General features: G+C 46.4%; 1 protein-coding gene across 1 annotated transcript; it reads left to right on the forward strand.

The window, feature by feature from the left end:
- Positions 1 to 12297: 12297 nt before the first annotated feature.
- On the forward strand, positions 12298 to 50043 carry TMEM260 (transmembrane protein 260). The gene is made up of 16 exons (XM_065839195.2): positions 12298 to 12459; positions 17517 to 17548; positions 18249 to 18400; positions 32612 to 32789; positions 35188 to 35301; positions 38139 to 38318; positions 40704 to 40744; positions 41090 to 41173; positions 42080 to 42197; positions 42375 to 42547; positions 43942 to 44113; positions 44883 to 45031; positions 46419 to 46595; positions 47231 to 47284; positions 47698 to 47788; positions 49520 to 50043. The coding sequence occupies exons 1-16, from the start codon at positions 12342 to 12344 to the stop codon at positions 49790 to 49792; spliced, it is 2106 nt and encodes a 701-aa protein (XP_065695267.1). The 5' UTR covers positions 12298 to 12341; the 3' UTR covers positions 49793 to 50043.
- Positions 50044 to 65184: the final 15141 nt, after the last annotated feature.

Below are 65184 nucleotides of genomic sequence, written 5' to 3' on the forward strand. Positions count from 1 at the left end.
GTTTATGAAGCTTAAACCTCTGGCATGTGGCTGGGAGCACAAGGGCCAAGTCCCGGCGCCTGCCAGCGTGAGCTTCCACCTCCTTTTTCGCCTGCTCGCCCTCTTGTCTCCTTCCCTTGGCAGCCGGCACTCCCTGTACCGACTCTTATTTCTATTTTAGGAGAACCAAACGGCTGCTGTTGTAAACAGGGTGGTGGTGGAGCAGCCCAGAAGATGCGCTGTTGGAGCTGGGAGGAGGCAGGGCCGGGCAGCTGGCCGCGTGCCTTCCCCTGGGGACACCGTCACCCCGGCTCTGCGCTCCAAACCCTGCTTTCCAAATCTCCTGCCAGCCCCCCTTCAAACCCTCAGATAAGCAATTAAATGAGTTGCAGCAGGGTCAGCTGCCTGGCCTCCATCAACATCGGAGAGCTGAGGCCACTTAAAAATGATGGTTCAGCCCAATTTGTGTGTCCTGGGCAAAAATCATCTCTTTGTGCGTATTGATTTTGCTTCAGCGCCTGGTTTGGGCTTTTCAAATTGTTCTCCAGAGGTTGGGTAAAGGAAATGGGCAAAGTGGGCTGGTTTTGGAAACAACCCAGCCCGCTACAGTGGGAATGTGTGGCTGAGGAGGTCCTGCGGTTGGCACCGAGAGGTCTGGCAGAGGATGAGTGTGATGGAGAGGTGACAGACCCGCTGGTCAGGACCAGGGTGCCAAGAACATTGTCCCACCACTGCCAAGCCATCCCCAAGCCCCAGGGTTGCCCAGGCACAAAGTAGATGTGTGGGGAGACTGCAGAGACATGGGGGACCCCACCGCATAGAGATGAGCAAGAGGGAACGGGAATGAAGCCCAGGAACAGCACGTGGATGGGATGGGGGTGAATTCATGCGGGGTCAGAGCCCTTCTCCCTTTATCTTTGGGAGATTTGGGTAGCTTACTTTATTTTAGTCCCTTACAACACATTTACATAAAGCTGCTTTGGGTTGAGTGCTTCTTAGTGCTAGTCTCTGTTCTATTTAAACATAAATGTTTTAAAGTGCACAGATAGGTTTTTAACAGGAAAAAAATTGCATGTGAATTACATTTATTTCTTGTTTACCCACACAGCTCTAGCCAACACTTATTGACAGATTAACTTTCACTAAACTTTCTATGTAATATGTTTTAAAAACCCACTTGAAGTACAGATTCTATTAGTTCCTGACCTTATGTTTTAAGAGGAAGAAAGTGGCTTTACACTCCATGAAATGTGTTAATGCATGGATAGAAGCCCTCTTATCCTCCTGCTTACATTAGGTCCAATCAGGAGAATGGATTATGTTTTTAATAATCTGACATTAGTACTAAAAGTAATATTTAAGGCATTAGTCTCCGTAACTAGTGCAGCGCATTCGGAGCTTTCTCTTTGTGTGAGTGTGTGCGCATGGCTGCGTTAAAACATATGTTTATGGAACAATGCATTAGCCCAAACTGCCCAAATATATGGGGAGAAATTGGGGCAGCAGATTACTGCTGACATCACTTTTTCAATTAGAGGCAGAGGGAAGATTTGATGGCCATTTTAAAACTGATTATGGAGTGCAGGGATTAGAGGCTGTTAGAAACAGGAGGTCTTATTCTCCTCCCAGCCTTGGCCTCCTGGAACTCAATGGACTTCAGGAGTGGATGCTGCTTTACGGGGTGGAATAAGGCCAGGGCTGGTATGTATAGATTATCTATTACATATGGGGCTGGACCACTCTGCCTGTTTGAGTGCCTCAGAAACATAGCACGGGACAGGGGAAGAAATTCGGAGTCTCCTTCCCTAAAGCAAATGTTTCACTGGAAAAGCCAAGTCTTCCCGGCTGGTCTGGGTATCCTGGTGGGTAAACGCCGAACCCCGCTGGTCTGGACCTTCTGTTGGGCTGTTTGTTGTTGACTCAATCTCCACAAACGGTTCGAGGGACATTTAAATCATCTCAAGCCCTAATGTCCCCTGCATCCTCTGGAAAAGACAAAAGGGAGTTAGAAAGAAACAGGGAATATCATGCAGAGGAAGAGGTGCGTGTGGCCACCACCACACAGAGGACCTGCCACCCAGGTGAACTTCTCCAGCATTTAATTCCCTTCACTCACGACCACTCACTCCTAGGTGTAGTTTATCTAATTGCAGCTTTTAGCACTTCAGGCTCACTTCACCTTTGTCTGCTCAATTAATCAGCCTTCCAGTGTCAGAAATCTTCTCCTCATGGGGTACTTTACAGACCACAGTCAAGTTACCGCCTACCCTCCTCTCTGCTAAGCTGTAGATTGCTAAATGGAACTGTGAAGGGGTTTTTTTTTACACCCCTATTGGTGCTTACAGCAGTTTCTAGATCCCTCCTATGTTTTAACGAGTCTCCTTGGGAAGCCTAAACTGAGCCTAACACTCCAGAAACGCTCCCATCAGCACCGGACACAGATGTAACTCCACTTCCACCATCTCCAGGGCAGACACACTCCCTGTTTGCAAGAAACTGAAGCCAAAACGCTTCATCTTTTATTCCTCAGCTGCTGAGAGAGCATCCTCCCTTTGAGCATCCTCCCTTATTTTCACACGCACCTTTCGCTCCTGCATCTCGTTGACAGCAAGATTCCCAAATTGCGGCGAGGCTCTGGCTTTTCCTCTACCAATGGCAAACAACGCTTATCTCCGCAACATATGTGCAGTAACTGTTGTTTCGTGGCAGAAGGGAAATCCACAAGCTATCCAGCCACCGCACCTGCCTGCTTGGACCAAATTCCCCAACTCGTGTTTGCTCACTGGAGTTAAGCAGCTCCTGGGCTGGGAAACCAGCTGGGAAATCCAGTTATTCCAGGCACACACAAACGAGCAAGGGGCGGAGATGGGCAGCCGTTCCGATTTGACCACAATCGAGGGAATTTGACTCTTTATTTTAATTCCAGCCGGCCCAAGATGGGAGGAATTCAAGCAAGCCAAAGGAGGTGGGAGACAGGATGTCCCCCACCCTCCAATCTGGGCTTCTGACACATCTTGTCTGGAGCGCAGGACTAATGCAATGGTTCAAGGCGGCCACCCTGGAGTCTGCAGACTGTCCTTGTGTTCCTCCTGCCCTCCTATGGCCCTTTTTTAGCATCGAGGGGCTGTCTGAATGGCCTCTCTTTGTGTCCAACCTTTGGGCAGAACGGCTGTTTCGAGGGGCCTTACTGGAAGCTTCTTGAGGTGTGATTATTGAGGGCAGGGGAAGGAATAACCAGGAGGAGGGATGGGTTATGCAAGGTTTATGGTGTTTAGCAGTTGCCTTCCCCAAGGCGCTGCGGAGCTGGATCCTTCCTAGGAAAATGAAAGGTGAGACCCCATGGATGCCGCGTCCTGCTCTTGGTGTCTCCCAGAAAATAACAGGAGCAACGCCCTGAAGTCAGAACCTCATGGGTTTTATTCATATGTACAAAAATTAAATGAATTTTAAAGGGTTTTCTTGCAGTTTTCCTACTGTTCTTTCCAGCTGGCCAGCTGCAGCGGACAAAAAACCAACCTAGATAAGCCGGCAGCTGTATTCGTGAACAACCCACGGATATTACGCCGCTCTCTGCAAAAGCTTTGTTTGGGAAGGTCAAGTTGTACGGCATTATCTCATATTTATGAGCGAAAAAATCCACAAGGTTCCTCAAAATCTGAAAAAAAGGGCATAATTATCTCATATATTGCAGAAGAGTTATCTGTGCTGATTAAGCTGTTGCTTGTTAGCTCATCACGCTTATCAAGTCACCGACCAGCAATGCCTTTGGCCCCAGCAGCGATGATAGCACAGAACATTTGGACCACCTTGGGTCACGATGCACCCGTTTTGCCTTTTTTTCCTGCTAATATCATGTGTAAATATATGCACAGCTGACCCTGCTAGAGAATCCCTTGTCCCTTGCAAGAGGCTTCGGTTCCTCTGCGTTGCCTTTCGCGGTGTAAGTTCAGACAGATTTGTGGAAAGTGGGAGATTTTGTTTGTGCCTAAATCTTTTTGTAGGATTTTCTTTAAAGGCCTTAATGCCGACGAAAAACAGCGAGAGGCAAATTCTGCTTTTGGTTACACCGAACGGGGAGTAAATCAGGCGAAGGCAGTGAGGGATGCTGGATTTATCTCAATGAAGGCAGAAGCAGAGCTCGGTCCCTAGCACTTAGCTATTTTCTGCACCAGCAGTTCTGGCCTTTGAAAAATGAGATGCATTTTTCTCATTTTGGCTTGTGAGGAGCCTGAAAATACCAGCCCACAGGAAACAGAGGACGAGAAGTCAGAGGCTTGTAAATTGTAAGCGCTGGCACATCAGGCACATTAACATAAAAGCAGACTTTGTGGTGACTACTGACCACATAACTCTGTAGTCACCCTCTCCTGAGCTCTTAGATGCAAGAGAGAGAAGGAGGCTGTAGAAGTTGCTCCCCTTCAGTTAACATAACATGAAGGTTTTGAAGGTCTCAAGAACTGCCCTACGTACATGTTGTTTCTTTTTATCCGCCCTTGAAATAACAGTTTTAGGAAACATTCTATTCTGTAAAGACCTTGGTGTCTTGCTTTATGGTTTCATGTGACTGTCAACAGCTATTTGGTGTCAAAAAGATACTCATGGCAAGATCACTCTACCCCAAATCCAAGATTAGGCAATGCCAGATTGGAAGTTTTCTGTCTTAATGGGACCAGTCCAACTGTCCCACTTTCCCCTCTGGAAAGCCTCATTCATATGACAATTTACTGGGGCTCTACCTTTGGTCCCCCTTTCATACTCACAGTCTCAGCCACCTTAGAGCCTCCAGCATCTCCATCAGCTCTTCTTCATTATGATTTATTGCCAAATCACCATCCATCTAAAGCACCAAGTGAGGCATGACCTCACTTGGAAAACAAAACAAAGTAAAACCCAGCCATAGGCATTTGGGTAGAAGGTGTTTTAACAGTCATACTGCAGAGGGACATATTGAGGTTTTGTTCTGGTATTTTCTAACTCTTGAGAGCCTGACATACAGAAATCAGTGCGTCCCTTTGCTTCAGCCTCAGCAGCAGCAGCTCTGACATCACCTGTGATAGAGGTTATATTTGAACCAGGGCCCATACCCCAGGTCGCCTAATGACCATCCTATGAGGTCACCAGCTGATGTTCAGATGGCAAGCTTGGAGCAAGCTTTGGGGCACGCCAGGAGAGACCTGGGTTTGGGTTGTATTTTCAAATGTGCTCAGTTGTGCCTTTACTTGTGATGCAGACAGCTTGGGCAGAATGTGTTTCCCTCACCTGCTTTTTAGCTGTTGGGCCCTGGCTCCTTGGGGTGACATCCCACAGCTGCGTTCCTTTCTTTTTTGGGGTCCTTTCTACAACATGTTTTACAAGGCAACTTGCTTGCACATGGACTGCTCATGCAATGCTCTGGCCACATGGGCACTGAGCAACTGGTGATGTGAATGGGAAGTCAGGCCTGGGTACACGCCAGGATTTAATCTGGATTTAACATAATCCATTTAATCTGTTTCCTAGCCTGGCCTTCTACAGGAAATGGAGATGGAGCCAAAATATCTTGATTCTGTTTTTGTGCTTCCCGATGTCTAAGGTGAACAACTGCAGGACCTGTATAAACCTTGAGACAAGTGGATGGAGGATGCTCAGGAGCACGTAGAGAGGGCAGAGATCTGTCTGAGCTCTGGGGATGTTGCTGCTACCCACAGATACGTATCTGCTGAACTTGGACATACTCCCCTCACCCACCAGTATACTGGAGGAAACACGAGTAAGGTTTGGTAAACTCTTGTTTCTTAAGCTATAGAGAATCTCACTGTCACAGCCTGAATTTTATGGGAGAGTTTTGCTTAAAAATGACTGTGTTTTGCTCCTGTGTAAGAAGAATACCATCTCTAGCATCGTTTCCTCAGAGTCCAATGCTGCAGCAGCTCTAACTTGTAACTGCAGGAGCAGGCAGGGCTATAGGTGGTTATACAGGGTGGTTATAAGCACAGCCCTAGCCCTGCCTATATAATATATAAGGCTTCTCACTGCCCTCCTCCTAGGAGGCACATGTGTGGTGATGGGATGTGAACCTCTTCTTTGTGGAGCAGTTTCTTGATAAAAAGAAGGGAGTTCTTGGCTAAAGTGCATCTTGGATCACCTTCTGTCCTGCTGTTCTATACTACCTGTTGTTGTTCAGCATCTTCACAAGTTAATTTTGGCCACGTATCAATGGTTACTGGTAAGTAACCTCATTTGCATAGAATGGCTTAGAGGAGAAAAGGTTCCTACTATAACATCACCATAGTGAGACTTACATGAACCTTATGGGAGAACACAAAATTTTTGAACAAACTCTGTAGCTCCATCAGCTTCCAACGAGAATAAAAGGCAACCCATGGTAGCTTAACCACCAGTAGCAGCACCAGGGATTTGTTCAATGCAAGAACACAATGAAGACATGGCAGAGCCGTGTAGGAAGACACCAGTAAACATAGGTGAGGACAGTGATTATGAAAGGTGAAATTCTTGTCCTGCTTGAAACTCAGCTTTTGTGCAAACTCCCTGAGTTTCAGCTGATGCAATCTGATCGCAGCTTAAGAAATGGGAAAACAACAGAGAGGACTGAATGCAACCTGAAAAATTCTTACAGAATCACAGAATAGTTGGGATTGGAAGGGACCCCTGGAGATCATCCAGTCCGCAGGGTCACCAGAGCAGATCACACAGGTGGGTCCAGGCGGGTTTGAATGTCTCAGAGAAGGAGACTCCACATCCACTCTGGGCAGCCTGGGCCAGGCTCTGGCACCTCCCAGCAAAGAAGTTTCTGCTCATGTTCAGATGGAACCTCCTGTGTTTCAGTCTGTGCCCGTTGCCCCTCACCCTGGCATTGAGCACCACTGAACAGTCTGGTCCATCCTCTGACACCCACCCTGAGATACCGATCAGCATTGATTGTACCCCTCTCAGCTTCTCTTCTCCAGCTGCACAGCCCCAGCTCTCTCAGTGTCTCCTCATCACAAAGATGCTCCAGACCCCTCAGCATCTTTGTGTCCCTCCCATGGACTCTCTCCAGTAATTCCTTGTCCCTCTTAAACTGGGGAGCCCAGACTTGGACACCTAGACAAGTTACCCAATAAGTTTTACTGGAACTGTGAACATAGGTGAAGAAAAGGGAGCTTGAACCACTGGAGACCCCTGAAGCACCATTTGCTGTTGCAGGTCTTCAGCTACCTGCTTTGTTTGAGCATTTCTCCAGGCCTGGCTGTGAGTTTGGCCTCCAAGGCACAGGATGGCAATTGTTGTCCTACACCTGTAATTAAATGAAGGATGAGAAGCATTTAAATGTATTTTGTGGTGGCAAAAAGCATTGCCTTCTTGTAAATACTAATCACAGGGTAATTCAGCGGTCCAGGGATGAAGGGAACAGGGCCCTCATGTGGTTCATCAGCCACACTCGCGAGAAGATGGTCTCTAATTTCGTTTATGGGATCACTGTGCCTCTCAGACACCAGATCTGCCAGCAGGGCATGTGGATAAATAAATAACATCGCTTTAAGGAAATCAGGTGTGAAAACATAGAGCCGATTGTCTTGAGTTCTGGGAAAACCAGCTGAGACAAATGGGATCTGTGGCTGCTCAGTGTGTCAGAAAACCAGCTGGAAGGCAGCTAAGCCTGGTGGAGGCAGGAACTGGAGGTCTTCTGCAAAAGAACAAAGCCTGTCTTACTAAGTTGCAAAATCATGGGAAACAAGATCTGCACAGGGAAACTACTTCAGCCTATTTTCTTATTTGGGCAAGAAAATGAAACTGATTTTTGAAATAATGAACAAGCTGTCCTGTGAGCCAGCTGCCCCGCTTACAGCCATGTTCCTCCTTCCTCCCACTGCACAGTCTGACTTGGGTATCCCCCTCCTGCCCAGCTTTGCAAGAAATGGCTGTGAATATAATAACATCTGGGACACCTTTGCCTTTCTTTTGCATTTTGAGAGATTCACAGCCTCTGGGGGTATCAGAGCGAACGTACAGTGCAATCACCTTTCAGTACTTCAAATGGGCTGATAAGAAAGACGGGGACAGACTTTTTAGCCTGTTGCGGTAGGAAAAGGGGTGATGGTTTTAAACTGAAGGAGGGAGATTCAGGCTGGACATGAGGAAGAAATTGTTGGCCCTGAGAGTGGTGAGAGCCTGGCCCAGGTTGGCCAGAGAGGTGGTGGCTGAACCATCCCTGGAGACATCCCAGGCCAGGCTGGACGGGGCTCTGAGCAACCTGAGCTGGTGAAGATGTCCCTGCTCATGGCAGGGGTGGCACTGGGGGAGCTGGGAAGGTCCCTTCCAACCCAAGCTATTCTGTGATTTTATGATCACACAAAGCTCAGTCCCTTAGACACCCAGGGTGAATGCAAGGAGCCACCTCTCCAGGCACACAGGTCCCCACATGCTCTGGTTGACCCACCACATCCAAACTGGTCCTGGGTGACCCATTCTGGGCCTCACTGCTAACCCAGTTGGCTGCAGCTGGAGGCTTCTCACATCAGCAATATTGACCATGAGGCAGTGAGAGCCCCATGAGCAGGGCCAGAGGGATGCTCGCTGGATCAAATGTGCTTTTATTCCACTCTGTTCCGCTTGGAATTTCCCTCTGTACCATGTCCAGCTACTGCAGTGACGATGCTGTAAATGTGGGATACGAATCTGGTCCTCCCACTCAGAAAAAACCCCAAATGAAACCAACCAATACCCAAAACCAACCAAGCAAACAAACACCACCAAGGAGTCATAAAATGCAGCTTATTCCAGCCACTTAAGAACAAATAAAAGTAGCATAATCTTCCTTTCTGTGCTCTGCAGGCAGCCACACATCATCAGTGGAAATCCTGCCGAACTTCTTGGTTAAATATAGAAGCGGTGCTTATTTGTATTGCTAGTAGTCCCTATGAGGACCTGCTTTTCTTACGTGGGGACATTGTTTATGATGAAAACTGGCCTGGCTACTTTGCCATTAAAATTCTGCGCCAGCCCAGCTCTGACAATATTGAAGCTTGCCTAAATGTGTATACATGTAAGTTCATTAAATGGATGCTGACTGTTGTTACACAAGTACAGCAGTTGAGTGCTTTCTGTATTAACCTTATCACCTGAGGGGCAAAAGAAAAGGTTTAACTAAAGCTTAGGACTAATTGAACAGTATTTCAGTATTTTCTTATGTAAAACTGGTTCTGGTCTATTGTTTTTATTTATTTGCAATAACTGTGCTCATTCAAGTTTGTAATGACACTTCCATGGGTGAGCAGAATTTGCTTTAAGTATTATTCTCCCTTTTCCTATCTCCTGCCTCCTCTAAAGTGTGTCTCTCAGCAGAAAATCTGCAACAGAGCCTGGTAAGAAGACAAGTCTCTAAGTACACAGTCATTTTGGGGAGATATCTTCCCAAACTGTGTTTTTAAATTACTTTAGGAGTTCCCATTTATTTTCTCTGTCTGCCTTGGGTATTTCCTATGGAGCACGAAGCAGGAGGAGATGGGAGAGAATAAACCTCTCATAGAAAGGTGGGAGGCATCTCACCATCGAGACACCGCACGAATCACCAGCACTTTCTTTGCTCAGTTGCCACTAGAGTATGCTCTCGTGCTACAAGTTCCAGGGGTTTTTTTTATTAATAAATCAATCTGTATAGCACAAGGCCACCTATCAAACGCTTTCCACTTGTCCTTGTGTGTTGCTTTTTTCTTCTGAGCAATACTTTGTTTTTATCGCCGTTGAATCCATTCTCAAGTCTTCGTGCAAGTCTGGAGGGTCGCTGTGTGTTGCTCTGCGGCGAGGTGAATCTAACACGTGTTTGGACAACTCTCAACTTCCAGGGAATGAATGAAAACAGTTAAAACATATCTGCCTGTCTCTGACAAAACCAAAAACCACAAGGTCCGCATGTCCCTCTTGTCTTGCTCAGCCCCCTGGGTTATCCTTGGTGAAGAAGGGGGAGTCAAATACCCTGAATTAATAGATTTCTGCTTACAGAAGAAAAATGTAAATGCACTCTCCAAAGCGTTTGTGCCAACATAAAGTGTGTCTGTAATCCTGGCCTTTGAAACAGTGCTAGTTATTCAATAAGATAAAGGCTGTTGTGAGCCTGCCCTACCATATTACACCAAAGTACTTTGTCACTGGCACCCTAAAAGTTCCAGTTTCTGCATGACAAAGATATAAAACAACTTCCAGGACAATTAAAGAATAGTTTGGCCTTACCATATGATTACCAGCCATTCTTCCACATTTCGATATTCGCCTTTAAATTGCTACCTCCCCCATCAATATAATTGTAATTAGTCACGGTTAACATTAGTCTTTGTCTTTGGATGCCTTTTCCAAGTTAAATACAAAAGAAAGAAAAATACCGCAAGGAAAAAAGCCACGCTTCGGATAAAGAGCCTCGCCACCAGCCCGCTTTCACACACAGGCTGCGCACTTTGCTGCTAAAATTACATTTTAGCAGCCCCAACGGGTGCGGGAACAATGACCCCTCTCATTACCATAGTGACAATGGCTGGCGGAGGATTGCAACATATCTTTTTCTTCTCCCCGATGAACCTCAGCCAATAACGGCAAAAACCTGCCAAGGAGTTGAGTATATTGAGGCTCACCCGGTCACCACAGCGCTGGGATGGAAGGCAGCCACGAGGGCATGGCTGTCACTCAGCTGGTGTTTATACCCTCAAATACTTCAAACAAGCCCATTAACTTCTGAGCGGGTCGCAACTTTGGCTCCTTTCGCCGTCTCTGTGTGTACCAGCGTGAAGAGTGTGTGAAAAGACCGTTCCTAAATTCCCTTAATGTCTTTCTCGCTTTCGGCTCGTGCCCTTTCGGGGTTTTTGTGCTGGCGGTTTCGGAAGGTCCTCCGGCTTCTCCAGTCCCCAGAACACCATGTGTGGTTTTTCAGTCGTGTCAACCCTTAATCCTGCTCTTTTTTCTTTTTTTTTAATAAATGCAAACCTAATTTTCCAACGTCTCCACTTAGATCTAATCCACGCGGCTGTTTATTATCCTAGTTACCCTCTTCTATACCTTTTTCATTTGTATTCAAAAGCCTCTCTTTAATCTGCCTCAATTCTCCAGGTACGGCCTCGCCGCTCTTTCGTACAATCCCATAATGATTTCTACGGATGTGTTTTAGTCTTCTATCGATAGGTCTCAGGATGCTATTTGCCTTCTTTAACTACTCCCGCAGCGGGGATCGCCGCTTTTAATATTCTATACGCTGACACCTTCAATCATTTTATTCACCGGCATCTCGCGTAACCCTGTTCAGGGCATAAATCTTTATTATCCGTGTACTGTCACACTTGTGGCCAGCAGGACAAGGGAAATGATTGTCCCCATGTGCTGGGCACTGGGGAGGCCAAACCTCCCATCCTGGGGGCAGTTTGGGCCCCTCATGCCAAGAAAGGCCTTGGGGTGCTGGAGCGAGTTGAGAGAAGGGAACGGAGCTGGTGAGGGGCTGGAGCACAAGTGTGATGGGAGCGGCTGAGGGACCTGGGGGGGTTCAGCTGGAGAACAGGAGCTGAGGGGAGACCTTCTGATCTCTGAACTGCCTGAAAGGAGCTTGGAGCCAGGGGGGTCAGGCTCTGCTCCCCAGGAACAAGCGCCAGGAGCAGAGGAAACGGCCTCAAGTGGCACCAGGGGAGGTTGAGGTTGGATGTGGGGAACAATTTCTTCCCCAAAGGGCTGTGGGGCATTGGAACAGGCTGCCCAGGGCAGTGCTGGAGTCACCAGCCCTGAAGGGTTGGACAGATGAGGTTCTCAGGGACATGAGGTAGTGACAGGGGTGGGTTAACAGTTGGACTCGATGATCTTGAGGGGTCACTTCCAACTGAAATGATTCCATGATTGTATGTTCGTACATGAATGTCACACAGCGCTATTTAAAACACACTTAAAAGTTGGTGCTCCAGGAGGCCCCGGGCACAGCACAACCCACGGGCTTCGAGACACCGCCACCTCCCCGCGTTGCAACCGCCACCGCGGCCCCGTCCCGCTCCCGCCCCCCCCGCCGCTGCACGGTGGTTCCTCCTCGTGTCCACCCCCGCCCCGCGGTGGTGCCGCCCGGCCGCTCGGCCGCACTCACCGAGGGGCGCTCCTCCGCCCCGCCCACTCTGGCGGTACCAACTCCTCTCGGCGGGGGGAAGAAAGAGGGCGGGAGGTTGAGCTTAATCGCCCTAACAAGCCGGCGGCAGCTGCCTGTTCCTGATCTGAGCGCTGTTAATAACGGGCGCTCCAGAGAGGCGGCCTGGGAGGAGCGAGAAGGCGAGCGAAGCGGAGCGTCTTCCCCCCGCGGGACGGAGAAGTGGCACGGCCCGCCCGCCGCACTACCGAACCCGGAAGTGGCGGACGCAGAGGCGCACATGGGCGCGGGGGCCGGGAGCGGGTCCGGGGCGGGCGGCGCTGCCGGGGCGCTGGGCGCTGCCGTGGCCGCTCTCTACACGGTCACGCTGCCGCCCGCCCTGCCCGGCGGGGATGCGGGTAACGTACCAGCGCCGCCAGCCCGCCCGAGAGCCGGGGAGGGGCGGTGGGGCACCCCGTGGGTCGGGGACGTGGGGGCACCCCACTGGGACCCGCGCTCCGTAGTGGCTGGTGCATCGCGGCTACCCTTCGCGGGGGGTGGTGGGGGATTGAGCCGTTCGGGGCTGGTGCATCTCAGTCATCATATAGTGATTCTCATTCTGTAGTGCCTGGTTCGTCACTATAGGTTGCTCACTCTGTAGCGGCTGGTGCTTTGCTGTCATCCTATATGGTTATTGTCACCCCACAGGGGCTCTTGCATTACTGTCACCCCGTAGGTTGCTCACTCTGTAGCGGCTGGTGCTTTGCTGTCACCCCATATGGTTATTGTCACCCCACAGGGGCTCTTGCATTACTGTCACCCCATAGGTTGCGCACTCTGTAGTGGCTGGTGCATTGGTGTCACCCCATATGGTTACTGTCACCCCATAGGGGCTCTTGCATTACTGTCACCCCATATGGTTATTGTCACCCCATAGGGGCTCTTGCATTGCTGTCACCCCATAGGGTTGTTCACTCCATGATATTCCTGTCACCCCATAGGGTTGCTTATTCCATAGGGTTGTTGTCACCCTATAGCATTGCTCATGGTGCATTGCTGTCACCCCATAGGGTTCCTGTGACCTCATAGGATTGCTGTCACCCTGTAGAGCTGCTGACTCCATATAGGCTTGAGTGCTGCTGTCACCCCATATTGTTGTCGTCACCCCATAGGATTGCTTATTCCATAGGGGCTGATGTATTTACAGTCACCCTGCGTGGTTGTTGTCACCCCATAGGATTGCTCACACTATAGGGTTGCTGTTGCCCCATAGGGTTCCTCATTCCGTAGGTCCCGGTGTGTTGCTGTCCCCCTATAGGGTTGCTGTCCCCCCATAGGGTTCTTGCCCCGCAGGCACTGTGTCACTGCAGTCGCTCTATGGGGTGCTCACCCCCATAGGGACTGGCACAATGCAACCCCCCCATAGAGAGCTTTCCCCACAACACCCTGTGTTGGAGCGCACACCCCCAGAGCTGGGGCACTGCTGCCCCCATAGGGTGCCCACCCCATACACAGTCACACCTCGGGGGGGCGCTTGTCCCCCTCGGGGTCCTGCAGCAGATGTGCTGTCCTACCAGATGTGGGATGATTTGAAAGGTCTTTTCCAGCCTAAATGATTGTATGATTGGGTTTGGGGCCGTCGCTTTCTCTGTTCTGTGTGGCCACGTTGGAATCTCTGGATCTGTGTCTCTGGAATTGCAACTTGACCAAAGTGACGGACTATCCCAAACAGGACAAAATTCTCCTGTTTGGTCCTTCTGCAGTTTTGTTGGTGCTTAAAAATTACTTGGCTTTTGCAGCATGTGTACAGCTGTGATTTGGGGATAGGAGGGCTTGGATTTTGTAAGGGTTGCTTTGATTTATTGTAATTCTTTTTGGTGGAGAAGGTACCCAGCACACTTTCCTTCTTTTGTATCTCAGATGAGCACTGAGTGGGTCTGTTCAGCTCTTGGCCATGGCTGGTTTGGGATCCAAGCTGTGCCTTAAATTCCCTGTAAATGAATGGACTTGTAATAAAGCATTTATTTTATAGCTTCGGTATGCATGGAGGGGGAGATACATGTTTTAACTCCAAGTCTTTATAATGTTCCGTTAGATTTTGTTTAAAGTTACGTGAAAGACAGCACGGCTTGGTAAGAGCAGGATGGTTTTGTCCAGCCTGTATTCAGTGCAGCTCTTCACACACGAATGTAACATTGAGCAGTGATTCTAGTGAGGGTTATTCGGTTTAAAGATAACAGGACAGAGCTGTTTTCATGACACAAACCTCATCCTGATTATCTGGCTCTCAGAGCAGGGAATTTGGTACATAGGTGGACACTGATGCAAACTTGTCTGTTTTCCCAGTTCTTGTGCTTAATCTGAGGGGCCCTGTTGTCAGAACTATATTAAAAGAATTACTTTTTAAATCCCTTCTCCATAGAGCTTGCAGCTCCCACTCCACACGAGGTGGACTAGCACCCCAATGACTTTTGCTTCTGCTCCCAAGTGTGTAAACGGGCTGGATTTGCTCCTTCTGGTCATGTCAGTTTATACATGATCATCGATATATTTACCATTATTGCCGTATTGTCTTTTAAAGTGCTCCCCGATGGGAAACGCATCTTATGAACATACAGGGTGCCTGTGCTCTGTGCTGTTTGAAGCACCGGCAACCCATTTTTTTATTGTATTTGAGCCTGGGTTTTGCCTCCAGGATGCAAATAACCATTAGCACCCGTGACAAGGTGGATGCGCATTCTCCCAATGAGGTGATGAATCGGCGCTGGGATCCATTCCTTGCTTGATGTGAATTACCCCAGTAGGTCCAGGAAGCACGGGAAGGGGTTCACCCCGCTTTCCCTGGGTTATCGTGCTCATTTTATCCCATTTTGGGGGCAGGAGGTGGAATTGCTCTTTCCCTAATTTCTGGAGGCATCTGGTTCTTCCCAGCCTGGCAGTTGCATGTATAGAAATGCAAGCATATATGTAATAATACCAAGGACACTAATGGGGCACATACTGCAAACGGGGGTGCAGCAGAGGTGTCGCAGGAGTGGGCGAATTGGGGGCTGAACGCTTTAACAGGGAATTACATTAGAGGAAACCTCTCAACACGGTGTCCCCTGTTAGCCCATGACCTTGCTCCCCATCTCCCCTTTTGGTTTATTTTTGGGTTATTTCCCTGATTCCCATGGGATGCTCCAGCGCCGCCCAAAGTCCCCGGGACGGTCCCTGCTTGTCCCTGGTTAACGGGGCTCAAACTTGTGCCATCAAAAGCGCTGAAGCTCCTTGTGTGAGTAAAGGTGCTGAAGGATTTGCTGGATCTGCTTTCAGGCAAGGAGCCTATATATATATATATATATATATATATATATATTATTTTTTTTTAGCAAATCATATATATTTTTAATTGTTCCCGAAGTTTGCAGTAGTCTGAAAATGTCAAAGGCAATAGGTGCTTTCATCGGCAGCTTTCCCGTGTTACTAAGTGTTATAATAAAGAAAGGAAGGAATGAATTTTAGAGCTGATTCGACAACATCCACGGATGTTAAAGGAACTTAAAAAGGATTAGATAAAGTCAAGTTGAAAAAAATAAAGATACACCAAACCTTCCCACTGATGTTCCAGACATCAACTCCCAACCTTGCTGGGGATAAATCCATTTCTAGACCTGTTGCCCGAACACCTTTAGTGGGGAATCAAACTGGACGGTCAGAAACTTATGTAGACCAAGATGATACAGGAATAAACTCTTCAATATGATCCGGCGTCTGAAGACGCTGCAGGTCGTTGTCTCTCGTGAGAAATATATTGAAATCAAGTCTGTGGGTGCTGTAGTCTTCCTCTGTGTGTTTTGTCATTTAATAATAGTGCTCAGCAGTTATATAGCCCATATTGTCACATATATTGCCCACAGAGGCTGTAAGTGTTGCTTGGGTATGTGGGTGGTGATGGAGAATTAACCTGACCTGAAGTGGTGGGTGTTTTGTGAACTGATTTTTACGAGTTTTCTGACTTTTTCATCCTTCATCCTTACGTGTCAAAGTTGTGCCGTTGGCTTTCAAAGCGTCCCAATGGCATCCACCTCTATTATTTCTTCTGGTTGGTTTGTGTGTGTATCACTTTGTAATTATTCTTGCCCGTGATGTGAACCGATAACGTAGCAACGTGTGTGAACTTAATCTTTAGCCGTTTTAGATGCAGTTTTTGCTGTATCCCAGAGAGACTTTAATGAAGATGGAGCCATGCATGGCTTGGGAGCATCCCCGTGATGCGATGGCATCCACCCTTAACCCCTGGGGAACCCCCAAATTAGGATTTTCTTTATGAGCATCATTCTTTGCTGCATGCAGGAGATCGGTCGCTTCCCAGCCCTGGAGCTGCTGAGCACTAAAGGGCTCAGCTTGGGTGCTTTTCCCATTGCGTTCGCTTTTTCGGGGCCGTCTCACAATGGGTTGAAACTTGCATTTTACTTTTTAAATATATTATTTACTGAGTGTTGAGATTTAAAGGTGCCGTTTGTACAATCCCCCTCCTTTGCGTTGGATGGTAAGGATATGACAACATCATTAATTTAGCGTTTAAAGCCAACGCTACCCTTTGTTTTGTGTCTTTACCATGGGACGAAGCTACCACGACCATTGCAAAATGAGCTGGACTAGTAAGACCAAGCTCTGCAAAATTGCATCATGAAATCTGAGGGAAAGAAGGAAAATCAACCATAATTTGTAATTCCGTCCCAACTTGGTTGTGTCCTTGGTCCCCGAATGCGTTGTGCCTATTGAATATGTTAAATATACGCCGCTCGGGAGCGTTGCAAAATGCTTCAGTGTCAAGCGCTCTAAAAATGCCAAGTATTATTAACTATTATGCCAACGCGGATCTTTTTGTGGCGGTAATTTCTCCTGGCATAAAAGGCAAATGAAATGCAAAATGTAAATGGTGTTTCTAATGGGAGCGGCTGACAGGTACAAAAGTTACTTGCGAAGCAAAAGCTGCAAGAATTAATTGAATGTTATGGGAGAGCAGCATTCCCAGATATGTAGATGCAGATTGTATTTTCCCCCTCTTTAATACTATAAAGCTGTGGGGTTTTTAATGAGAAACAACCGTGTTGTTTTAGAGACAATGCAGCTTAAGCGCTGCAAACTGTAGTGCTGGGAAGTTATGGAGTCAATTGGGTTTAAATGAAAACCACACACGCACAAATGCCTGCGTTGTGAACATCTCGGGCCATTCTTTACCCGAGCCTACCTATATTTTTACTTATCTGTTCATAAAAGTCTCGCGAAAACACACAAAAGATATTTTGTGCAATGACATCAGAGGGAGAAAATATTCTTAGAAAATTTCATGCTGTTAAATCTCTACAGATTTACAGTTTTATCCAGTCAAATTAATGCAAAACCCCAATGCAAGCATTTGGATTTTGAAAACTTTGGAGGAGTGTCATTTCCTAATAGTAATTATTGGTTTTACATTATTTTTTCACAGGGGAGCTGATCACAGCCGCATATGAGCTTGGAGTAAGTATTAGTTTTATTGTTTAATCAATGCTCTCATTAACAGTTTTAGGAATTAAGGAAGTTTAATTAAGCATGGAGTAAAGTAGATTAATTTATTTTCAAACCACAGTTTTTACTAACTTATAAGTACAGCACGCGACAATTTACTTCAAGTTTTAAATCCAATTAAACTAAATTATAAAGCAAAGGCTTTACTGTATATACAGTAGCTGGCTTATTATCAACCCAAATTTTGTATAAGCTGGGGAGAATAAAATAAATCGGGTTAACAATTTTAATAAGTTTTATTATTTAATAAACTTTATTATGGTGCATGATCCCTTTAGGCAAGACCTTAGGACTGTCAGTGCGGTGGTAATCCGATAGCAGTGTGGTCTTTCAACTTGCGAACCAATAAAACAGTCGAGAAGCTGGAAAAAACAGCCTTTTGAATGACCCTAATATACTGTGAACCCAAACAAGGAGCCCTTTAAGGCGCGCTAATGAAACGTGGCACCTCCTTTTCTCGCCGCCTCGTTATTATGGGCGAGACGTGGAGCCAAATCCACTAAGGAAAAATATATATATATATATATTTGCAGAGTTATTGGTATAAAAAGAAGAGAGGTGCCCCTCAGAGACCCACCCCAGCTGATATACTTTTTGTCCTGATTTCACAGAATTTCGCCCCTTTACATCCCCGTTATCGCTCTGTCCGTAGGTCGCGCACCCTCCCGGGTACCCCCTGTTCACGCTGCTGGCCAAACTGGCGCTGGGGCTGCTGCCCCTGGGCTCCCCCGCTTGCCGAGTCCATCTCCTCTGTGGCTTCTTTGGAGCAGCTGCCGCCTCTTTGCTTTTTTACACGGTTTTCAGGTAAAGTCATTCGGGGGGCGTTATCTCCTAGGCCGGGCTTTTCCCCACCGGCTCGGGACATTGCCGACGGTTCCCTCTGTTCCCCTTTCTGGCTGTAATTAGTTCCTCTGATTAACCTACCAGCAGTTTATTCTGAATTTGACCTTCTTTCCTGCACAAAAGCTCGCTCCTTTGAATTTTTTTCTTTCTGTTAAATAATAATAATAGTCGTAATAAAAAGTGCGCCCGTTCCCTCGCGCGGACGTGACAGGTTGTTCGGGCTCATTATCACAAATCACCGCTCGGCTTAACTAACCAGAACTAATGAAGTTTGTCGTTCGCGAAAGATGCAGATGGTCTGTTTAAATTAACAGGATGAGCTTCACCTTATCGGGAAAGCGTGAACTCGGTTTAATCGCGGCTCCCGGCGGGGGCGGACGGGCAGTTGCCTGCCCCTGGTACCCATGGACCAGAGCGAGCATCCTCATCAGTGCCATCCCCCGGCATGGGGGGACACCGGCCCCAGCCCATCCACTTCTTCCAAACCTCTAACCTTGGGAGAAAAGGGAACAATCAGCATTTGCACGTGTGCTTTTATTTTGGGGGGGGGGTTGTTAACCCCGCTCCTCTTTGATGTGCGAGTTCTGGCTGCTCTTAACCTCAACCTGGCCCATATTTGAGAGGATTAGCGCAACACGGACAAACAATTTCTGATGTTCTTCTTTTTTTGGGGGGGGGGAAAATAGGGCACGGTTCTGGGCTGTAAAGAGTGAAAATCCGAAGTGATGTCGGGGCGCTTTGGGATAAGACGGGGCTCTTCCTTACTGAGATTATTGTGACAAAAGCCCTTTTCACCCACCCGTTGCCAGAGCTGCGCTGCCACTTGGGAAAACCTTCTGAGTTTCACTTGTTCTCTGAGAAATAAATGGGAATAAATGGGGGGGACAGACCACAGCCCCAGATCCCTGCGATCACTTCGGTCCGTGGGGTCCGTCTGTCCGGCTGCATCTCCCTCTGCCGCAGAGCCGCTTTTTCTACATCCCCTTTCAGTGCATCAGCTCCAAATCACACCCACTGGAATAGCTGAAGTAATTCCTGAATATTCCTATAGGCGTTTAAAATGATTGCTTTTACTGTTGGGTAATACCTGTAATTAAGCCGGTGTTATTTAATTTAATATCCTGTATTTTACCCTGTATTTGGGGAGCTGGAAGCGGCGCTGCCCTCACAGCGCCAGCCGCAGCCTTAAAGCAAAACTTCTTTTATTCTATTAAAAACTCACACAAAGAGTTGCTAAATATTATAAATATTGAGTTCTGATTATATATTTTAATGATGATTGTTCCTGTTATTGCAATCAGTATGAAGATCCATCCTGCTTTTTAAAGACCAACCTGACCTTAGCTTATGTGCCCGTTCTGTGTGTATGAAACGATGCGATCATCGCTTTAGAAAACGAGGGGATGCCAGAGAGGAATCGCAGGCTAAATTTGGGGATTATTTTTGCACTTCTAGAAGTTCGATATTGTTTCATTGTTTTTGTTTAATTGGACTTGGAAACTGTTACTTCTGTCAGATTTAAAGCTTGCGTGAAAGAACGGAAAACCTGGAATGGAGAGATGATAGAAACTATTAGGACTTATAGAAAATGACTTCGTGGATACAAAGCGCTGACAGGGTCAATTATTCAGCATAGCAGTGATTGATTTTTTGGAAATGAATCGTTAGGTAGCGTGGATCAATTATTGCCAAATTACAGTGTTACGTGTTTCCTTTTAAACACCTCAAAATTGATTTATTTTTTATGACATTCATTTAGCAAAAAAAAAGCTTTTTCTTTCTATTGCCGTCTACTTTAAAATAAAAAGAATTCGTAAAGTGTTTATTGGCACCGTGCGTGTAAAAGCCGTAACTATCTGAACGCGGCGTATTTTGGTTTTAACCGGACTTGTCCCTACTCACAAAGGACCTAAACCGGTCTATCAAATCCCCCCGGTATTTGTGATTTAATTCAAATGTCGCTGATATGGTGACCGGAGCAAAACAACAAAGCGCCCGCTCCTCGTGCCGCCCGAAACGCGGCCGTTAATATGAGGATATGGAGATGTTAGGCGGACAAATAATTGCTGAAGTTCGGCATCCGTGGGGAGCAAACCTCGCTCCTCGAGCAGCGGCGGGAGGAACCCATCTCTATGGAAATGGGGCTGACGCTGCCCTATTGATCGCGGGGAAGAAGACATTATACGATGTCAGTTGGGTTGTTACAATTTCATTTGTCGTCTGACCTGAACTTAACCTCTAAAAACCTTTTCTTTTCTCCCCACCAGCTTTGCTGTTTACCCTCGCGGGGGTTTTTTCTGTGCCTCCCAATACAGTAAATATCTCCCTTTTTTTTATTTCCCCCCCTCCCATTGACTCTTCTTTCTTTTTTTCTGTATAAGAAGCATTCCCCAAGTTTATTCCTTGGCAAATAAGGGCAATTTCTTTTACCGGCGGTTCCCTCCACAGCCGGGTGCTATTTGGGATATTACGGCGTGTGCGGGATTAGGATCGAATTTATTCCTCGAACAGATTTCACCTTTACCAGGTGATGACTCCACGCAGTCCATGGGCAGCAACCCCAGCATCTCGTTTCTTGATTCATTTTATTACATTACTCATTTTATTACATTTTTTTAAGCCAGGATTGTGCCCTTTAAAACAAAGTTGAACCACAGCGATGCAAAAAGCCCTTTTGTCAATAATCCAGGCTATCACCGAATGAACTGTTTACCCCTTTGAATTCATTCTCAAATATATTCCCCCCCCGCTTCCACACAGTCTTAATAAATTGCTTGTAATTGTCGTAAAATGGCATTTACAAAGAGTTTTCTCAGCCTGCTTGTAACTCAAACAAATAATTCATCTTTGCTTTGAAACAGGGGGGGAGCAGCTTTGTGTTTTTAGGATGCAGCCAGTGCGGCTATGGGATTGTTGCTTTAAACAACTGTTCTATTTGTTTTACTGTGGGAGGCAAAGCATAGCAAGTTTACAAAGTAAACCAATTATCTTCTTATAATATGATTGCCAAAGTGTCATTTTTTGCACAGATGATGCATTTTTTGCACTCTCTGTTGCAACAGGATGCTTTCCCCTGCTTTTATATGCATCTTTTTTGTATACATACCTTTCATAGCTTGGCTGTTTTGCTGTATCTAAATATAAAAAGCTAATTTATTGCAGGGGCAGTAGCAGCATAGAAAGTGTCATTGCCCAAGTGCTTCTAGTAAGTTTTTGCCAGCTTTATTCCAACTGAGTCGCACTCAGGTTTTTGAGAAAAGGGAAGATGTTGCATTAAATTAAGCTGTTCATGTCTCTTCGGTTTGCTGTTTTGGGTATCATGTTAAGTTTTGGATTTACGTATATAAATATATATATATATATTCTCTGCCCCACAAACCTTCTGAGCAATGTACGTGAAAACTGGAGCCAACTCCTGTCGCCAACGAAAAGGAGCGGTAGGCGTGTTGAATAATGAAATCATCAAAATGATTTGATCAATTAGAAAACATCAAGGTGTTTTGGAGACGGCGCTGAGGTTCCTTGCTCCGATGGTGTGTGTCCTGGAGCTCTCGTGGGAAGCTCTCTGATAAAGACCAGATGTGTTGGAGCATCAGGAGGGTTGGTCACCTTCATGGCCATCTCCAAAGGGACCTTGTGGCTGATGCCCCCCAAAAATTAACTGGTGATGGGAAAAGTTGTCTACGTATGTTTGCTGGAGCAGGAGTTGCCCCCAGATAGTTTGACTCCTTTTTTGGGGGCGTAGTTTGGGGAGGATGGAGGGATGGGAGAAGAACCCTCCCGCCTGATGTGCTGGTGCCCCCTCGACCATCACGGGAAACTAAAATATTGCAATATTTAGGGAAGGAGGAATCTCCTTACAGAACGTGTTTGGATTTTTCCAGATTGCAGATTATCGTAGATTAGCACTGTTGTAGCACAGTGCAAAGATCTCGACTGTTTCAAAAGGTTTTATGCTTAGTAACTGGTCACAAAGTTTAAGGGGGGAAGAGAAGAAAGGAAGATACTCAAGTATTGTTTTGCTTTTAGAAGAGTATCTACCGTGAACTCTGGCTAATTGATCATATATATATATAGGTTCCCCCCTCTGCTTTTCCCTATAATAAACCAGCACTGAGTTCAGGCTGTTTGAAGACATTACCCAATCTGTTCATTTGCATTTTGCTCTAAAGTACTCACATTAGGCTGCAATAACTCTGCTTCATTTGGAAAGCGGGGTGGGGAGGGGGGGAAAGCAGGGCAAAAAACCTCACTTTTTTCCTTTTTTTAAAGACTGAAGAGCCTTTTCTGACAGCTAGTCAGAGTTAGAATTAGTTCAAGGAAATGTTAATAATGCACTGCCTGGCTTAATCCCTTTGATATCACCAGGTATCCTCCTGTTCATGGGTTAATTGCTTTAAAAGCGGAGGCAATATTCTGAGCGGTGGGCCGCTTCACCTTTTCACAGCTGTTACCATTGAGTGACAACTAAATCCCATGTGTAAGATGAGGAAGAGCTCAATCTCCAATTGGGAGAAAATTTATGTAAACCGCAATCCCTTCAGAATGTGCGGAAGTCACAGACTTTCTTGATTTACTCTGCTTTTCCCAGAAAGCTCCATTGTTCCCTTCCCTAAGTCCCATCAACCCTTTGTAGCGGAATATCACAGCGGCGGCAAGATAGCTTGAAATATATAAATGCTATCATAGCTCTGATTAATAGCGGCGCTTATGAGTCAAGTCTGATAACGGAGCAGCTCTCCACTCAATTTCAGATACCGCTAATGGAATCTGTCTCCTGCAATTGTAATGTGAGAAGGGCTAATTTGCCATGGAGCTTGGAGCTGTCACCAGCCGGGGATTGGGGGGTCAGATGGGACCTGCCAGGTTTTTGCCCTGCAGCTTGTATCTCTCGCTTTGAATAGCGCAGTCCCCTGCCTGCCAGGGAGCTGATAGGCCGCCGAGGGGTTTTATGCCATTCCCTACAATAGCGAAGGGCTGCATGGGCTGACTCGGTAATTGTGAAGCCAGCTCATTTTTTAATTTTATTTCATATTTTTTCCTCCTTTTTTTTTTTCTTTTTTGCCTTTTTTTTTTCTGCATAATTTCTAATAAGGGGTTTTAACAAATGTCAGATTAGGAAAAGTTTCTGCAATTACAAAAAAAAAAAGAAAACCCTTATTTAAATAGCTAATGTTGGCTCCTACGGAGGGTTGAGGGGTTTTTTTTTTGGCTGCTGGAAGTAGGCACCGGTTATTATGGGCGCCCGGGATAAAGTCGTACCTATTTTCTAAGGATTGTGAATCAAATAATGGGTCTAACTAATATACCCTTTCCGCTTGCAAAGACACCGGGAGAGAAGTTCTCACTTTTAGTGGCTGGAAACACCATTTTTACAACTCATTATTAGACAAGTGTGAGGAGGGGGCAGTATTTATTAAAGCAGCGCAGCTCTAGATGGATTTTATCGATGTGGCGTGAGTTGAGCTGCTCACCGAGCTGCTCTGGGATAGTTTGGCATGGAGGTGTTGAATTTAGTTACCAAACTTTCTTGGGAAGGGGCTGCTGCAAGTGGGATCTGCTGGATGTCTGGGGCTGTGTGAGGTTTGGGGGCTGGAAGGTGTACGATCATGGAATGGTTTGGGTTGGAAGGGACCTTAAGGATCATCCAGTGCCACCCCTGCCCTGAGCAGGGACATCTTCACCAGCTCAGGTTGCTCAGAGCCCCGTCCAGCCTGGCCTGGGATGTCTCCAGGGATGGGAGAATGATGATGATGATGATGCTGATGATGGAAGAATGATGATAGGAATGGTTTGGGTTGGAAGGGACCTTAAGGATCATCCAGTCCAACCCCTTGCCATGGGCAGGGACATCTTCACCCAGATCAGGTTGCTCAGAGCCCTGTCCAGCCTGGCCTTGAACATTTCAAGGAAATGCTCCCTGTTCCTCAATCCCTGTACATGGACTCTTCCCATCCCTGATGTCCAGACCCACCAAGGTTCTTGCCACAATCCTGGGGCACCTCATGGCAGAGGCGGCTTGATCCTCCCAGCTGGAGGACCCAAGGTGGTTCTAAGGTGGGCTTTGTGGCTCCAGGACATGAGGGGTGACATGCAAGGTGCCTCTTGCACGTGCTGGTGACGTTCATGGGCCCGTATTTACCAAAGGGACAGGCAGAAACTCAATATTGTCCTAGAGGGGTGGTGTTCTTACTGAACACATCTAGTCCAGAAGGACATTTGCAAGAGGGTGCAAAGACCACCTGGAATATTGTGTCCAGCTGTGGCCCCTCAGTTCCAGAAGGACAGGGAACTGCTGGAGAGAGTCCAGCGCAGCCACCAAGATGCTGAAGGGAGTGGAGCATCTCCCGTGTGAGGAAAGGCTGAGGGAGCTGGGGCTCTGGAGCTGGAGGAGAGGAGACTGAGGGGGGACTCATTCATGGGGATCAATATGGAAAGGGGGAGTGTCAGGAGGATGGAGCCAGGCTCTTCTCAGTGACAACCAATGGTAGGACAAGGGGTAATGGATTCAAACTGAAACACAAGAGGTTCCACTTAAATATGAGAAGAAACCTTCCTGGTGAGGGTGGCAGAGCCTGGCCCAGGCTGCCCAGGGAGGTTGTGGAGTCTCCTTCTGTGCAGCCATTCAAACCCGCCTGGACACCTTCCTGTGGAACCTCAGCTGGGTGTTCCTGCTCCATGGGGGGATTGCACTGGATGAGCTTTCCAGGTCCCTTCCAACTCCTGACATTCTGGGATTCTGTGACCAGCTCCACTTAACCAAAGTCCTCACTAGCTCAATTCTCCTTATCCAGGCTGGAGCATCCCCTCTTCAACTTAAGGTGTTTCAATACAAGAATTTTTTAAAAAGGGTAAATAAGTGGTGGCAGCTCCTAGCTGGGTGTGAGGGTCTTGTCGAGAAGAAGTGGCACTCCATACACGTGGTGGGTGCTGAGGATGCTGCCTGCTCACCCCCGCCCCAAGACATCACAGGAACACTAAAGTTGCCTGATTCTAAAGCCCCATTTGATGCGAATAACGGCAGTCGCTTATAACCAAAGTACCCGCTTTGTTTTTTGGGGGGATTTCTATGTGGTGGTCCTGCCTGTTTGCATCCTTTCTATCCTCTCCTTGCGGCCATGAAGACTCAGCCGGGATGGGGAAGCCAAGCCGCACTCTCCTACCTCCTTCTCCAGCGCCGGGAGCAGAAGCTTTAGGCAGGGCTTAAGTGGCTTATTCAGCTCCAGGTCCTTGAGGAAGAATAAAATCTGGTTTGCTATTCCCTGTAGTACCTGCGCCGGCTCTTAGCGCTGAGAGCAAGAGAAGCCGCCTTTTGTCCATGGAGTGTTTGTGAGTAAGAGGCAGGCGAACCCAGAGGGACTGGGGGGTTTTGGGATGATTATTATTACTTAGGTCCTAAACTCGTGTTTGGATTTTTATCTGTGTTTTCTTTTTAAATAGTTCTTCTATTTCTGCACCACTGCACCTGCACGCTTAGAATATATCTGTGGAAAGCCTGGTTGTTCAGTCTTCCTTCTTTTTAAGCCTACATCCAAAAAAGTGTGTTTTTTTTAGAACTTAAGCAAATGCAACCTCTTAATTTCAATTTGAAATGTTTAATATTTCATGTACTGGTCTGTTATACTGTGAAATAAAAATACATTGAAGGGATGTATCTTTGCTACTGTGAAGTCAGAAGTGCAGAGGCAGAAGATGCTGGTGATGTGCTGCTGACTTTGGGGTCGTCATCTGCAGGTGCAGGGAGAGACTGACATTAAAATAATAATGATAATTAATAATTAATAATAATAATAATAATAACCAGTTTATTAGTGGAGAGTTTAAAAGGTGGGAGAGTTTTATCTTATTCCACTGAGCCAAAAAATATAAGAAAAGAAAAAGATGTGAGGCTGAGATCCATTACCTGTAAAGTTTTGGAGGGAACAGGAGGCAGAAATAATCAGCTTATTTCAGTAGGTGCAGATCGGTATTTCCAGTGTTTAATACATCAGCTTCAAATAGAAAGCGTTCTGATTATCTTACTTTTCTTCTTTATGAATCCAGTGTGCTGAAGATTGCGTTTAATGAAAACAATTTAATCAATTCCAATTCCCCTCCACATATGGCTTTATAACAGTCATTTCAAAGTTTTTGCAAATTATTAAATATAAAATGCCTGCCATTATTTTCTAAATAAAAAGTAAAAATGCCAATCAAGTTCTTTGTTAAATGTGTATAGATGTAACCTGTGCTCTTGGCCAACAGTTTTACCCAAATTAGAGAAGAGGCTAAATTTTAGATAGCAAACTGACACTTTAATGATTGTCAACAAATGGGAAGCTAAAAACTGTAATTGCAAAACCAGACTAAAATACCTAAGTCCAGTTTTCCTGATTGTTACTGCAAACTCTTGGTAAAAACCTACAGCTAAAATATTCCTTATTAAAGCGAGTTTCTATTGCCTGCATCCCTGGAGCTGAGGGCCGGCCACACATTCTTTCGCTCGGATGCCTAGAAAGGATAACAAAGTAATAACTAATGTTTTTCTTAAGTCTTTTCCTTTTATGTTTAGGGATGCCATGGGAAAATATTTCTCACAAAGGACTGTGTGACCTCTCCTTTGCTGACTGTTTCCGTCCCTTCCGAGTGCATTTTCAGATGATGGAAATTTCTACCCATGTTCAGAAGGTTGCAGTTGGTTGAGCGATAGGAAGGGACCTTCTTCCCGCTTGTTTGTTTTTTGTAAGGTGCTCCATGTGCTTTGGGCAGGTCTTGCCCCACATGGGTTATTTTGCAAAATCAGAAATACAAACTGTTCCTCCACGTAAGATAAATAAGCCTAGAAAGTAGATTTTATTTGAACTCTCTTCTTCAGTCCTTCTTGAAGTGGGCCGGGTGGTGGTAGAGCTGTGATACTACTGGGAAAAGCTATGAAGACTTTCCCAGTGTTGCATTGACTGGAAATCACAACATGGACTGGGTTGGAAAAGCCCTCAGAGCTCATCCAGTCCAACCCTTGGTCCAACTCCAGTCCATTGACCAGATCATGGCACTAAGTGCCATGTCCAATCTCAGTTTCAAACCCTCCAGGGCCGGTGAGTCCAGCACCTCCCTGGGCAGCCATTCCAATGCTGACCACTCTCTCTGCACAGAATTGCTTTCTCATCTCCAGCCTCAATTTCCCCTGGCAGAGTTGAAGCCCATGCCCCCTTGTCCTATTGCTGACTGCCTGGGAGAAGAGCCCAATCCCCCTGGCTAGAACTGCCCTTCAGGTCGTTCTAGAGAGTGCTGAGCTCACCTCTAAGCCTCCTCTTCTCCAGACTGAACAAGCCCAGCTCCCTCAGCCTCTCCCCATAGGTCTTGTGTTCAAGTCCCTTCCCCAGTCTTGTTGCTCTTCTCTGGACCCGCTCCAGCACTTCCATCTCTTTCCTGACCTGAGGTGCCCAGAACTGAACACAATACTCCAGGTGTGGCCTCCCCAATGCAGAGTACAGGGGAAGGATCGCTTCCCTTGTCCTGCTGACCGCGCTATTTTTGGTACAGGACATGATACCATTGGCCTTCTTGGCCACCTGGGCACGCTGTTGGCTCATGTTGAGCTTCCCGTCAATTAGTACCCCCAGATCACTTTTCTTCTTTCATGAGCTGATTTCTGTGTGCCAAGGCTGCTCCGAGGACGGGTGTTCCTACTATGAATGCTTTCTTCTAGGTGACCCAGCCTTCTTCTCCAAGAGATGGTCCCTACGTAGCCCAAGCCCAGGATCCCCCCTCCATGGTAGAGAACCTTATAGCGGGGTTTTGCGCACCTTTTGCTCTTTGTAAAGCTTCTCTTCTTGAGGGAATCACTGCAAAGTAACTTGATGCCTACACCGTTTTCACAGATGGACACTGGATGGTTATTACCATTGCTGTAGCTTCATTGTTGGTAACCCATTGATCCTCTTGTTCCAGTCATCTGTTCTTTCTCATACTGGTTCCAAAGACTGGGGGAAATGTGCTGGATTTGGAAGCAGTGGAGAAAACCCTCTTAGATGTTGCTTTTATGTGAGGCCAGTAAAGGATCCAGCTGTCATGGGTCATTGCCATGTTTTTGGTAGCACCTCAACTGTATTTGAAAAAGAAGCGTGAATCTAAGTCATGTGAGGGTAAATTTCTGCAGCTCTCTACTCTGGAGCCCTGATGTGCTGTTAAAAGGAGAAACTAAAAGGTGTTTTCAGAAAAAAAACCAGCTGTTTCCTTCTCCTGACCATAGTGCGCCTGCAAGCCTCCAACCAGTGTAGGTGGAAGAGTGTACATCTCCAGGGTGGCAGGGACGGGAGGCTGTGTGCTTGCTTCTTGTCCAGCAAGGCTTCACTGCAGGAATTATTTGCAGACCTGGTGTTTGATTTTGGGGAGACATGTGTCTGTGTACCATGAGAAAACCCCTTCTTACCTTCCACACAAAAAAAAAAGGTTTCTTGGCTTTGTTCCCTCTCCATCTTGACATTGATACTTGAGTTGTTGAGGTTTTGCTGCCATTATGGGAAGTCTCCTTTAGCCCTTGCGTTAACCTTCTTCTACAACATACTCTATCTTAACCACAAAAATGCTGTCTGTGCCTGTAATTAAAGCAGCCATTATCTTCCAACTTCCTAATGTCCTGCTTCCATATGCAATGTGTTGTCACCAACAGCATCTTCAGCTGCAGATTGCACTGTCTTCCTTTGCAAATCTTCATCCTCTTTCTTGGCTTCAAGCTTCTTGACCTTGAGTCCAGAGCTCTGTCCCATCCCTTTGCTCTTTCAGTTTTGTTTTATTCAGTCTATTTTAGTCACATTTTTGTGCCTTTTCCATTCTTCAATCTCTTTCTGCCCTACCTGACTAAACACCCACCAGTATCTTTCCCACCTTGAAATTGTTCTTTGGTCCTAAGTGCAGTAGGTGGCTGACCTGTGGTGTCTGTGCCTGAGCTGCTTTGTCACCTCCTTGGACAGTATGTGGGCTTGGGGGCCATCTCGGTGCTAAGGGAAGAGAGACTCAACGCAGTGTCGCACCATGCTGGAGAACTCCAATAGGTTGCCAGATGGCAGCGTGCAGTGGTGCATGGACATCCTTCAAAATGAGCAGAATAACCGTGTTAGCCCAGCCATGAGGCAGGGTTGATTTAATTTGATCCCAGCATCACGCTGACATAGTTGCATGGGATTCATTTCTGCATGTCCTGCTGGTTGGTGCTACTTTGCACCATGAGCTGTTTGCATTGGGTAGACTTGCTGGATGTGTTTTTTCTTCTGCTGGGTGGTCTTCATCCTCATCTGGAGATATCTGGCCTCATTCCTTGCACTTCCCAGAGTGTTCCCTTCTGAATCAGCAAACTTATAAATCCATCATTTTTCCATTGCTGGTAACAGAATCTGGAAAAACTTTCAGTCTGCAGCTTGCATTACCCAAGGTGACTGTCTTGATGTTCTTCAAGAATGTGAGACTTCTTTTTAGCATCTAGGATATTTAAAATCACAGAACACTTTGGGTTGGAAGGGACCTTCCAAGCTCATCCAGTCCGACCCGTACCATGAGCAGGGACATCTTCACCAACTCAGGTTGCTCAGAGCTCCATCCAACCACTTATTGGAGCTTCATGCTCCATGCACGCAACCTGCTCTCACAAAGTCATTGTAGCAGCCTTGCTTTCCCATGGATTCCATGGGAAACTAAAGACGACTCTGGCTCTGTTGACAAACCAACATGTGGACCATGCTCAGCGCTGGATCCTGACCCTGTGCTGCATGGTTTGCGGAGGTGTCCCCTGTCCCACACAGCTGGAGTAACTCTTTAGCATTGGGTTGAGTAGCTTTTGCTTAAGCCTTATTTCATAAAACCTGAATCGCAGGTGTGAGGCTGTTTATCAAGAAGACGGCATTTCTTTCATCTCATTTGAACTCTAATGATACGCTTGAGTCTTTTCTGGGAAAGACAAGGAAAATTGGTAAATGATTGGGACATTTACCTAAAATGCTGCTTTTCATATGAAGGTTTTGGGAGGTTGTTTTAACTTTTTTTTTTTTACCTTATTTACCTGCTAGACTTTTAAAGGGATTTATGAAGTTGTTTCTTTAAAAGTTTGTGCTGTTCCAGTACCTCAGCACCCTCATGGGGAAGGAGATACTAGGACTTTGCCTGATTTCCTACAGTTCCACCTTTCTTCAAAAGCTTATAGAGCGCTTTTCAGACAGAGGTTTAGCCTGAAACAGTCCCACCTCATGTCAGTTGGGAATTTTCAGGAGTTTTTTCCCCCTTCTGTTCATTTTTCAAGACCCCTTCCTACAATCTTGATGCTGAAGCTCTGTTACCCTGAGCTTGTCTCACTCTGGCCTCGGACACCTGAGAGTCGCTTTCTTTTTCCCTAATGTTAACTAAACTGCCTTAATTCTAGTCCTCCAGCTACCTGCTGCAGATGCAGATCTCAAAATACTTTACAAAGGAGATAAAAATCATTAATCCTATTTTGCAGATACCTGGGGCAGCAGCAGAGAACTGGCTTGTCCCAGTCCACCCAGGATGTCAGTGGTAGGAGCAGGAGAAGAGACCTGATCTTCCCGAGTCCTCAAAGAATTACAGAACGGTTGGGTTTGAAGGGACCTCTGTAGATCCCCCAGTCCAACCCCTGCTCACGCAGGGTCCCAGAGCAGATCACACAGGTGGGTCCAGGCGGGTTTGAATGTCTCAGAGAAGAAGACTCCACACCCGCTCTGGGCAGCCTGGGCCAGGCTCTGATTCCAGTGCTCATCCCACTCCTTTCCTCCCCGTGAGCCCTGCTTCCCATTTTTAATGGATTAAAAAGCCCCGTTCTGACTGCACAATTCCTCCTTTGACATCTACAGGAACAGGTTGGCCTTTCAGTGTACTTGAAGTTGTTTTGGGAAGGTGGAAAGAAAGTCCCACCAAAGAGAGGAGCCCTTGTCAGAGAGTGCTGTGCCAGCAGCTCCTTCAGCTCTGTTCATAGGGGCTGTAGGCTTTGTTTCTTTGGTCTCTATTTATCTCAGAATTACCTGAGGAATCCAATAAGCAATTCCTATGTGGTTGTCCACTCTCTGTTCCCTGATGGGCAGAACAATCCACCTGGGGACTTTGGCTGTGCTAGAGGATATGGCCAATATTTAGGAGCAAATTACATGAGTAGCTTGATGAAGAAGTTGGCTAGTTTATTATCATTATTTTACCTTATTTACCTGCTAGAATTTTAAAGGGATTTACGAAGTTGTTTCTTTAAAAGTTGGAAACGTTAAGCTAAGAAACTAGAAGTGCATGTACCTGCTATGGGATGAGAAAAATACATGATTTGTCTTAGAGCCTGGCTTATTTTCACAGGTAGATGGTGAATTTCAGGAGAGGAGTATTGACCATAGTCGCAGCTATTTCTCTCTTTGGATAAGGTGTGATTGAGCAAGTTTTAGTGCCCTACATGGCATCTTTTCAGGGTAACTTCCCAAAGGGGAGACCTTCCAAACAGGCAGAGCCGGAGCTTCCCCCGATGCAACAGGAGTTGGACTCAATGATCCTTGTGGGTCCCTTCCAACTCAGGACTTTCTATGATTCTATGACTGGGTGGGAAGAGCCGCTATTGCAGAAAAAGAGGTTTCCTGGGCTAAATCCCACCTTGTGGACTGACACCCATTTGCCTCTCCCTTCCAGGACAATGGGCACCACAACCCTCACCCACCCCTGAGACGCTCCAGCCTCCCCTCTGGGAAAGCTCTGCTAATGCTGTCCATCACAAATAGCTCTAATCCACTTTTTGTTCAGCGCCTCGATGAATTCAAGGCTGCACCCTTGCTGGCATCTCCTCCGAGGGAGAGCATCCCATTAGAGCCGTGACTCTCTGGCTTGGGTACCGCGACCCGCTGGGCCATCGCTCACCGAGGGTTTCTGGACCGAAATTCAATCCTGGAAGCTTTCATGGCGCTCACGAGAAGAAGCCGACGCTTCGGTGTTGGGTGACTGGCAAATAGACGGGCTGGCTAACGCCTGCTCTTCCTAATTGCAATTCAGCGCCAAGAAATTATTAGGAAGATATTAACCATATAATGTTTTGGCAGGGTGCTGGGTGGCAGTCATCATTTCTGCTGCTACAGTATGTTTAAAAAAAAAAAAGGAGGACAATAAAGTAGGCTTTTTTTGTTGGAAAAGAAGATTTCATGTTATCTGTGTTTGCAGGCTTTCTGGCTCATATGCTGGAGGAATCCTTGCTGCGGGGGTGTTTTCATTTTCTCGTCTAACATGGCAGTGGTCCATCGCGGCGGAGGTTTTCAGCTTAAACAATCTGTTTGTGGGGCTGCTGATGGCTCTCACCGCGCATTTTGAGGAGGCATCCACTGCAAAAGAGAGATCAAAGGTAAAACATCTCAAGCAAAGTGAATAGTTCGTTAGGTTTTTTTTTTCAATTAGTTATCACGTCTGTTTGATTTCCTGTTCATTTAGTGCTGCTTTAGTTTTGTTTAAACGCAGAAGACCGAATTTTGGGACTTGGTTCAGCACCTGTGCTGGGTGGTGTCCATCCCTGACCTGCCTGGATGTTCTAAAGTGCCAAATATTGAAAAACTTGTCTGCTTTGCTGGAGGGTTGAGTTGGGACCTGTTGGATGGGTCTGAGGTTTGGTTGTTTCATACACACAGGGTGGAAACAGGAAAAGCAAAAGCATTTTTATTTAAATGTTCCGGTGCAAAGTTCGGTTTCCTGCATCAAAGACTCAAAGTAGGCTGTGGGTGTTCAAGCGTTTGGTTTTGGAACTGATATTTTTCCTTGGGGTAAATAGATATATTTTACAGGAAACGTAGAGTCAGAAACCCAGATTTCTACTGAAAAACGGAAACAACCAAATTTGCAATCAATTCTTCTTTTGAAATTAAACGTGCCCCTAAAATAATGGCATTTTTAAATACAGAGACTTTAAATTTCATGCTATATTGTCTACTTTATAAACAGACTAGGCAGCCAAATGATATTTTTGCTTGGCAGTCTTGTTCTTTGTACTCCTATTTGCCTGAACATCTGATCTCTCCTCCTGTCACAGACTTGCCTGCTGTGACTCCTGTAAATTGTGCGAATAAAAGGATTTTTGTCGGGCTAGGCTAGAATTTCAGGAGTCTGCAGTGGTAGTTTACTCAGCTTCACAAGTTCTCAAATAACATGTTTTATCAGTGGTTATAGAGACCTTGTTTCACTATTGGATTTTTTTCTTCTCTGATGAGTCCTGTCCCAAGATCCCTCCAACCTGAACTGCACGAAGATGGAGTTGGGCATTTTCCGACCTGCTCCCATGTTCCACATGCCCATTGTCCTATGGGATTTTCAGATGAGATTTTTCAGCAGCAGTTAAGGAGCTTGTTTCGGTGCTTTTTGGGCGTCTGGCATCCCACGCCTTGAAGCAGCGAGGCTGCCAACAGCAAGCTCACAGCTCTTTTCATAAATCAGATGGTCATGCAGACATCTTCAGGGCTGTGTTTGGAGTTCATCAATACACTCGAAAAATTACTGAGGTTGTTCTGAGTCCTGCAGACTCAGAGGTTGTTCTGAGTCCTGCTCTGAAGCCCACAAAGGTTTTTCTGATGTTATGGCAGGTGTTTCCATGACAAGGGGTTGGGGTTGGACTAGATGGCCTTTGAAGGTCACTTCCAACCCAAACCATTCTATGATTCCATGAACTTGGAATCCTGGACAGTCAATTGAAAATTACCGGGTGATCCCATCACTATGCCAAGGCAAGTGTTTGCATCTCACAGAGGACTGAAATAAGCAGGGGACCATGCTCTGATGATATCTGGGTGTGCTCTCCTCCTTGGGGCTGGCCATGAAGGTGACAATGGGTTGTCGGCTCCTGTCCCAACAATGTCTGTGGGACTCAGGTGGCTTTTTGCCCACTGGGGAGCTGCCACGGGGCTTGACTTCAGGGTGTAAGTGGCCAGTGATGGAGGAAGAGGAGGCAAATTGAGAAGTTTAAATATGTAGCTGCTCTTTTAGCCTTGTCCTGCCCCAGTGAACGAAGAGGACTCGTCACTGGTCTGGTGGTGTTGGGACAGAGCAGTGTGAGATAACAAGAGGCTTTCCTTAGCATCAGCCAGGGACGGCCACGGTACCATTAGCAAACCTGTGAATAATTCTCAGTGAGTACCAGAAATACCCAGCACTGGGCTGCATAGTCTGCATACATTACCTGCTTTATCAGAAAACTCTTTCAAAGATGCTTGAAAATGAGCGTTTAGACTAACGAGGGATATTGCATTTAATTCCCTTGCTTAGGAAGTTTGTGTAGCCCTGACTTTAGCCCTCTGTGCCTGAAAAAGAGGAAGAAAATCATTCTTGTTATATAAAATGAGGTCTCTGTACACGATGGCATTATTTTAGGGTATGGCTTTGGAAAACTTCGAATCATTTGGGGTTAACTGCTCAACAGTCTCCCCTGTGCTACAAGGGTTCAGGATTTGGACCCTGTCTCATCGTGATGATGTGATGGTGCTATAGATGGTCTCTGTATGCATGGGGACATAGCCGTTGCACTGGATGCTTCTTAAATAACATTTTCTGTTAAACAAGTGAAATCCGGCTGTAAATAATCAAAAATAGCCTGTGTTACCTGTGTTACAATTGGACGGTGCTCACCAATGTAATTGCCTTTCTTCTGCATGCCGTGGGCCGCACTGAAGCTCTTTTAGTCTCTGGGTGTTTTTGCAAATTGTAAAAGAGTTAATTGCGGATGTGTTCTGTTGTTTTGTTTTATTTTATTCCTCTTACAGATCTCTAAACTTGGTGCCTTTTGCTGCGGGCTCAGTCTGTGCAATCAGCACACCATAGTGCTTTATGTCGCTTGTATCGTGCCTTGGGTTCTCTGCCGGCTTTTCAGAAAGACGGTGCGTATTTTGCTGACCTCTGTTTTTGTGAATCATTCTTCTTCCCAAGTTCTCAGGCCATTTTTATGTTGATGTACAGACAGGGACAGCTGGTGGTTTGTCTAAACTAGTCGGTCATAACCTGCTGAAGTTATGGGCCATCAATGTGACACCAGAGCCACCGATGATGATGTAGAGGCTTTGCTCACACCAGGAATCTGTGACCTGCCACGTCCCCTGCCCCAGCAAATACTCTGTACACAACCATGAGACCAATGCTTGGAGCTAAAAACTGCTCAGTGTGTAGGAAATAAGAGCATTTTCAATGACCTACCAACCAGGAAAGCAGCTAAATCTCTGTTGATGAGAAGTCACTGGCACGTGCGGTCTGGGCACTGCTTCTCCTGGCTGGTGGCACTGGCTTTCTCATGCCATCCGCTCATCTGGAGATGGATTCCTGTATGTTGATTCCCTGGTGGTAGCAAACAAAAGCTGTGTCTGCTCATTGCAGAGCATCTTGCAACTGCTGTTGATAGTTGGAGGTGCAGCTGGGATAAGTAGAAGGTTGCAGAGGCTTCTCTCTAGAAGGATGTCCTCTTCAGCATCTCCTTGGGATGTGCCAGGCTCAGCGGCCTCCAGCTCCGGTGCAGCCAGGACTTGTGAATCCTACAAGAGAGAAGCTCTGAGGTGAAGACCACCTGGCTCATGCCAGCTGGAGAAGACTAAAGGAAGAACTGCATCCAGCTCTGGAGCCCTCAGCACAGGACACACATGGAGCTGCTGGAGAGGGGCCAGAGGAGCCACAGAAATGATCCGAGGCTGGAACAGCTCTGCTGGGAGGACAGGCTGAGAGAGTTGGGGTGTTCAGCTGGAGAAGAGAAGCTCCAGGGAGACCTTATTGCAGCCTTTCCAGACTTAAAAGAGACCGATAAGAAAGATGAGGACAGACTTTTGAGCAGGGCCTGTTGTGATAGGACAAGGGGTGATGGGTTTAAACTAAAGGAGGGAGATTCAGGCTGGACATGAGGAAGAAATTGTTGGCCCTGAGGGTGGTGAGAGCCTGGCCCAGGTTGGCCAGAGAGGTGGTGGATGAACCATCCCTGGAGACATCCCAGGCCAGGCTGGATGGGGCTCTGAGCAACCTGAGCTGGTGAAGATGTCCCTGCTCATGGCAGGGGTGGCACTGGGGGAGCTGGGGAGGTCCCTTCAACCCAAACTATTCTGTGATTCTTTGATTCTAAGGCTGACTTTTGGTGGAACCGCAAGCCCCAGTTCTGGTCAAATATATCCCTTTCATCTCCTACCTGAGATACCATTCTCAAGATGTCTCATCTTCTACACCTCTTTATTAAACTTGCTCATTGTGTAAGAAGGTGAAAACACCTTGCTACATGCCTGGCTTGTGAAGGCGATACACATGCATGTGGATGAGGTTTCTGGATGATGTTCAGGCTCTCTGCAATGCTCCTGTCTTCTGTAGGTGATCCGGGAGTCAATGCATCGGTCTGGATGTAGATGTGTTGTAGAAAGTCTACTTTGCCCTGAAAACAGCTGCGCATCTCAATGATGCAGATGCTCTGATATCTTTGCGAGTGGCCCTGAGAAACCTCTGTCTACTCCCCAGCTCTCTCTTGTCCCCCTGAAGGTGACAGTTGGACAGATTTCTGCTGGGCCTGTCCTGCCTGTATTTTTCCACCCTCAACTTGATAAATCATTTGTGGTTCTGAGTAATGGCACAGGGTATAACTAAGCTGAGAGCAAAAACATGAGATAAGACGCAACTCAGACAAGCTTGATCCAAAATCTCTTCAGCATCTCCAGCAAACCCCTTTCTGACTATATATTTCCATTAACCCAGTGAAGATGCACTTTTGCAATATATTATATTTCCATTAACACGATGAAGACGCACTTCTGCAATGTATTTGTGTTCTTCAAACAGAGCTTTTTTATTCTTCCAATCTCTGATTTCCAGTGAGGACAATCGAGTTCCACTATAATATTTCTGACTAGTATTCCTGTAGTGCCTGCTGCAGAAAACCACCTCATAAGAGGGATATTTGATGGGAAAAAAGCACCTTTTTAAGTAAAAAGCTGTCTCCTGAAGGAAGGGTGGCCACCACTGTCACCAAGCTACTTTTGCTGCTCCGTACATCATCGCTCCAAATGGTGCCTCTTCCCCATAACCCCAACTGCTGGAGAAGTGCTTTGATTGACAGTGGCTCACGATAAAGCAAGCGTGCAATATTCTAGGGTGGGATTTTCCGAAGCACTTAAAGGAGTTAGGCACACAAGTCCCTTTGAAAGTCTTGTCTTCCTGACCCCTTAGGCAGTTCTTGAAAATCCCACCCCAAAAAGTTGGCCTATCCAATTTAGCCAGTGGAATCGCGATAAAGTAAATGGCAAAACTGACTCCTGATGATGGTGATGATGTGCATAGTTGTACTAGAGCAGCCTAATTTTTATTTATTTCTTTTTTGCCAGATGGAATACCAGCCAACTCTTAATCGCTGCAAAGTGGGTTATCTCAGCCTTGCAGTGCTTCAGCCATCTATGCATGTCATGCCATGATTTAAATGTGAAAGATGCAATGAGTATGATACTCGTGAGTCCTAGCTAATATTATTTGCTTCACTTAAATTTCACCCTGCCATGCAAAGGAGATCAGTTTGATGCAGTTTCCTAGTAATCCACAAAATCGTAAGGTTTAACATAACATTTTGTAGGGACTTACTATAAATTGAGAGATCAGCTCTGTGTAAATATATTTGATGTTTTTTTCTTTATCTGTTCTTGAAGTTCCAGCGTGATTAAACTAAAATAAACATTGTTATGCAATATGACATATTTTGGTGCAGGAATTGTCCCTAGGCCATTTGCTGAAGTTGGGTTTATGCTTCTTGGCTGGTTTGCTGCCTTATCTCTATCTCCCGGCTTCATCCTACCTCAATCGAGCCCGTTGGACATGGGGAGACCAGACGACTTTTCAAGGATTTTTGACCCACTTTCTCAGGGAAGAATATGGGACATTCAATCTGGTAAATAAAGGTCGTTTTCTAAATGACTTTCTTCTAACTTATGCAATACCAGAACCTCTCTATTCGTGATGATTAATGTCTTGCAGGGGAAGAAATTGGAAACGTTTTCTTTCTTAAAAATGTATTTCTGATTGTGACGTTCTGATGTGTCAGGTTTTCTGAGAATGGATCACAAGGCTGGGAAAGCAAAGAAATAATTCGCTTTGCCTTTATGGGGTGAGCTGTGTTATTCACTGGAAGCTGTACGGGTGTCCCGTGTGTGTAAGAGCCTGAAGAGCAAACTGTGCTAGAGGGAGATTATCACACCAGTTTTGTGGTTTTCTTATTTAAGGCAAATAATTGTCTTAATTTTTTAATTGTAAACTCAGCTGTTTAAAGAGGTCGCAAACAGTTTTCATTGCTGGACCTTTAAAAAAGATTCCCCTAATAATTACTAATACTGAATTTAAATGAACGGTGAGTTGGAGGGGTCCCAGAACCCTCTGGTTTGAGCTGTTGCCAGGTCTGTGCCCTTACCAAGGGACGGGGGTGTCACAAGGATGCTTTCAGAGCACAGGGTTTGCATCTGCTTCCTCCAGCCCTGACTTCAGCGTTTGGCTCTGGCCACCCAAGGAAAGCAAGTGTCCAGCACCCTCTGTCCTTCTGCTCTGGAGATTTCAGTGCAGAGAAACCACACCACTGGGGGGAAAAGAGAAAGAGGTGTGGTTTATGTATTGGGTCATTCCTTGGGGTCTTGAAGCTGAGGGCAGTCATTATCCCCATGTGCTGGGCACTGGGGAGGCCAAACCTCGAACCCTGGGGGCAGTTTTGGGCCCCTCACACCAAGAAAGCCTTTGAGGTGCTGGAGCGAGTTGAGAGAAGGGAACGGAGCTGGGGAAAGGGCTGGAGCACAAGTGTGATGGGAGCGGCTGAGGGACCTGGGGGGTTCAACTGGAGAACAGGAGCTGAGGGGAGACCTTCTGATCTCTGAACTGCCTGAAAGGAGGTTGTGGAGAAGGGGGTCTTGGTCTCTTCTCCCAAGTAGCAAGCGATAGGATGAGAGGAAATGGCCTCAAGTTGTACCAGGGGAGGTTGAGGCTGGATCTGGAGAACAATTTCTTCCCCAAAGGGCTGTGGGGCATTGGAACAGGCTGCCCAGGGCAGTGCTGGAGTCACCATCTCTGGAGGGTTGGACAGACGGAGGTGAGGTTCTCAGGACATGGGGTAGTGGTGGATTTGGCAGTGTTAGGTTAATGGTTGGACTCAATGATCTTAAAGGTCCTTTCCAACCTAAATGATTCTATGAAATTAAGGCCCCGCATCCAGCCAACGTGATGCAGCAAGCACCGTTGTCATTCCATTAGAGCCGGCTGGCTGTGGGATGTGAGGCAAAAGACTTGATAATTCCTGCTGCTGCTGCTTAATCTTTCCAAAACTCCTACAGAGACAAGATCCACCCTCCGAAGGACTTCTGAGATATCCCCTGTTGTCCTGTTCCCAGCTGTCTCCTGAGAATGAGACTCGGTTGGGCAGAGCAATACCAAGGCATGCAAATCCCTTAACTCCTTTCTCCATCAAATGTGATGAATTCAAGTAGATGTTCAGGAGGCTTAAGGATGGACTGCGTGTAATCCTGCACCACAAATCACATTTACGATGAACTTGTCTGAAGCAGGAGCAATAAATGCAGCAAAAATGTAAGCGTTTTGTGCCGATGCCAGTTGAGCTAATGCCAGAGCCCTGCCTGGATGGACATACTCTCCATCCTCTAACACTTCTATTTTTTGATTAAATCTTGAATGCAGTTAGCTATTCCATTTTTATGGAGATTAAATATTCCTTCCAGACCTCCTGGATCCCTTTATCTTTTATCTGGTAGCCACCACCTTTCCACCTATGAAGGTAATTCTGCACCTCCACTGACCATGTCTTGTTTCCCAGACTTGGTTTGCAAGTCTCTGCAATAAAAGATTTCATGTATCTATACAGCGCTGCCCCATCAGGGTAAAGAGAGCAGGAATCGGTAGGACTGGGGGGGAAAATGTCCCAGAAAATAATTGCACCATGCAGATAGAGCAGAGATCATAGCTAAACCATATCATGTGCTCAAATCGTGGGGTGATGGGTTGATATCACCTTGAAAAAATACTTATCCAGGTGGTAAAGCCTGGCATAATGTAAAGGAATAATATGGAAAAAATCTTGTGATGAAGGTTTGAGTAGAGTTTGCTGTCTTTTTGTTGTTAAAGCCATTCCCGTTCCCTGCGGCCACGGGACTTTGGGGGTTTTAAGGAGCCTCTTGTGCTCAGGGCCCTGCAAACAGAAAACAAAAACGCTTTTCCTTGCCCCAGTGATACGGTGACCAGCGTGTGGGTTTCACATGGCTTTCCTTTCTTTCTAATCTAGGCCAAGTCCGAGGCAGGATCCAGTATGCGAGAGATGCTGGTGTGAGTAACATCCTGACTGTGCTTTTTAGTGGAGAGAGACCTGGTGCTGCTGCTCTCATTTTGGCCAAAGTGGCTCCTTGGTCCAGAGCTGGGGTCATGTGTGTCCAGCACAGGGACAGCGTGGATGTCTGTCTGTCTGCCCCATTGAAAGAAAAATGCTGGATTCCCCTCCCCAGTGATTTTTCGTGCAGAATTCTGATGTGTAAACTGAGTTTGTTCCCATTTCTAGTAGCCTTCCTCCCAGCAAAATGGGAATATGTTATGTTGTGCTTACTCCCTGCTTCTCTTGACACTTTAATTGAGTGCAGGCAGCGATTTGGGGATGACGCACTAATTTCTCCGCAGTTTTCAGCTGGCACAGATGAAGTCGGAGCTCTCCCTTCCCGTCCTCGTCCTGGCACTCGTGGCCTGTGTGAGCACAGCGCTGCCGTAAGTTCAAGGAGGTCTCAAGTTGAGACCACACCTGGAATATCGTGTCCAGTTCTGGGCCCCTCAGTTCCAGAAGGACAGGGAACTGCTGGAGAGAGTCCAGCGTAGGGCAACAAAGATGATTAAGGGAGTGGAGCATCTCCCGTGTGAGGAAAGGCTGAGGGAGTTGGGGCTCTGGAGCTGGAGAAGAGGAGACTGAGGGGGGACTCATTCATGGGGATCAATATGGAAAGGGGGAGTGTCAGGAGGATGGAGCCAGGCTCTTCTCGGTGACAACCAGTGATAGGACAAGGGGTAATGGGTTCAAACTGGAACACAAGAGATTCTATTTAAGTACGAGAAGAAACTTGTTCCTGGTGAGGGTGGCAGAGCCTGGCCCAGGCTGCCCAGGGAGGTTGTGGAGTCTCCTTCTGTGCAGCCATTCAAACCCGCCTGGACACCTTCCTGTGGAACCTCAGCTGGGTGTTCCTGCTCCATGGGGGGATTGCACTGGATGAGCTTTCCAGGTCCCTTCCAATCCCTGACATTCTGGGATTCTGTGATTCTGTAGTATGTGCTCCGACGTGCACTTCTCTTACCGGCTGCATGGGCAGCTCGCTTTGCCTTCTGCTTGCTGCTGCAAAGAAGTCCAGCAATTGGCTGTGCTCATCTATTAATTAAGAGCAAAATAGCCCTGCTTCTGGTAACGCTGTGGCTTGTAGATGGCAAGCTTAAATATCTAGAAATCCTGATGGTTTTGTGCTCTGAAAACAGAAGTTACATAAATGGCAAAGGTAAAGAAAGACTCATCAGCTCCTTGTATTAAATGCATTTAGATATGCAGAGAGACAGTGGTTGTCAAGCACGTATAACTTGTCTCCTTTTTCATTATGCCACTACAATCCTATTTTCTTTTTCCATTAATAGGACAAAGCAGCAGAAATCACCCGTGATCTGGCTCTTCGCTGGAATGCTCTGTCTTTATTCCCTTTTCTTTGCTTGGAGAGCAAATTTGGATATCACAAAACCTCTGTTTCTGGGCGTGGTAAGTTGCACTCCAAAAATTCTTCTGGGGCATTCATTTTTGAAACAAACCTTAAAACCACCTAATCAGGAGCAGGTGGTTGCCTTGAAGCTGCGTAAGGTTCAAAAGTACAGCTACTTATTGTATTCCCTTATAGCTGGGGAAATAGAAACGGGGTTTCTGGGGTGTTTTTCGCAGGTGGAGCGGTTCTGGCTGCAGAGCAGCGCCGTGGTGGCCGTGCTGGCGGGGCTGGGCCTGGCCGCACTGGTCTCACTGGGAAGCGCCGTGCTGCAGGGCAGCCGGGCGCTGCCGTGGTTGGAGTGGATTCCTGCTCTCGCTCTCGTCACTTCTCAACTTTGGGCAAATTACAGGTAAAAACAACACCAGAGAATGTGTGTTGGTGCAATGTCGTGGTGCTGCGGGGTGCCGTGAGGTTGGGGTGCTGCTATAAACCCCCCACGCTACTCCTGGGGTTTCTTGTCCTTGTGTTGAAGTGGGAAAGGCACTTTTCACATCCCACCTAAGTTTGTGTGGCCGCTGCCTGTGGGACTCCCTTGTTTCATCTCCCTAAAAATCAAACACCAACTGCAGGCTGTAAATGGGGTGTCCTGTAGGTTGAGGGAAGAAAACTCTGTAGATGCGTAAACTCCTAATGATTGCACAGGAAGGTGTCCAGGTGGGTTTGAATGTCTCAGAGAAGGAGACTCCACACCCGCTCTGGGCAGCCTGGGCCAGGCTCTGGCACCTCCCAGCAAAGAAGTTTCTGCTCATGTTCAGATGGAGCATCCTGTGTTTCAGTCTGTGCCCGTTGCCCCTCACCCTGGCGTTGGGCACCACTGAACAGTCTGGTCCATCCTCTGACACCCACCCTGAGATATTGATCCCATTGATCAGATCCCTCTCAGCTTCTCTTCTCCAACTGAACAGCCCCAGCTCTCTCAGTCTCTCCTCATCACAAAGATGCTCCAGACCCCTCAGCATCTCTGTGTCCCTCCCATGGACTCTCTCCAGTAATTCCTTGTCCTTCTTAAACTGGGGAGCCCAGGCCTGGACACGAGTTTTGAAGGGTTAGATCTGTAGCACAGGTCTTCCTTATCCCAAAACCACAGCAAAGACTCTGCAGTGGCTTGAGTAGGAATCAGAGTAATAGTAGGGATGTTCAGGTGGAGGTTGACCAACTAAGAGTCATTTCATACCCAGGAATCAGTCCTTCACACACATCTTTTCCCAAAGGCTGGTCCATAGGTGACGCCAGTCGTAGCTCACGTCCTGAGCCATGTCATGGAATGTCCATACCTGGAGTGTGTGCTCACACAACTCTGTAACAAAAAGGATCTAGTCTCAGGACATGTAAATCTACTTCTGCCTGATGCTACGAAAACTTGGCTTTTTAATACTTAATTAAAGGCACTAAAAGGATAGGAAGGATTTCACATACTTTACAGAAGCATCGTACTGGCACTTGAGCTCCAACTAGTAACTCATTAGCTTTAGTCCAAGCAAACACCAGAATTTAAGTGAAGGCATGCAATCAGTGTGTATTTTGGGAAAACTGCAGTGGCTCATGTCTCTGGTGCTGGTTTCTGGGGGCTGTAGTCTAAATGCTTCATTTCTGTATCTCGGTTTATCTGCAAATGGACATGATGCAAGATCTGACCAGGGTGGACTTCACCTGTGGATGCCTAATGCATAAACCTGTTCTGAAGATACACAAAGCCATGCAAATATCCGTTTTAAGACACTGTTTTTTATCTGTTCTCTTAAGTGCTTGTGACCAGAGCAACAACTACGTTGTTGATAAGTTTGCAAGGAACCTGCTGTCCTCTGTGCCGATGGGTGCAGTGATCTTGCTAAGAGGAGACCTACCTGGGAATGCTCTTCGTTACCTTCATTATTGCGAAGGAATGAGGCCAGATATCACCTTAGTGGACCAGGAGGTAAGCTCAAAAAGTAGTGTTAGAAGAGCCAATAGGCAGATTTAAAAATAGGAAGCCAAAGTTCAGTTGTTCCTTTCTCTCCTGGAGTGGTTGGTGGAGAGAAGGGGAAGCCCAAGTCCTACATCCAGACAGATATCCAGATGTGGCTCAGGGCTGATGTTTGCCTCGCTAATGAAGCTTTGTCCCTGCTGTTCTCTGCAATTGCCTCAAAATACAGATGTTGGGGCAGCAGAAGGCTCCTAGGAGCCTCCTGGAGGGCAGCAGGTCAGCATCTGCCCCATGGGTGATGCAGCTTTGGGATTTCTCCCAAGGGCTTTACCTTGCTGAGACTCATTCCTTGCATCCCTTCTCTTATCTTCGTCCTCCAAAGGTGGTTTTGCAGACTTCTACCTCTATTTTTCACAATGAAACAGAGGTGCTGCTGGTCCCTGAGTGGTCGTTACACTCTTTCATTTCTTTCCTGAGAAACAGGAGAAGAAAAATCGTTTACAGAATGGGCCACCTGCGCTTCTGCTGCCACATCGGTCCTTGCACTTGGCTTTGCAACAGGCGTTTGTGACTTGTTGGGAAACCCAAAACCCAGTGCCTCATATTTAAGCAGAACAAGGCCCTGTTGTGTTTCTTACTACCTGTAGCTATTTTGTGTTTTCTCAGAGTTTTGCCTTCACTAAGCAGATGGAGTCGTTCCTCCTGCAGAAACCACTTCTGTATGTAAAATGGATGAAATCTTTCATTCTTGTTTTAATTATGCTAATATTTTTGTCGATAGATGATGACTTATGAATGGTATTTACCCAAGCTGGCAAAGCATTTACCTGGTGTTTATTTTCCTGGGAACCGGTGGAATCCCATGGAAGGAGTATTACCCGATGGGACACTTGCTTTTAATCTCCATCGTTTCCTCCAAGTAAATAAACAGTAAGCATTTCTTTCATATGTAACAGCTTTCCTAAAATCTTCGACCTTTTTCTCTTGAAATTGTTTATGGAACAGCTTGGTACTGCATCCAAAAGACCAATTTCCTCCACTGACTTCCTCCCTGGTGGTGAGATTATTTTTGCAATTAAATCAAATATCTGTGCAGAAGTAATTCCATCTGGATATAATGTTGCTTGTTGTTTTGAGGTTTGGTTTGGTTTTTAGGAAGGAAAAATAAGAAGGTGATCAGCAGAGGGTATTTACTGGTTATTTTTGTTGTTGTTGATACAATTCATCACAAAAAAAAAGGAACATTCTCATGTACTCAAAATGATGATGGTAGGAGAGCAAATTGCTGCTGTATCTCCTTTGTGAACATTGTGGGTAACTGATTAGCATAGAATGAATGTATTCCAGGAATAATCATCATATAAAAATAGCTTAGTAAGAGTGGAGAAAGGATTAGATACATGAATAAGAATAGCGGCTGCTTCTAGATCAGCCAGGGTGAGGCTTGCGAGCATGGGGAGGCAGAAGAGCATGGCCAGGCGCTGTCAGGAAGAAATGTGCTTCTCCTGTGGCTTCTGGCACCTTTGCAAGGTCCAACATAGAATCACAGAACAGTTTGGGTTGGAGGGACCATTCCAGCTCCCCCAGTGCCCCCCCTGCCATGAGCAGGGACATCTTCACCAGCTCAGGTTGCTCAGAGCCCCGTCCAGCCTGGCCTGGGATGTCTCCAGGGATGGTTCATCCACCACCTCTCTGGCCAACCTGGGCCAGGCTCTCACCACCCTCAGGGCCAACAATTTCTTCCTCATGTCCAGCCTGAATCTCCCTCCTTTAGTTTAAACCATCACCGCTTGTCCTGTCACAACAGGCCCTGCTCAAAAGTCTGTCCTCATCTTTCTTATGGGCCACTTTTAAGTCCGAAAGGCCATAATAAGGTCTCCCTGGAGCTTCTCTTCTGCAGCTTAACACCCCAGCTTTCTCAGCCTGTCCTCCCAGCAGAGCTGTTCCAGCCTCGGATCATTTCTGTGGCTCCTCTGGCCCCTCTTCAGCAGCTCCATGTGTGTCCTGTGCTGAGGACCCAGAGCTGGATGCAGTGCTCCAGGTGTGGAGAGGACGTCTCTCCTGTGCTGGCTGCACCAAATGTGCAATGCCAGGTGGGGTATTCGCTTGCAGTGGGAGAGACACTTTGCAAACTGACCTGGAGACAGGCCCTTTCCCATGTGAAATGCTCCAAACAGGTGTCTGTGCCGCAGAAAATGTGCTGTTGAAGACCTGTCCGCTGCAGTGGTGTGGTGTGGGTGGTTTGCTCAGGCTCGCGAGGTGACCCAGGGTCTCTACCATGGCTTCACCGTTGCTCTTTGTGTTTGCTTTTTGGCAGTAAGGAAGTGTTTGTCTGCATAGGTCTTCACGAAGGGGACTCGACCTGGAGAAGGAGCTATTCGCTCTGGCCCTGGGGTACATGTGAAAAGTTGGTTCCTTCCAACGTTGTGTTTGACCCAGGAGAGTGGATTCGTCTGACGAGAAATCTCTATAACTGGACTGAAGACTACGGCAGGTACGGGGCAGAGGCGACTTGGCTCCTTGCTGCTCATCATTCCTGTGCCAGCAGCATAACTACATCCATTGTGGTGTTAGAGAAATTAAACATGAGCCGTAATCGTGATGTTATGTGTTCTGGAACATACAGGGTGTTTCAAAAAGGTGAACCCAACTTCAAAGCATTATCTTGGCCAATTGGGTCCATCTTTTTGAAACACCCTGTATAATAAATCCAAATGTGGTATTTTTATTAGTTTTCAAAATAGAGAGAATGTTTCTAGTCAAATATCAGGTCCAATTCTGATCTTAAAACTTGGTCGGGAGCCAAAAAACACTGAGGATTTGGGACATCCAAAGCTTTAAATGCCGTAGATTGAACTGGATGGATGGTAAGAAGCAGCTCTAACTTCGAGGATAGCCAGGGTACTGTGAAACACCTGAAACACCGGAGGCTCCTTCTATGGAGAGAGAGGAGTTTTAGGAATGACTGAGGATCAGCTGAATTCCTGCTGTCAGAGCCATAGGCTTCATGATGGGTTTTCTCCTGCCTGGGAGGTCTGTACCTGCTGGGGTTGGAAGGGTTGATTGCGTGATGGGTGAAACACAGTGACATGGATCTGACGGCGGAATATTACTCTCATTCCCATTTAGTTTCAAGCCCTCGTCCTGGGAAGCCGTCGCCAACGAGGAGATGTGGCAAGCCAGGTGATGCTCCTTTGCTCCCTTCCAACAGCCGGTGGGCAAAGCCAACTCACTGGCCTGGAAATACACAGCAAAGCGGGCAGCTCGGTGCTGCACGACCTTATTGGATCTAAATGTGCCAAGCTTTGGAAGGAAAAGCTTGGTAGAATGAGATGAAGGGTGCACGGCCTCCTGCAAATCCTTCAGGAAGGTGGCGGCTTTGTTCAACAAAAGGTTCAGCTCACAGTATCTTGAAGGAGAAGAGGGTAGTTTGGACATAGGGTGAGAAAACAGATCTAGGAGAGAAATTGTTATCACTGGTGTACTGTCTCATACAGTTAAAAAGCTGTATGGGCATGTTGAAGATGTGTATAACCATGTGATGCGAGCTGGTTATGTTAAGCAGTTATTATATGGAAGTTTTCCTTGTTTTCTAGGATGAAAACAGCTTTCTTTATATTTGAACTTGCAGAAACTGCCAGTGTGACTGCAGAAATCAAATCACAACTTTACACCTTTGCATATACCGTAAGTCGTATATTTTGATTATGAATGATCCCTCCCTGCAGTGTCCATCCGTTTTATCTTTTATTTTTATGAATTTCTGGATTCTGTAGAAATATGTTGTTCCCATATAGGTTGGCAATCCTGTAATCTGCATTCTCCTTCGTTCATCCAAATTGGGAGCGTAGCAGATTCAAAGAGATTAATTCAGGGATTTTATCCATTCCTACTTGCCCTCGCAGTCACGGAGGATGCAAAAAGCCAACCAGTCGACTCCCTGCTTTTCTATAATTATGTTGTCTGTACTGGGCTCCAAACCCATGCCAAGAGATTGCTTGTCCTGAAGTCCCCTCTATGCCCTTGTCCCCTCTTTCTTGGCACAATCGCGCATCTGAGCCAGCAAGTCTAAAATCCGACAGTCTTCTCACTGCAAATTAATTCTGCAGCATTTCACCACGAAGAATAACACCCGTAAGCTGCTGTAGGTATCTCTGGAAATACTGGATGGCCTGAGATGCTGAGAGACATACAAAACAATCAGAGTGTGTCAGCAGAGAGTTTTATATTGCAACAAAGAGTAAACAAATAGTTTCCTTGCAACTCTTGCCCTTTTTGCTGTGATTTTTGCTGTTCTGCAAAGTTCTCGGGTACCTACGTGCTATTGAGCTTATAAATATTCCCACTCGAGTCAACAGACTGTTTAAGTCCTATGGAATACATCCTGATCTCCTGAGAGCAGTGTAGGGGAAAGGGACCTGGGGGTCCTGGGGACAGCAGGGTGACCATGAGCCAGCACTGGGCCCTTGTGGCCAGGAAGGCCAATGGTACCTGGGGTGGGTTAGAAGGGGGTGGTCAGTAGGTCAGAGAGGTTCTCCTGCCCCTCTGCTCTGCCCTGGGGAGACCACACCTGGAATCTTGTGTCCAGTTGTGGCCCCTCAGTTCCAGAAGGACAGGGAACTGCTGGAGAGAGTCCAGCGCAGCCACCAAGATGCTGAAGGGAGTGGAGCATCTCCCGTGTGAGGAAAGGCTGAGGGAGCTGGGGCTCTGGAGCTGGAGGAGAGGAGACTGAGGGGGGACTCATTCCTGGGGATCAATGTGGAAAGGGTGAGTGTCAGGAGGATGGAGCCAGGCTCTTCTTGGTGGCAAACAATGGTAGGACAAGGGGTAATGGGTTTAAGCTGGAACACAAAAGGTTCCACTTAAATGTGAGAAGAAACTTGTTCCTGGTGAGGGTGGCAGAGCCTGGCCCAGGCTGCAGCCATTCAAACCCGCCTGGACACCTTCCTGTGGAACCTCAGCTGGGTGTTCCTGCTCCATGGGGGGATTGCGCTGGATGAGCTTTCCAGGGCCCTTCCAACCCCTGACATCCTGGGATTCTGTGAAATATTGAGTAAAAGTCTTCCCAGGTGCAGCAGTTAAATATATATATATATATATATCTTTTCCCCCAGTGTGTTGTAACACCATTCCCGGGGAAGCACATAATGTGCGGTGGGGTTATCACCATCATCTGTAACGTTTCTAAGCAAACAGCTGCTGTGGGAAGGGAAACTTTTCACCCCCCCCTTGGATTTCTGATCCCCACTATTGCGCATCACATTGCAAACACGCAATGAGTTACAGAAATGCTCCAAGTCTGGGCTTGGACATCTAAATAGCATCTGTTCCTTTACGGGTGGTTTTGAAGCACTGTTAAGGGCTGTTTGTCCCTTCGTTCAATTAACTGTCTCTTTTATTTTCTTGTCCCTTCAATAGTCATACAAAGAAATTGTCAACTCGTATCCAAATCACCCGGTGAACTGGCACAAAAACTACGCCATCGCCTGCGAGAGGATGTTGCGTCTCCAGCGGGTGGATGTGGATCCCGAAGTGTTGCTCTCCGAAACGGTGAAACATTTCCTTCTGTACGCCCAGAAAGCAGAGGACGATCCCCAACGTAAGGATATTCTGCAGGCTGTGAAGCACCTGAAGAAAGAGCTGCAGGGGCTGAGGGATATGAGAGGAGGTCTAAAGCAGGGAGCTGGGTAGCACTTGGTTCTCCACCCGCTTGCTGAAGTGCTGAAATGGCGAAATCGGGACTTAAAATCTGAATTAGTCCTTGACAATGTGAGAATAGTTTGAAAAGGCAACAGAAGTGGCAGCGGAGAGGGAAGCCAGTGCGATTGTCTCTGCAGGAACATACTGTTGTTTGGGCCTTGCTGTTGCCAAATGAACTGTTTGTGCTGGTTTGTGTGGGGAAAAAGAAACTCATCACTAAATAAAATACTGGGTTTTGAAAAGGAGAGTTTTCCTTTAAAAGAAACCTGTGTATCTGTTGCACTGTGAAGATGGTGCAATATTTTTTAATGAATGAAGCATCTTTTATAGATGCAAAAAATGTGTTTAGCCTTTAAATATTTTTTCTGCTACTGAGCCAAGAGCTTTTCTACAGCCATTTTTCTTTGGGTATGGTGTGTCTGTGTGATTTTTATGGTCACGAGGCAGCGTGGTTGGGTGGGTTTCCATCAGGACAAACGTGTGGGACGGTGCCCTTTGCAGGAGCCTGATTGTTTGCTGCTCCTTGGCTGTGCCCCTGCCCTGGGCTGCTGCAGACACGATGTTCTCCTGGTGTGGGATGGTGGGACCAACCCAGCTCTTTTTGCCCCCCTCACTTCGCAAGGATAGGTACTTTCATTACACTGTGATTTTATGCTGGGATAGAGTTTATTGCTCTGGTTTTCCAAGAGTGAGCAAGGAACCTGTGTATTTTCCCTTGCAGTGTTGAACTCGGTGATCGTGAGTCTCTTCCAACCAACCATGGTTCTATGGTTCTATTCTATGGCTGGGCCCCTCACTGCAGGAAAGTCCTTGAGGTGCTGGAGCGAGTTGAGAGAAGGGAACGGAGCTGGGGAAGGGCTGGAGCACAAGTGTGATGGGAGCGGCTGAGGGACCTGGGGGGTTCAGCTGGAGAACAGGAGCTGAGGGGAGACCTTCTGATCTCTGAACTGCCTGAAAGGAGCTTGGAGCATGGAGGGCGTGAGTCTCTTCTCCCAAGTAGCAAGTGATGGGACGAGAGGAAACATCCTCAAGGTGCGTCAGGGGAGGTTGACTTTGGATCTTGGGAACAATTTCTTCCCCAAAGGGCTGTGGGACATTGGAACAGGCTGCCCAGGGCAGTGCTGGAGTCACCATCCCTGGAGGGGTTGAACAGACACATAAATGAGGTTCTCAGGGACATGGATCAGTGGTGGAGTTGGCAGTTAGGTCAGTGTGGGACTCGATCCTAAATGTCTCTTCCAACCAAAAGCTTTTTATGATTCTGTGATTCTATGAGTGGAAGCAGCAGTGTGGCACCTCCTGCTCTGTCTGGGCTGGAGGGACCGTGGTGCTGAGACCCTGCATGGGGACACAAGAGCAGCTCCCCTGGGACCCTGCCCTCCCCATGGCTCCTGCCATCCATGGCCTCTTTCTATGTAAGCCCATAACGTTTGTCTACTCTGTCGTGTCCTTGCAGGTACTGGGGGTGCCAGAACTGCAGTTTGAGAGATGTCAGGGTCTTCAGCCAAAAGAATAGAGTGTGAGTCCGTCCTGGTTTTCAACCCACCCCAAAAACCAAGGAACTTGGTTAACAAAAGCTCAGCTGCCTGTTTTCAAGAAAAAAAATACTTAAAATGGCGTGTTTTTCAAAATATTGCCAATTAACATGTACTTCAGATGCTTAAAGCAGAACCAAAACTATGGTACCATTACTGGAAAGTTGTGTTCACCTGAGTTTTCATACTTGGTTCTGTGGGGTCCCAGCCCAGTGTTTTATAGGAGACAAATTGCTGCTGGGATTTCATCTGTAACCAGTAAAATTTTGCGAGAGGAAAGAAGTAATTCTATAGAGATCGTGTTATCAAGTGGCACTTCTGGAAGCTCCTGGGGGCTTGGAGGAGCGGGTCGGGATGTGTGCGGGAGCGAGGACCATTGCATGTGGATGCTGTTTGTCTGTAAGCTGAGGTACACGTAGGTGCAGATTTATGCCTGTGTGGCTATTAATCCTAATAGACCTTTTAAAACTAGACTACTTCTGTTCTCTCCAAGTGCTGATTTTCGCAGATGGACTTTCATTGAATGCTGCCTGTGCGAGATCAAGCTGCCGTCTGGGAATCTTTGACTCCAGTTGCAAAGTAACATCCTTTATTTTTCTCCCTTGTATTCTGATTTGTTTTCGTAGTGTGATTTCCATAGCAATTCCCCCTGTTGCTTCTATGCATGATTCCTGTATAAACAGCAGATGAGAAATGAGCAATATAAAGAAAACTAAGGCTTCTGAGTTGCAAAGCCAGGAAGCAGAAGGGAGAGGAGGAAGAGGAGCAGTTCAGAGGTGTCATTTTAACTCTTTGTGTTGTAATTGACTACATTTCAGGTCAACCGTGTCTCACTTAAATCTCTTCTTTTATTCCCTCAGTCCCCACAGAAGTGTTTGTCCAGAGCAGGGGAATATCATACATTCCTCCGTGCAGCTTTCTCAGGGCTGGCTTTCTTCTCCCTTCTCAAATTCAGTCCTTCAGCCTACCAGAAAAGCATTAGGAATCCAATTTTTGAATGCTTTTGTTACCTGCATTATTGAAAATCCATTCAAGCAAATATACTGAGCTGAGGGTTTTCTTTATCTTGATTAGATGCCTCTCCTTAGCTGCCTAGTGTTGAAATAATTGGAAGCTTTCGTGGATCCCACTATCTACTTGGGAGAAAAGAGGAGCTGGACAAAGGTGTCCCAGCCTGCAGCCCGCGTCGAGTAACATATCATCATATATTGTAATAAGTAGCGATGCAAACTACCAGGAAAACTTTCCCACTGGTAAAAGCTTTCCCAGGTGTGAAGAGCACTGGAAACGCGATGCTTTTTTAGGGAGCAAAGCAGAATTGGTTGCAACTGCGTCGTTCCCATGTCTGGGATATGGGTGTCTGTGCTGTGCGTTCAGCACCAAGATATCCCCGATGGCGCATTGCGAAGGGGAAAATATCAAACAACGATGGGAGATACAAAATTCCTCCCCTTGGATCCGTTTAAATGAGATTTGCCGGTGCTTGTAGACAAAGCGGTTGTGTGGATGTTCCTGAGCCTGTTCGCTAAAAGGCAGCGCTGAGGGATGGCTGGCAGAAGTTTAATTTTTATCAGCTCCTCTTAGGTGGCACCCTTAAGTTTATCAAACAAGCAAAGCTGATTTGCTCTTCGTTAGTCTCAGTTGCATGAATGGGTTGCCAAGTAAACAGGATTTTGCATTTTCCTAATTACTTTCATATTTGTGTTTTACCTCTATTTGTTCTCTTGCAAAACTGGTCCTAATAATTAGTCAGACTCCTGCTGCCTGGACCTTAAAAAAAAAGGGGGGGGTGGGGGGAAGAGGAAAAAAGGACTTCTGAGGGTTTTTTCTCCCTTATAAATTCATTTTTGTTACAAGCATCTTTTATACATATTACTAAAGGCAGTGCACTAAGAAATGCAAATAATAGTTCTTTATTTTATTATGACAGTTAATTAATAGCAACCTGTTTTAATGAATAAAGTCACTCAGAGTCCTTCAGCACTTCCTAAGTAGGGGCCAGAATCTGTAGGGATTCTTTTTTCCCCCCCATTGTATAGCTCCGAGACTCCGCGCACTATATAGGGGCCTGTATAGAAATGCTCGCTAATGAAGAGGGAGGGCGAGGAACTTGTCTGCATTCAAAGATCACTGGTGAGTCATTCAGCGAGAAAAGGCCCCTTGCTAGGAATAGTCACAGTTCCGCGGCATTGTGCTAGCAAAAGGGTTTGATCAAAGGTCTCCTGCCGAGCTTGCATGGTTTCCTTTCATACGACGACCATAATTAAAACCACTAATTCTCTTTTAAAATGCTGCAGGATGCCATGTAGGCATCTGTCTGGAGTGTCCTTTGTGCTGTCGGGAGCTGTTAAGGACCAGCGCCGAGGGCTTTTCAGCGACATGCCAGTCAGGAAGGTGGTTCGACATAAGGGTGCCTCTGAAGGCTTGACAGGGCCTTGACTACACAATTCCAGCTGAATTTGCCCCTTGTCAGCTGCCAGTAAATAAATCTCAAAGAGACGGGAGGTGGGGAGCAGAGAGGGGGGGCGAGAAGCTGAAGTTTCATTACCTGATCCCCGGGGCTTTGTTGGTTTTGGCATCGCCCAGGGGGAAGCCCTCGCTGGAGATGGCCATTGGAGACCCCGGCGCCCGGCCGTTTGAAGACCGTCAATACTTGTAACAGTTCAGCTGTTAGGAAGACAAATAAATGGAAGAGCCCATTAATCCCCTTTGGGGTACTCGCTGCCTTTTGCCCTTTTATCGCAGCCTTATTAGGTTCCTACTCATCTTGAACCAGGAGGGATGAATTGGAGTTGTTGAGCGCTAATTGGCAAAGACTTTTCATCGCGGGCCAAGAACTTTCACTGACTTGAAAGTAACTTCGCCACGGGGAGGATCAGCAAATTCTTGCCTCGCCATTAAAACAAAACCCCAAAATCCCGTTGGGATTCAATGCGGTGTTTAAAAAAAAATTAAGGGAAAAAGAAAAAAAAAGAGGTGAATTGTTGGGCTTGTCCTTCCTGAGGATGTTGACAACTTGTGTTTGGTTTGTAAAAGAGAGGTATGGAGCCAGATGTGGCACGGGGTGATCCATCCTGAGACGTGGTTGAAATCCACATGTGTGCACATGCGTTGGCAAAACCTTCTCATGGGCCAGGCTTCCCAAGAGCAGCCTGGGAGATGATCTCTAAGGTGGCACCATCCTTCTTGACAGTTTGCAACTGCCTAAGGGTCGAGCGGAGCGATGCTGAGATTTCCATATGCCTGGCTGCCCTGGAGACATCCCTGGGTTTGGTGACGGGATTTATGGGCGGGAAATACTTCAGCTTGGAGGCACTTGGATGTTCTCATATGAATTGTTTATTAATGTTGATTTTAGTAAATGCTGCATTAATTTGAATGTACTTATTGCCCTCTCTTCCCATGTCTCCTATTGCAATAAAGAATAAAACTTCCGCTAGGTTATGAAATCATCTAATACATGATGAGTGATGACGTGGGCCACCTCAGCCTGGAAGACATCAATCCAGACACTTTAGAGCACAAAATCCTATTAATGTGTTCCCCAGCCTCTGCATTTGGTTGACTCATGAAACAAGTTACCCACGTTAAGGTCGGCATCTTCCACAGTGAGGATGGAGGGAGCCGGTGGCACCGTGTCCTCCATGCGTTGGCCTTTCCATGGGACCATTTGAGTGCTCTTGGGTATTTAAGAGTTCTAACTGGTCAGGTACAGCAGCAGCTTGCTGAACTTTGAGGAAAAAAGTCATAAGATGAGCAAGGTTTTGGATGGTTTGGGGGACATTTATGTCATGGCCTTTGATTTAGCAGCAAAGCCACTTAAAATAATGGCAAGTGAAGAATGCCACTACTCATAGAGCCTCCAGAGGGAAGATCTGTTTCAGGCCAGAAGTACTTGCGAGCCCAAATTGTTGCCATTTTTTGACTAAAATTTATTATTTCTCCCTTGCCGCCTCCTGACAGTCTCGTTACATTCAAACTTGACATTTCAATAAAGGCTTGTTCTGAATGGAATGAAAACAAGGAATGAGTATAAATTGGAATAGCTTTATTCAGATGAGTGGAGCTGGGGGAATTTGTGCTAGCGGAGTGCTGGTTGGAGATGTTGCGCTGTGATTGATAGCCTCCATCCATCCGTCCATCCATTCATCCATCCATCCATCCATCCATCCATCCATCCATCCATCCATCCAGGGATCCTTCTCAGCCTGCTTCTATCAAATCCAAGGTTTTACTTTTTGTCGAGTTGAACAAACCCAACACAGTGAATTCACATTTGTAGATTCTTGTTGGTCAAACTAGAGGAAAAGTGGATTTTTCTGGTGGGTGAGGAAGAGACACGATGGCCTTGAGGAAGATTAAGGTCAGCCTTGGTGTACATGAGCATTGCTCGTTAAAAAATGAGGGGGATAAGCAACTTCTCAAGAGAAGTTCTCCATAAGCAATTATTTCCTGCCAATATTTGGGACAGAAAAAGTAACAATTTGCTACTTGGTTGAAAGCTGTGATTTGGCACAGAGAAAACTGAAATTTTTTTACAATCCTCAGTCATAATTTTGATCCTTAAACTTGATTGAACTAATTAAATTAGACGATGCCAGTCTTGCGCTTGATCAAAGACTGCAGTTTGGTTTTGCTAGAAGGTAAGAGTGACCCATGAATAATTCTGACTAGATATGAAAGAGGATTTTCCTCTCTTGTGGGGCCCAGGAGGGAGGTCGGGGACCCCTCTGGCTTGAGGTATCACACTGGCCCAATGTGCTAAGTTATTATTTGCACAACTTGTGCTAAGAGATTGTTCAATACACCCTGCTCATCCATCACATCAACTCCTTTCCAAACCTACTGAATACTATTTTCCATCATGTAAAAATCAGAGTCTATGATGTGACATAAGGAAGATGCGGCTTCTTCAGTTGCTATTTTATTTAGGGCTGTTTGGGTAATTGTCACCTTCAAGTAAACTTAATTACAGAGTACAGCAGAAACATGAGAATTGTGGGCAACATGGGCCAGGGATTTTGTCCTGTATTTCTGAAGGCAGCGTCCTATCAAGGTGCTGCAGCACACGGGTGACCTCGAGTATCATTGAAAATATTGGGTTTTATTGTGTTTTTAAATTCAGCAACATCATTTATAACATTTAATTCTGCTTATTGTCCCTGGTGTTAAAAGCGACTAGTTTTAAGAAACCCCAGTGACCCCTAAATACCCTTTTTTCTCCCAACCGGGATCTAGCTTTTTTACCATTTCCTTAATGTTTGCAGCTAGAAATACAGCTTAAGTGGCATTATGCTAAGTAATTATTCTTACAGGATGTGAAATGAAACAAATTTTGCACAGCATGAAATTATTCCTGCCACGTATGGCGTTCGGTGGCAGATCTTTTCGTTTTGGACCATAAACAAGGCTCGGTGGCAACGAAACAACACGGAGCGGAAGAGGGGGGAGCGGGGAGGAGAACGCTACCAAAGGTAAGTCCTTGTAGCAAAAATATTTTTGGCTGGATCAAATATTAAACCTGCTACTACAAATTTCACGCTTTGCATTCCTAAAGCAGATGCCAAGCGATGATGCCAAAAATTAATTGGAAATAATATTGCTTGCCTTGAGTGCTCTACCCAGCAGAGGGCACAACGGATGAGTGATGCGCGCGTTGCCGAATTCGCTGCCGCTGATAAGGCTGTTTGTAATTATTTCTGTCAAAATATGTAGCAACATGCTTGTGTGCTTATTTACATTTGGGGATGTGGTCTGGAATGGAGGGTTTAGATTTATAACTATTGCTGCTCCCCCCAATCAATACATAGGAGACTTTAGTGGTTTTCCTGCTTTATGTTTTGTTAAATTGCTGGGTTTGCTCGTTAAAGTACAGTCAACTAGTTCAGTGTTTGGATGATATCTTGAATTAAGGATTCAAAGCTTGACTGCTAATATGGAGGCGATGCTTCTTGTAGTAACGTGTTCTTCCAGCAATATCTTTATGCGGCTTTCTGTGGGTAAATACAAATGTCATCACACAGTGGAAAAAAGGTTATTGAAAATAATGCTGAGAATGGGAATATTGTCTCTATTTATGGAAAAATGTGAGTTGTTTATTTGCATATAGCAAAATAGTAATGGGGAAGAGAAAGTTTCTCTTTAGTTCACATGCTATAGCATAAAGAATCTATGATTGCATTGCATTAGGCAGGAGAAAGATGGGGAAAAGAAATAAGAGGAGTCTAAAACAATAAATTTTTTTTTAAAATCCACCATTATTCTCATAGAATAAATCATGAAATTAGCAAAGCAGAAGAGGATACTGGTTCACAGCATTGCTTTTGCTAGTGCAAAATGGATAGATATTTTTCTTAAGTACAGTCCTTTGTATTTGTCAAATACGTCAACCAGGAACAAGCATAACCCTTAAATCATCAGTCTTATTATGGAACAATTATTTTCAGAAGTGATACAGATCAGAAAAAAAATGATAACATGTGCTTTCTACCCAAACCTTGTTCAGACAGCCCAATACTTCAAATTATTCCCTCTATGTCCACCCTCTTTGCAGAAGAACAGATGAAGCGGGCAGGGAGAGAAGGAAAACGTGTACAAGAACAAACACAACAGCACATTCTTCCTCAAACAACTGAAAAATATATTTCATGCTGCTTCCTTCCAGTTTCACCACAAATAAATAGATGCTCTTGGAACGAGTCAACATTTGATGCAAAGAACCTCAGAGCTCAATCTGTGCAAGGTCTGTTTTCATGTTCTAGTCTCTCCCCATCTTGTTTCAGGGTTATTGTTCAAATCAACACTTTCCAACCGTGTATATTTTAGCTGGAGGTTTTTTGCTTGCTTGTTTGTTTTAGAGAGGAGGGGGTTGTAATTTCCCAGCGTATGGGAGATAAATGAGATGTTTAGAGCGCCTCAGTGGAGCGCCATGAAAACTGGGAAATCAGAGAGACTGTAAATCTGTGTTTGTTTTAGAAGTAAAATAAAAGAAATCAAGCAAGAGCAGGTTGGAGCTGCTAATACTGAGCTGATTAAGAGCAGCAGTAACATAAAAAGCAGCTAGAGTCCATATTGTAAGTATTATTGCAGCCATGAGAAGTGCAGCTCCAAAGCTTTTAAGGGCTGGTATGGCACTTTTTTTTTGTGCTGGTGAAAGGTATGGGATAGACAGCTTTGCAAAGTCAGTGCTGCTGTGTAATCACATAACCCATAGTAGTGCATACAAGACCTGCAAGTTGTCCCAGACCTCTGTTGCCTCTCCCCCAATCCAGGCTGGTGGGGTCCCAGATCTACTTGTAGATCTCTGCAAGGAGAAAGCAGCCAAGAACTCTTGCAATCCCAAGCCCCAGTGCAATCGTTGTTGGGTTGGCAAGGTTGTCCCTTGGACCTGAAATGCGTCCCACACCTTCTACCAAGCTTGAGAGGCAGCAAAGCAATGGGTGCTGCCATTCCGTTGTGACTGACCTAAGAACCCCAAAACTGGAGGTGCAAGGTCTGAGAAGGAGGGAAGGCTGCTCTTGCCCTTCCCTTTGGTGGAATTTCAACCAGTATGTTGGAAAATTGCAACAGTGCCTCCCTCCCCTGTAAACCTGCTGACAGGTAGATCCTTTTCCCCTTAGAAGGAGTAAAAGCCATGGGGATTGACTGAACTCATACCAAGGACATTTTGTGTTCGCTTCCTTTGGTGAGAAGATGCTGTTTGCCCTCCACCAGCCTGCAGCATGAGGGTCCTTGCTCCAGTAAAGGTTTCTCCTTAGCCTGTCCACCCATTATTGGGTGGTAAAACACTGGCCCAGGTTGGTCAGAGAGGTGGTGGCTGAACCATCCCTGGAGACATCCCAGGCCAGGCTGGACGGGGCTCTGAGCAACCTGAGCTGGTGAAGATGTCCCTGCTCATGGCAGGGGTGGCACTGGGGGAGCTGGGAAGGTCCCTTCAACCCAAACTGTTCTATGATTCTATGATCGTCCATCAGAGACCTTCCCTCTGTAGCTCTTCCTCCAGCATTAGCCAAGGTCAATGTCCTGGTGTCTGGGGTGTCCATCTCCCACTGAGGTACTCAGGTCAGGCTGATAATATTTCTACCATTCACATGTGAATGACAAAGAGGAATTCTCACTGGGAATTCTGGAAATTATCGGTTTCGGGGGACAGTTAGTTTAGATTAGACTAGGTTTTCTTTTCTGTTGTTGAAACATTTCCTTGTGCTGCTCCATTCAGTCAGCAGTGAAATCATTTGCCTCACTGGGAGGATTATTTGAGTCTTTTGGTTTCACAGCCTTCTTCCTTGTAGGTCCATTTGAGAATGGAAACTTTCTGTGTTCAGAATAAGAAGTCATACCTTTAAAATAAAACCGAAACAAATAAACAAACAAACCCCTGAATTTTCAGACCTAAATTCTGAAAATATAAAATCACAATAATTTAATGTTTCATTGCGTTTTCTTTGGACATTTTTGCCTCATGGTCTTCTCCAGGGTCATGAGCATCATGCTGGGAGATGATGAAGAGCATGAGGATTTTGCTAACACGGCTTGTCTCCGAGCTGCCGTCGCTGGCCAATACTCTCCCAAACCACCGTCCTGCTCCTCTCCAGATCCCTGCCACACACATTTTCCCCTTTGCAGCTCAACTTCCTTTATTCCTTGCAGCCCAGAGAAGCTTCTCCTGGAAGGGGACCAGGGTGCATCCCAGCTTGGCACAGCATGGGATGATTCATCCCATCCCAACACAGCAGTCCCAGGAGATCAGGGGGATATCGTGTGGTCAGGGGTCCCCTTCTCTTGGTGAGCGCTGGAGGGAGCCCAGGTTGCCAAGTCACAAAATCACAGAACCACAGAGTGGTTGGGGTTGAAGGGACCTCTGTAGATCCCCCAGTCCAACCCCTGCTCACGCAGGGTCCCAGAGCAGATCACACAGGTGGGTCCAGGCGGGTTTGAATGTCTCAGAGAAGGAGACTCCACACCCGCTCTGGGCAGCCTGGGCCAGGCTCTGGCACCTCCCAGCAAAGAAGTTTCTACTCATATTCAGATGGAGAACTCGGACGTGGGCATCTGCAGTGTAGGAAATCCCACACAAGGTGGCAAACCCTTCTAGAGCTGCAATTTGCATTTTCTAACCAAAATCAAATAACACTGTTTAGCTCTCTTGGTATACAAGGTTGTAAAAAATCAGGCCTTATACCAACACGTGTATAAGCTAAATATTGAAATATGACTGAAACAACATTTTGGAGCTCAGACCTGCTGCTATATTCCACTCAAAGCAAACGTGCAGCATCAATTGGCAGCTGCCTAGAAGAAAAGATATGAATAGAGACAGCAGGAATAAGTTGCAATGGACAAATTGAGCTGTTTTAAGAGGAGAAAATAAGCACAATTACTGATTTCTTTGGCTTTATTCTCAACTGCTCTGTGCCATGGCAAAGCCTTGTACTAACTTTGCATAGGTTTAGCTGCTACATAAGTCAAAACCAAAATCCTCCTGGGTTTTTTTTTGTGTTAGTGGCACCAAAAAACTACCTTGTCCTCTACAAGATGGTGCCCAAGAGTAGAAAAAGAGAAGGCTGACTGTGACAAGCATCCAGAGTGGGGACAGAGTGGCAGGGAGTGATGCACAAAGGATCCGAGGAGGGAAAGCATTGGCTAATGCATAAGAACACTAAGGGATATTTGGTCAACAGTGAGGCAAAAGCAATTTCTGTGAGTCCTTTGTGTCCCACACAACTGCCTCCTGATCCCTCTGAGGAAGGCTCAGTGTGCTGAGAGCTGCCCAGGGTTATGGTGAAGGTGTGTGTTGAGGAGGCAGCCACACAACCCGGGTGTGAATATCTGGGATAAGTAAGTGGTGTGTCCTGGTTCGTCCTGATGGCCAAGAAACAGAGGAGGAACTCATTGAATCATAAGAGACCCTCAAGATCATTAAGTCCAACCATTAACCCAGCACTGCCAAGTCCACCACTAAACCATGTCCCTAAGAGCCTCTTCTACTTCTTTTCAAACCCCTCCAGGGATGGTGACTCCACCACTTCCATGTGCACCTTGTTCCAATGCTCCACAACCCTTTCCGGGAAGAAATTTTTCCCAGTATCCAATCTAAACCTCCTCTGGTGCAACCTGAGGCCATTTCCTCTCATCCTATTGCTTGTTACTTGGGAGAAGACACTACTCAGGAGTGGGTGTGTAAGTGCTCCTCTGGTCTCCTCTGGACCTGAGGTTTCACCAGGCAACAGGAAACATTTTCCAAAACCACATGTGGTGTTCCATGAAGGTGTGTTGCTGTAGCATTAGCCTGGAGGAAATTTCTCAGCTACCCCTGCGGTTGAGAAGGGACGTCCAAGGATGCAAGGGTGGAGCAGAGCTTTGTGCATGTGAATGGTACCCATGCAGTGGGTGTCACCCATGGGTGACAAATTGGTTGCAAGGATAAACCACATCAAGAGCCACACTGGGAGGTTTGTCTTTGCCTCTGTGCAGGTGGACATCCTGGCACACACGTTGTTCGTGCAGCTGCCCATACGGCACGTTCCTGTGGCTGATCTTACTTGCTGCAGGCAGCGCTCATGGTAAGAGTCTCCCTGGCCTCTTTGGTGTTTGTACATCTCTGAGTTGACACCCCCACAGATGTCAGAAATTACATGGATCCGAAGCATAGAGGGGATGATCTGGAACGCAAAAACCCAGCTCAAGGTGTCTCTAAAGCACTTGTTGCTGGAAGCTGAGGGACACAGCTGGGGAAGACTGCTCTGTGCTTCACTTCATTTCCCAAGCGTGGCTGGTGTTGGAGGTGAGACAACACACTACCTGGACCCAACACCTGAGCCAGTACAGACCTGGCCCTGTTCTCACAGCTGGTGTTACCTTTTTTCAGTCTAGGCTTCAGGGTCAGCGATTCACTGTGGGTCTTGCCTGTCCCTTTTTTGATTCGTGGCACAGGGAGAAATCCTCACCTTTCCCCAGGCAGATGAGGAGACAGTGAAGTTGTGTCTCCCACAAGGGCCAACCACCGCATCCCTTTTCCCCTCAATTTCAAATAGGACTGGACCAGATTGGAAGAGCTGTATACACATCCGTGTCTCTCAAACCTTTTTGCCCAAGTCTGACACAACTTGACCACATGCACTGGAAACCCTGGAGCGAGGAGATGCCCGTTATCCTTAGTTTGACTTGACCAGCACTCTGCAGGTTGAGCGTGAGCGCTGGAAATGGGCAGAAAACACACACCAGCCCTCCACGCTGTTCTCCTGCTCCTGCCTTTAAGTCCCTGACATATAATCTTGGTTCTGATTTGGTTTCCACCTCATCTGGCTTGTGTAAGCTGCTTCCCGTGACCTTTCTTTGGCAAAGGGAAGAAGGGGGAGGGATGGGGGGGCATGTTAATAGAGCCAGACCCTCCTGCCAGCGGGCAGAGGGTGCTCTTGCCTAGCATATCCCTCTCCCTCCGGATAACCGAGGCTGTTCCCCTATAAACCAGCCTTTCCCTCATGCTCAGGCCCAGGGATGCCCGAGCATCCCCGCTGGCCCAGCACTCGGGCGATGGATCTGCTTCATTAATTACTATTCCTGCTCGGGTGGGTGGGTGGGAGGGAGCACTGCATCTAACCTACTTTATTCAAATAGAAAATGTGTGTGGTGGAGTGAGAGGGAGATACAGGCTCTGCCATAATTCCGGATTTAATTGGAAATTTAGTAAATCTGCTAAAATATTTAGTGGTTTCAATTTTTTCCCTTCTTCTGCAAGAAACAAAGGATCCTGGTTTATCATGCGTCTTTCAACAACTTTAATTTCATTTGTAGATTAAGGATGGAAGTAGCATTTCCACTCGATTGCATACCGGGCATTAAGAAGACAAAAGCGTTCATTGTTTGCCCGAAGTCGGTGGGTTTTTTTGCAGACATTAAGCTGTAGGTGGCATTCTTTATACCTGACATCAGGATGCTTTTGTCAGACATTGGGTTGACAGGATTTGCTGCTGACCTGTCGAAGGTGTGTGAAGCAGTGAAAACAACCAAACTGTTTCTGCCAGGTGATGGGGATCCAGGCAGGAGTGGGACACTCTCATCCCAACCCACCAAGAGCAGCCGCTCCTAAGTTCATGCGGTTTTGAGAGAGCATCTGAGGGATTAAAGAGCAAAGATTTGGTGCCCTTTTCCATAAGATAGTCCAAAGCAACCCTTGCGCAAGAAGCGGTTGATGGGGCAGTTTTTTTCCCAAATCCATGAATATCTCATGAGTTTTCAGAAGCCAAAGGGCTTCATGCTCACTTCTGCCTCCTTTATTGGTGGTGTTGGGACCAGAGGTGAGGTTGGAGGATGGGATTCTGGGCTCAAACCAGGGATGGGGCAGCCCTAGAGAGCCACCGGGTTGTGGTCAAAACCAGCATCAGATTCATTTCAGCATGATGTTTTGTACCCATGTGGGACACGAAGGGACAGACAGATAACAGAAGTTACACTTCCATGTTTGTTTATACAAGTAAGCTCCTGTTTTGGCCTTAAATGTCCACCTTGGCCTTAAAAGCCCACCGTGCATGGAAGTAGTCTTTCACTTGACAGCCCAGATAAGTTTTCTGGGCTATCTTGCAAGTTTTGGAGGTGTTTGTTGTTGATTTTGCCAACACTGGCCAAATTGCTCCTGTGTAAGTTGGTGGGAGTTTGGCCACTGGCTCAGACCTGAGCATGGTTGGACAGGGTACCTGTGCGAATCCCATCTCCTTGGTTTTATTGTTATTTTTTAAAAATAATCCTTTGCTTATATTTTCTCTTCAAAACTCTGCCCAGCCTCTTCTGAAGCCACCTTTCTGTAATTCTCTTAACTACCGTAATGCAAACTCGCCACAAAAGCTCCTCAAGAAATCAAGGCTTTTGTGAACGCCAGGCGAAAGGAAGAAAATTGTCGCCTAACCTTTCAAGCATCCTCATTTTCAGGGGAGCAAAGGACAATCTCTGGAGACAGAGGGTTTTTATCTGTGGCAGTTAAATCAGATTTATTAACATGCCACGTTATGAAGGTGGGAAGTAACATTTGTTTTCCTGGGTCTTTAGGGAATTTATCCTGCCGCCATTAAACTGGATTTTAAACCATCATTTAATGTTTTGTTATTTTTTTCCAGGGTGTGTTTTTTTTTTAGCATCCAGTGTTAATCCTGCAATTGGAAACCACAGTGGATAAAAGTACTGTGTAACTTGCTTCCAGAACAAATAAGGTACAGCAGCTAATTTTAGTTTTAGGTTTCAAGGAGGGGGAGAGGAAGGGGGTAAGGGAGCACCTTCTCTTTATACTGCGAGACAGCCTTCAAGTGCGAAAGCAAAAATTCCCAAGCTGAGATCTGGTGAATGTAGAAAAGGTTCATTTTCAGAATTGCAACAGCCTGTACTTAGGTGATATTAGAAGACACCATGACAGTAAAGTAGTTTTATGCATAGCGGCTTAGCTAACATTTTGAGAACTAGTTTAGTGAAGCTATCAGGTTTAAAAATACCAAGCCACAAAGTTTTAATGAAACTATGCTTGGATCAAAGTACCATAAAGAGCATCCAAGAACTGCTTAAAAGATCCTTGAGTGGAAATTAGAATGGATCTTCAGGATTTATTCTGTAAAGCCTGTCTATTTTGACCTTTTTTCAGTCTCATATTAAGGCTGCTGAAAGTGTGTTTTGTTTGGCTAATGCTTGGGACTCGCTGTAGCTCTTAGGGCTGTTAGACTGAGGCTGCCACTAAAGTTTTAGTATGCATTAATTGACTGATAAGGACTTGGGAATCAAATGGCTGAAGGAAAGGGCTATCATAGATTTTTTTTTCTGCCTTTTCTTTATTTCTCTTTGCACTTCATTTACATCCCGAGCCCTATT

The sequence above is a fragment of the Patagioenas fasciata genome, chromosome 5 (assembly GCF_037038585.1).
Source record: "Patagioenas fasciata isolate bPatFas1 chromosome 5, bPatFas1.hap1, whole genome shotgun sequence".
Lineage (NCBI taxonomy): Eukaryota > Metazoa > Chordata > Aves > Columbiformes > Columbidae > Patagioenas > Patagioenas fasciata.

Bases quoted from the DNA above. Each gene is read 5' to 3' on its own strand.
- TMEM260 (XM_065839195.2), top strand. From the start codon at position 12,342: ATGGGCGCGGGGGCCGGGAGCGGGTCCGGGGCGGGCGGCGCTGCCGGG. The intron at 40,745-41,089 runs GTGAGTAACATC...ATTTCTCCGCAG, and splicing joins AGTATGCGAGAGATGCTGGT to TTTTCAGCTGGCACAGATGA. The intron at 42,548-43,941 runs GTAAAAACAACA...TGTTCTCTTAAG, and splicing joins CAACTTTGGGCAAATTACAG to TGCTTGTGACCAGAGCAACA.